The sequence below is a fragment of the Schistocerca serialis genome, unplaced genomic scaffold, assembly GCF_023864345.2.
Source record: "Schistocerca serialis cubense isolate TAMUIC-IGC-003099 unplaced genomic scaffold, iqSchSeri2.2 HiC_scaffold_1444, whole genome shotgun sequence".
NCBI classification, from domain to species: Eukaryota; Metazoa; Arthropoda; class Insecta; order Orthoptera; family Acrididae; genus Schistocerca; species Schistocerca serialis.
Genome location: NW_026047674.1, coordinates 592,837 through 664,925, shown reverse-complemented (window position 1 = coordinate 664,925; position 72,089 = coordinate 592,837). Strand labels below are relative to the sequence as shown.

General features: G+C 44.2%; 1 protein-coding gene across 1 annotated transcript; it reads right to left on the bottom strand.

Moving 5' to 3' along the window:
* Positions 1 to 49,831: 49,831 nt before the first annotated feature.
* LOC126443292 (ankyrin repeat and protein kinase domain-containing protein 1-like) lies at positions 49,832 to 71,709 on the bottom strand. The gene is made up of 3 exons (XM_050090902.1): positions 71,144 to 71,709; positions 66,436 to 66,600; positions 49,832 to 50,213 (listed from the first exon to the last, which is right to left on the bottom strand). The coding sequence occupies exons 1-3, from the start codon at positions 71,707 to 71,709 to the stop codon at positions 49,832 to 49,834; spliced, it is 1,113 nt and encodes a 370-aa protein (XP_049946859.1).
* Between the last annotated feature and the right edge of the window lie 380 nt (positions 71,710 to 72,089).

The following is a 72,089-nucleotide window of genomic DNA, read 5'->3' as shown; positions in this document are numbered from 1 at the left end:
TGGGATGCCATCGTAGTGTGTACTTTGCAGATAATCAGTGCGAGCTTTACAGTAATGTACATGAGATATTAGTAAACTTGTAAATGCAGAAAGCTTCGAGGTCCTAATCAACAGACAGATCTTGGCTGCATTGTGTCCAAGAGCCAGCGAATCCACTTCGCACGCAGCGCAGCCCACTGCGTTGTTTGGTACGACTGCGTGGCCTCTCGTCTCATCACTGTCCTCGTCATTTGTTTGGAGAAGGCTGGAAGTTTACTGGATCGGAGTAGCGTCGCAGTGGCTGAAAGACATTGCCTGACATTTTTTACAACATAATTAATCATTAATACTTGTAAGTAACTAATTCCCGACGTTGCCCAAAATGTTTAATATCTGTCAAGAAATTGATTGGCCCTGTGACTTGTTGATACCCACAGCGAAATCAACCCGCTTGGGAAACAGCAAACAACTTTTTTTCTTCCTTACTGTTGCTTCCCCCTCCTCCCCCCCCCCCCCTGCCCCCACCACCCGCCAACGTATGGGCTTTGGTTGGATCGTCAGGGGATACTATTTGCCGTGCTTCAGTCACATGAGAGGAAAAATTTTAGAAAAGTATTATAAAAGCTGGACATGTCAGTTGCCAAAAAAATTTACGTTTTGTACAATAAAAGACAGATCGACACTTATGCAAGTCAAAATACAAGAAGTTGATTTAGTAATTAATTAAATTACAGATACAGATGAATGGAAAATGAGAGTCGCATACCAATATACAGGGTGAGTCACCAACTATTGCCACCAAGAGTAACTCCGAAAGTATGATAGGAGCTTAAAAGTTTGTGGGAGAAATGTTGCATGGGACAACGGTGGTCCTAATATGACGTTGGTTGTTTGTTACTAGGTGGTGTTGTGTCAGAGATATAAAGGTCAAATTCGTTTTCTTAAGTGGCATGCTATAGTTGTTACTTATTAGCTGACAGCGGCTATCGAGACGAATCGAATGACGTGTAACAGTAAGGTCTTTGAAGATCAACGAAGGTCAAAAACGCGGAATGAACGTCCATGTACAGAAGGTGTTCGAACTGATGACCATTGGTATCAAGTCAGTGGTGCAATCTTCTTATCATGGATTGAGTGGTATTCCTTCTCACTTCGGCACTTGTCGAACCACATCCTCTGACAATTCTCTCTCGCATATCTTCAGGTGTGGTAGGAACGTCTTTATAAACAATGTCCTTTATGAATCCCCACAAGAAAAACTCCAGAGGTGTCGAGTCTGGCGAACGAGCCGCCCACGACTCGTCTCCTCCGCGTCCAATCCAACCATCTGGGAATTGTCTCTGCAACTCGTTTCTGGCCATCAGCGAAAAATGTGTCGGACAGGCAAAGTGTCGATACTACATTCTGTTCCTAAAGGTATTTCTTCCAATAACAGACCTAATGTTTCTTCCAGTAACATGGTGTACTTCCTAACATTAGGATTTCATTCGATGAAATAGGGGCCTGTAATTCTGCCCAGAATCCCACACCGTACAGTCACCGACCACGGTTTTTGGTGTGCAACTTGCCGCAGCCAACATGGATTTTCAGTTGCCCAGTAATGTATGTTATGCGAATTAATCAATTTGCGCATACAATTCTTCATTTGAGGAAGAGAACCACATTTGTAACTTTTTTATATCGTAAGATGGCATGCTGTTGTATATGCGTATAAATCAGTTCAAATGATACTTTCTTAAACTTTCCGTGTGACTTGATTATTTAATTGTTCAAATGGCTCAGAACACTATGGGACTTAACTTCTGAGGTCATCAGTCCCCTAGAACTTGCAACTGCTTAAACCTAACTAACCTAAGCACATCACACACATCCATGCCCGAGGCAGGATTCGAACCTTCGACCGTAGCGGTCGCGCGGTTCCAGATTGTAGCGCCTAGAACCGCTCGGCAACTTCGGCCGGCGATTATTTAATATTAAGCTAAAAGTAAAGGTAGCTCAAGATAGCTTTAGCGCCCCTCCTTGAGGTTTTTCTGTATCCGCCACTGCTCGTGTGTAGGTATGTATACAAGTTTCTGAAAAGAGCCACAGGTCGCAGTTAGTATTATGTATCTACAGGTTTCGCTCTCCAAATGACAATACCAGCTCTTGCTAAAAATATATGTAGCCTACGTGCTCCCAAACGTTCACTATGGGATCATGTAGAAATTTGAAGTAAATCGGCGAAGAACTTTTAGAGTTATTTCGCAAAAACCTTTCCTCTATATATACCACATACACATGTATTTAAATCCAGATTACGAAGTATTATGCAGACAGTGACCTTCCTCTTCCGTTGAAGGTAAAGTGTGCAAAATTTCATGAAGATCGGAATAATACTGTAGATTTGTATGAATTACAATGAAACGAACACTATACACCGTGTATCATAATAAATAGTGTAAACACATACAGTTGAAAGTACACGATACTAGAAGCAAAAAAGTCTCAGGAAACATGGGGTCGATAATGGATATCTTAAGAACTACGAGCAGTTTTTCATCTTCGATAGTATGAAGCAAATTTCTTCTACTGCAAGCTCTTTGCTTTCCACATTTTGGGAAGTAGTAGTAGGGACCAAAACAAGAAAAAGTGACCAGTAAACATTGGCTGTAAAATGTACACCTTAAGAGCTATGAACACGTGCTCATCTTCGCTACTTGGAAACACAACTCTTCTAATGAACAATTGCTTATAACTTTACAGGTTTGCATTTTATAGCAAATGTTACTGGACATACTTCCCAAAATGTGGAAAGCAAAGAGCCTGCAGTAGGTGAGACCTGCTTCACAGTATCGAAGATGAAGAATTGCTCGTAGCTCTTAAGGTATGCATTTACGACGCTATGTTTACTGAGACTTTTTTGCTTCTAGTATCGTGTACTTTGAACTACATGCGTTTACACTAGTAATTATGATCCACAATATATATATATATATATATATATATATATATATATATATATATATATATATATGTGTGTGTGTGTGTGTGTGTGTGTGTGTGTGTGTGTGTAGATTATTATAACTATGAAGATGTTTGGCGTCTCTTCTCTGTGTGATCCGCGATCTACATGACCGTATGCAGGCAGGAGGTCTTCTCAAGTACCGCTCCACCCCTCACAACTACGGCCTGCTGTAAGCACCACGCAGTCTGACTCGCCATGTCAGCTAAGCACGTTCACCGGCCATTGCAAAACACTGGTAGCTCTACAAACCACTGCTCGAAACAACAGAGGGCACTGGAAAACTAATACAGCTGTTGGAAACGGCTGTAGCTGTTCAATGCGCACCAGTACATACCGACAGGAATTGCAGAGAATATACACTGGAGCACCAAAGCAAGTGGTGTGGACAACACCGACATTGGGCCGCTGATGACTGGAAACACGTTTTCTGGTCGCACGACTCCCGTTTCAAATTGTATCGAGTGGATGGACGTGTACGAGTATGGAGACAACCTCACGGATCCATGGATCCTGTATGTCAGCAGTGGACTGTTCAAGCTGGTGGAGGCCCTCTAATCATGTGGACCATGTGCAGTTGGAATGATATGGGACCACCGATGCGTCTAGATACGACTGTGACAAGTGACACGCACGTAAGGATCCTGTGTGATCACCCACATCCATTCATGTCCATTGTGCATTCCGACGGACTTGACAATTCCAGCAGGGCAATGTGACACCCCTCGCGTCCAGGATTGCTACAGGGCGGCTCCAGGAACACTCTTATGAATTTAAAATCTTCCGCTGGCCACCGAACTCTTCAGACATGAACATTACTGAGCATATCTGGGATGGCGTGCAACGAGCTGTTCGGAAGAGACCTCCGTCCCGTAGTACACTTACGGATTTACGGACAGCCCTGCAGGGTTCACGGCGTCAGTCGCCTGCAGCACTGCTTGGGATACTAGTCGAGTCGACGCCACGCCGTGTTGCGGCGCTTGTGCTTGCTTGCTGGGGCCCTACACGATATTTGGCAGGCGTACCATTTCTTTGGCTTTTCAGTGTAAAAGACATCAAAAAAGCGTTTATGCTTAACAGGTGTTATGTGTGGGTTTCATGGAGAACATATTGGCGATAATCTGCATCGCGCCGACCGGTTGTTCTTTCTTTGTACGAACGTTCTGCCCTTCAGACTGCCGATGCCGCCTGAGAAGGCTCGTATTGTCGGCATTATGAGGCGCTTAACTGAGTCGCTGATGATACCTGCTCAGTACTGTTATGACAGACAGATCAATTGTAACACGCAGAATGCCGTTCGCCATTTTCACTTATGACACGGAAATTTACATTTGTCTATCACTGCGCATGCACCGAATTCCGATTCCTTGCCCCTGTAAAAAGATCGCAATCTTCAACTACCTTCTACAATTTCTTTCCTTCTGATTGATCTACACGGGTAATTTGCAGGCTTTCCCAAAAATACTTCAAGATATCGTCTCGCCTGAAAAACAGATTAGACAAAGTCCATAGATCTGTAGACTTGAAACTGAGGTGTCGGTTTCCTCTAAAAAAACTCAGTCCCAATAAACGTAGTCCTTCAAAGGAAGCTTGAGTCTCATTTCAAACAGGCACCCCATACGTTCAACGTAGCCCATCTTCTCGATTGGTGTTAGTCTGCGCGTTGTCGTTGTTCCGGAAATTATAGGTGATGGTGACTTCGGTCTACCCTCGATACGTTGGAAAAAAAATGTATGTTTACAGTCGGTGGCATGCAAGAAACTTATTTCGAAATAGCACTGAATGCTTTCTTAGAAAACTATTTCGAACTGTTAGTTCAGGAGCGCACTCGAGGTGTCAATGGTTGCGAAACTATATTTTAACTCTTAGCAACAAATAATGGTGAGCCAATAGAGAGCACAATGGCGGATACACAGATTAGTGACTACAAGGTTGTTGTAGCGAGACTGAATACCGTGGCAGCCTATTCTTCACGGAGTGCTGCATTAAGGAAAGGTATCGATGTCAGTCGGTGAGGCTGGGCACGAAGTCGGTGTTCCAAAACATCCCAAAGGTATTCTGTAGGATTCAGGTCATGACTCTGTGCAGCCCAGTCCATTACAAGGATGCTATTGTCTTGTAGCCACTCCGCCACAGGCCGTGCATTATGAACAGGTGCTCGATCGTGTTTTAAGCGTAAATCGCCATCCCCGAACTGCTCTTCAACAGTGGGAAGTACAAAGATGCTTAAAGCCGGCCGGAGGGGCCGAGCGGTTCTAGGCGCTACAGTCTGGAACCGCGCGACGGCTACGGTCGCAGGTTCGAATCCTGCCTCGGGTGTGGATGTGTGCGATATCCTTAGGTTAGTTAGGTTTAAGTAGTTCTAAGTTCTTGGGGACTGATGAACTCAGGAGTTAAGTCCAGTTGTGCTCAGAGCCATTTGAACCATTTTTGAAGATGCTTAAAACATCAGTGTTGGCCTGTGCTGTGACAGTGCCACGCAAAACAACAAGGAGTGCAAGCCCGCTTCACGAATAACACGACCACACAATAACACCACCGCCTCCGAATTTTACTGTTGGCACTACACACGCTGGCAGATGACGTTCACCGGGCGTTCGCCATACCCACACCCTGCCATAGGATCGCCACATTGTGTACCGTGATTCGTCACTCCACACAACGTTTTCCCACTGTTCAATCGTCCAATCTTTACGCTCCTTACACCAAGCGACGCGTCGTTTGGTATTTACCGGCGTGATGTGTGCCTTATGAGCTGCCGCTCGAGTACGAACTCCAAGTTTTCGCACCTCCCGCCGAACTGCCACAGTACCTGCAGTGGATCCTGATGCAGTTTGGAATTCCTGTGTGATGGTTGGATAGATGTCTGGCCATTACACGTTACGACCCTCTTCAACTGTCAGGGGTCTCTGCCAGTCAACAGACGAGATCGGGCTGTACGCTTTTGTACTGTACGTGCCCCTTCACGTTTCCACTTGACTATCGCATCGGAAACAGTGGACCTAGGGACGTTTAGGAGTGTGGAAATGTCGCGTACAGACGTATGACACAAGTGACACCCAATCACCCGACCACGTTTAAGGTCGGTGAGTTTCGCAAGGCGCCCCATTCTGCTCTCTCACGATGTCCAATGACTACTGAGGTCGCTGATGTGGAGTACCTGGCAGTAGGTGGCAGCACAATGCGTCAAATATGAAACACGTATGTTTTTAGGGATGTCCGGATACTTCTGAGCACATAGTGCACATGCAAAATACATCTACTTAAAGAAGCAGATAAAAGTCCGCTTCACGCAGTCTCCACTCTTTTCGATCTCAATATCTAAATACAGACAAGACGGGGTTTGAATGCTAGGAAATGGCATGGACCGCAGTTGAGCGATGCTTATCAAACAGTTTCCCCATGATACACAAAACATATCAGAACGGTGTAGCAGAAGCAACAGAAAAAAACCACGCAAATTTTTAAAAGAAGGAAAGAACACCTAGATCGTCAAAGTTTTACAGAAGCTCGAAATTTAGCGGGAACCTCGATGGGATATGTCTTGAATAGTTTTCTCAAAATCTGAAAGAAAACAGAGAGATTCCGGTCATATGTAAAGTACAGCAGCAGCAAGACGCAATCAATACCTTCACTGCGCGTTAACAATGGTGGTGTTACTGATGACAGTGCCAGTAAATAAGAGTTACTAAACATCGTTTTCCGACATTCGTTCACCGAAGAAGTCGAGGTAAATATACCAGAATTCGAATAAAGAACAACTGTCAACATGAGTAACTTAGAAGTAGTTGTCCTCGCTGTAGCGAAGCAGCTCAAATCTTTTAATAAAGGGAACTCTTCCAATCCCGACTGTATACCAGTCAGGTTCCTTCCAGGCTACGCTGATGCAACAGCTCTAGAAGTCGCGTAGAACCGCCCGCTTCACGGAAGATCCGTACTCGAAGACTGGAAACTTGCACGAGTCACACCAGTACTAAGAACGGAAACAGGAGTAATCCCGTGCATTACTGATCCATATCAGTAACGACGATTTGCGGAATGATTTTGAAGATGCACTGTGTTCGAACATTATGAATCACCTGGAAGAAGGCGTTTTATCGAGAGATAACTGACGCATATTCAGTAAATATCGTTCTTGTGAAGAAACAACACGCTCTTTATCCTCACGAAGTAATAACTGCTATCGAAAGGGGATGTCAAATTGATTTAATATTTTTATATTTTCAGAACGCTTTAGACACTGTTCCTCACAGGCGGAATATTATCAAATTACGTGTGTATGGATTATCGTCTCAGTTGTGCGAGTGGATTCGTGATTTCATGTCGGAAAGGTCATAGTTCGTAGTAATCGACGGAAACTCATCGAGTAATTCCCAAGGAATATTTATGGGACTTCTGCTGTTCCTGATCTACTTGAATCATTTAGGAGACAATCTGAACAGTCTACAAAGATTTTTTTCATCTGTATCTACATCTACACGGGTAAATCACATTGAAGTGCTTGGCAGAAGGTTCATCGAACCACTTTCACAATAATTGTGTATTATTCCAATCTCGTACTGCGCGGAGGAAACGAACACCTGTATCTTTCAGTGCGAATTCTAATTTCCCTTATTTTCTTATGGTTATCGTAGGTCAGCGTAAGCAAAATATTTTCACATTCGGAGGAGAAAGTTGCTGATTGAAATCTCGTGAGATGGTTCCGTAGCAACGAAAAACGCCTTTGTTTTAATGATTTCCGGCCCAAATCCTGTATCACTTCAGTGACACTCTCTCCCACATTTAGCAATTATACAAAACGTGCTGCCCTTCTCTGAACTTTTTTGATGTACTCTGTCAATCCTATCTGGTCCTTAGGATCCCACACCGTGCAGCAGTATCCTAAAAGACGACGGACAAACGTAGTGTAGGCAGTCTTTTGAGTAGACCCGTTACATGTTCTAAGTGTTTTGCCAATGAAACGCAGTCTTCGGTTAGCCTTCCTCACAACATTTTCTATGTGTTCCTTCCAATTTCAAATGTTGGTTATTCTGATTCCTAGCTATATAGTTAAACTTAACGGTGCTTATATTTGACTGATTTATCGTGTAACCGAAGTTTAACGAATTCCTTTTAGCACTCATGTGGATGACCTCACACTTTTCATTGTTTAGCTACAATTACCAATTTTCCCACTATACAGATATTTTTTCTAAATCGTTTTACAATTCGTTTGGATCTTCTGATAACCTCATTAGTCGATAAACATCATCTGCAAGGCGGCTGCTCAGACTGTGGCTCTGAGCACTATGGGACTTAACTTCTGAGGTCATCAGTCGCCTAGAACTTAGAACTAATCAAACCTAACTAACCTAAGGATATCACACACATCCATGCACGAGGCAGGATTCGAACCTGCGATCGTAGCGGTCACGTGGTTCCAGACTGAAGCGCCTAGAAACGCACGGCCACACCGGCCGGCGCTCAGACTGTCTCCCAAATAGTTTACGTATATGAGGAACAACAAAGGTCCGATAACACTACCTTGGGGAACGCTAGAAATCACTTCATTTTACTCGATGACTTTCCGTCAGTTACTACGAATTGCGATCTCTCTGACAGGAAATCACGAATCCAGTCGCATAATTGAAACGATATTCCGTCAGCACGCTATTTCACTACAAGCCACTTGCTGCTGATCCTGTAATTTACTATTGTTGTAAAGTCATCAGATGATCACAAACAATTTCAAAGTGATTTAGACAGCCGGCCGAAGTGGCCGTGCGGTTAAAGGCGCTGCAGTCTCGAACCGCAAGACCGCTACGGTCGCAGGTTCGAATCCTGCCTCGGGCATGGATGTTTGTGATGTCCTTAGGTTAGTTAGGTTTAACTAGTTCTAAGTTCTAGGGGACTAATGACCTCAGCAGTTGAGTCCCATAGTGCTCAGAGCCATTTTTTTTTATTTAGACAAGATATTTGTGTGATTTCAAAAGTGGCAACTGACTCTAAATAATGGAAAGTGTGAAGTCATTAACATGAGTAGTAAAATATATCCGCGAAATTTCAGTAACACGATAAATTAAAGAAATCTAGTTGAGTTAAACAATTAGAGGTTAGTATTACGAGTAAATTAAACTGGAAATGTCACATAGGTAATGTGTGTGGGAAGGCTAACCTAAGGCGTCGATTTAGTGGCAGAAGATTATAAAACTGGAGCAGGTCCACTAGAGAGACTGCCTACACTACACTTGTCAGCCCTGTTTCGGAATATTGCTGTATTGAGTGGGATTCTTACCAGGTAGGATTGACGGACATCGTAAATGTCCAAAGAAGGGCACTCGTTCTGTATTACCATGAAATAGGGGAGAGTGTGCCACGGACATAATAGCCGGCCGAGGTGGACGAGCGGTTCTAGGAGCTACAGTCCGGAACCGCGCGACCGCTGCGGTCGCAGGTTCGAATCCTGTCTCGGGCATGGGTGTGGGTGATGTCCTTAGGTTAGTTAGGTTTAAGTAGTTCTATGTTCTAGGGGACTGATGACCTCAGAAGTTAAGTCCCATAGTGCTCAGAGCCATTTGAACCATTTGAACTGATATAATACAGGAATTGGGGTGGCTGTCATGAAAAAAAGAAATACGTTTCACGTTAAGACGGGTTCTTCTCATGAAACTGCAATCACCAGCTTTCTCCTCAGAGTGTGTGAATATATTTTTTTGGCGCCCACCTACACAGAGAAGACGAGGAGAAATCAGGGTTCACATGGAAAGATTTAAATGTTCATTTCTCCCGGAAGCTGTTCGAGAGTGGATCACTAGCCACGCAACCTGAGGGGACAATGTAGTTCGATGAACTGCTTCAATATGAATTGTAGAGTGATCCTACAGATGTAGACGTACATGTAGTCCTTCACTGGTGGCCTGTGAACGTTTTACCTTGTTTCACAGCACTATGTGCAAGTCAAGCCGCCTGTTTGAGTTCATAACTGTGCAACTGCGTAACGTCGAGTGGGTCGACACTGTACGAAGATGTACTCACCGAGGTCTTGGCAGTACGTCTCCCACATCAGTCCATCGCCGTAACTCATTTCGTCGGTGACGCTGGCGACGTGGTTACAGACACAGTCGAGCACCGAGGAGTTATCTGCTGCCAGCAAAACCAGCAGCGACGTAGCTACGCCCGCTGCGTCCATTGTCAGCTACTCACGCTGAGGTGGGAACGAACACACGCGGTGCGTACCGCAGGGAGCACTGACTGAGTGTGCGCTACGTGCAGCGGAAGTGTTTCCGCAGGAAGATTAAACCGCAGGGAGCGTGACGTCTCCCACCCGTGACTCGCTCATTTTTCCCTTTACTTTACCAGTCATCAACTGCGGACACGCATTCGTCACAAAAGAGTATTTGTTTCACAAATACGCCTGCAACGTGGACTTAGGACGACATCGAGTTACACTAAGAGACTTGTAGCAGATGTCTAGGCGTACTGGTTTACTATTTCGACACAAAAATCTCATGACGTGCCAGTCTTTAATAATGAATTGAGAATTGATGCACATTCAAGTGCCAAAGAAACTGGTACACCTGCCTAACATCATGTAAGGCACCAGCGAACACGCAGAAGCGCCGCAACACGACGTGGCATGCACTCGACTAATGTCTGAAGCAGTGCTGGAAGGAATGAAGACCATAAATCCGCAAGAGGGAGTGGAGATATCTTCTGGATAACACGTTGCAACACATACCAGATGTGCTCAGTGATGTTCATGTCTGGGGAGTTTGGTGGCCAGCGGAGGTGTTTAAACCCATAAATGTGTTTCCGAAACCACTCTGTAGTAATTCTCGACGTTTGGGACGTCGCATTGTCCTGCTGGAATTGCCCGAGTCCGTCCGAATGCAAAGTGGGCATGAATGGATGCAGGTCATCAGGCAAGGTGCTTACCTACGTGTCACCCGTCAGAGTCGTATATAGACGTATCAGAGGTCCCATATCACTCCAAGTACACATGCACCACATCCTTACAGAGCCTCCACCAGCTTGACCACTCGCTACTGACATGCAGGGATTTATGATGTTGTCTCCATACCTGTACACATCCATCCGTCGCTAGAACTTGAAACGACACTCGTCCGACCAGGTAACATGTTTCCAGACATCAACAGTCCAACGTCGGTGTTGACGGACCCTGACGAGGCGTAAAGCTTTGTGTTGTGCCGTCATCAAGGGTAGACGAGTAGGCCTTTGGTTCCAAAAGACCATATCGATTATGTTTTGTTGAATGGTTCGCACGCCGATACTTTTTGATGGTGCAGCATTGAAATCTTCAGCAATTTGCATAAGTGCTGTACTTCTGTCACGTTAAACTATTCTCTTCAGCCGTCGTTGGTACCGTTCTTGCAGGATGTTTTTCCGGCCGCAGCAATGTCAGAGATTTGATCTTTTACCCGATTCCTGATATTCACGTCACACTCGCGATATGATCGTACGGGGAAAACTCCCCACTTCATAATCTACCTCGGAGATGCTGTGTCCCATCGCTCGTGCGCCGACTATAGCACCACGTACAAACTCACTTAAATGTTGATAACCTGCCACTGTAGCTGCAATAACCAATATAATGATTGCGCCAGACACTTGTTGTCTTACATAGGAGCTGCCGACCGCAGCGCCGCGTTCTGCTTATTTACATATCTCTGTATTTCAATATGCATGCCAATACCAGTTTCTTTCGCGCTTCATTGTAGATCGGAAAAGGGCGTTCAAAAAGTTTTGCACAGTGGTCGCTAATTTTTTTATTTTTTGCAGGAGGTGAGTTAAATTTTTTGTGAACATACTTGGAACATTCAGCTATAAGTTGGTGTATAATAGTATTTCCTTTCATTTACAGGTGAGCCTTAATGGACCGTGAAGTAGATGTCAGGTGGCGACTACGGTCGATGATGGAGTTCCCCTTTCAAAAGAGGCGATGACTCTGCCACATTCATTCACAGGAAGTTGCTCCCTGTTAATGGGGAGGACAGTGTGAATCGCAGCAGTATCCAGCGATGGTTGCAGAGGTTTAAAGAAGTTGATTTCTCTCTACTGGACAATCCACGATGCGGTAGACCATCGACGGCAGTGAGTGACGTGAATAAGGAGACCATTGACCAAATCATCCAAAATGACAGATGTGTGACGACACGACAGATTGCTGAAATGACTCGTTTGTCATTGGGTAGTGTGGTATCACTGGTACAGTCGCTAGGGTACAGAAAAGTCTCTGCACGTTGGGTGCCCAGATTACTGACAAGCGAAATGAAAACGATGAGGAAGAATGTATGCTAGGGTCTCATGAAGACCTTCACTGAAGAGTGGAAACAGTGTCTTGACGGCGTCATTACACAGGATGAAACATGGTTGTTTTCGTCCGAACCTGAGAGCAAAGTCCAATCCATGGAGCGGCACCGTCCAGGTTCCCCTCGGGAGAAGAAAAAAAAGACTTTCACGAACAGCAGGGTGAAAGGTGATGGCCTCGTTCTTCTGGGATCAGTGTGGTGTCGTTTTCATCGACTTTTTGGAACCTAGCTCCACAGTTAATCGGGACCATTACTGTTTGTCAATGGACAAGCTGCGACGTGCCATCAAGAGCCACAGACCACAGCTTCAGCGTCAGTTCTTCAGACTACACCGTGACAATGGCAAACCCCATACAGTTCTTATGCCTCAGAAAAAAATCAGGACAATGGGTTGGAAAATCGTTCCTCATCTTCCCTACAGTGTGGACTTGGCTCCGTCTGGTTTTTACCTCTTTGATCGTCAGAAGGCCCGCCTGCGCGGTAAAACATTTGATAGTGGGACTTATTTCCTGTGTCACGCGATGGTTAAAAGTCAATCCCCAGAATTTTACCAAAGTGCATTTACGTCATGGAAAGAACGTTGGGCCAGATGCGTCACAGCTGATGGAAGCTACATAGTGTAGGCTCAATGTAGAGCTAAATGTTCCAAGTATGTTCACAAAAAATTTCACTCTCCTCCTTCAAAAAATAAAAAAATTAGAGACGACTGAGCAAAACTTTTTGAACGCTCTTTGAGTATTAAATATATTCGAAATTGCGAACATGGACAACCATAAGCTGTGGAGTGGAATGACGACAGGGAAAGTTTGTGCCGGACCGGGACTCGAACCCGGACGTCCCACTCGTCGCGAGTGGCCGCCTTGCCATTAGGCTATCCGAGCGAGACCCGCGGCCAGCCGCAAACACCTGTTTGTTGTCAACCATGTCTCTGCAAGCTGTACTCTTACCTCCATTATGTGTATTCCAACACAAGGGAGACATTTCTGTATAAAGTCGCCTGCCTACAGTCGGAGGATGAATACGCCATTGCAGAGCCTGTGTTATTCCGAATTACGATGCAGGCACGTCGAAGCGAACTTCACGTTGTAATTCGGAATAACACAGGCACTGCAATATCGTATCGTTATATAAACCCGTCGATAACTGCGTTTGTAACAAAAATAAATTTGTTGATCAAAATGATTGTCGATGGATACGTTATGCAGGAAATACGCTAATGAGTGAACACATGACCACCACGGAAGTCCGGGAAGTTGATTGCCGCCAGGTACCGCTTAGTGTGTGTATATATTGTAGTAAGTGTGAGGTGTCGAGATGGCTACTATTGGCGAGAAAACTGCGCTACTAGTATATTAGTTGAAAAGACGAAGCCACCACATCAGCTGGGGGGGGGGGGGGGAGGGAGAGTAGGTGGTAGTTGTGAAGGGTGGAGAGGCGGGGTACGCCTGGGGGGGATTCCTTCGAAATGGAGAAAGCTGCACCCCTATAGTCGGATCTGAAAATCGCAACACCAAGGAGCAGTTCTGCAACTGAAACGTAAGTTGGGAGGCGTCTTTCTGCTTCAGTATGATGATGTCTGATGATGTCTATGCAGATTTAAGAGCGGTGCCAGTCGCACAAGAGTGTGGCTAGCAGCGCCACTATGGGGATGCAAATCAGGTTTCCTTTATATACTTTCTGCAACGTCCGTGAGCGTTAATTACCTTTGAAACTGTCCGCCCCCGGTAGCTGAGTGGTCAGTGCGACAGAATGTCAATCCTACGGGCCCGGGTTCGATTCCCGGCTGGGTCGGACATTTTCTCCCCTCAGGGACTGGGTGCCGTGTTGTCCTAATTATCATCATTTCATCCGCATCGACGCGCAAGTCGCGAAAGTGGCGTCAAATAGAAAAACTTGCACTTGGCGAACAGTCTACCCGACGGGAGGCCCTAGTCACACGACATTTCATTTATCTTTGAAATTGGACTTTGCCATTTGATGTTTGTCACTGGGGCTGAAAGAGGTTGTGTATTAGGGCTACAAGAAGGTCCATGTTCCTTTTGCAACATTACAGAAAAACTTGCCCCGAATGTTGCCACTGTACATCATTGTTGCCAGAAACGGTCACGACAATGTACTGCGGAGCCAATAAGATTGGACTCCAAACGGCCACGTGGAACTACAGAGAGGAAAAACAATTGTGCTTGGCGTATGGCTCTGGCGTACCGTACTGCATCTGCAGCGGCAGCTTAGGTGGTAGTTGGCACCACAATGACGCAATGAGCTGTTACAAGGCGGTTACTTCAAGAACAGGTCCGAGGTGGATGCCTTGTAGCGTGCATTCTACTACCCACAGACCAGCGACGTTTGAGAGTTGAGTGGTGTCAAGCGAGAACTCAGTGGAGCGCAGCAGGGTGGAGGTGTCGTGTGTTTCCTCGTGGAGGCTGGTTCCACCTCGGTGCCAGTGATGGCCGGAGTCGACTAGGAGGAGGCGACTTGAGTGCCTGCAGCCGACCTGCCTGCCTGCTAGGGACGCAGGGTTACGGTCTGAAGTGGGGCTTCGTGTGACTGCAGGATCACTCTCGTGGTTACTCCATGCACCCTGACTGCTAAGTTGTACGTCAGTCTGGCGATTCGACCTGTTGTGCCCAGAAACGGCCTCCGAGTTCTGCTTTGCTGCCGTGAGGCGATATGCGAATGAACTACACTCCTGGAAATGGAAAAAAGAACACATTGACACCGGTGTGTCAGACCCACCATACTTGCTCCGGACACTGCGAGAGGGCTGTACAAGCAATGATCACACGCACGGCACAGCGGACACACCAGGAACCGCGGTGTTGGCCGTCGAATGGCGCTAGCTGCGCAGCATTTGTGCACCGCCGCCATCAGTGTCGGCCAGTTTGCCGTGGCATACGGAGCTCCATCGCAGTCTTTAACACTGGTAGCATGCCGCGACAGCGTGGACGTGAACCGTATGTGTAGTTGACGGACTTTGAGCGAGGGCGTATAGTGGGCATGCGGGAGGCCGGGTGGACGTACCGCCGAATTACTCAACACGTGGGGCGTGAGGTCTCCACAGTACATCGATGTTGTCGCCAGTGGTCGGCGGAAGGTGCACGTGCCCGTCGACCTGGGACCGGACCGCAGCGACGCACGGATGCACGCCAAGACCGTAGGATCCTACGCAGTGCCGCAGGGGACCGCACCGCCACTTCCCAGCAAATTAGGGACACTGTTGCTCCTGGGGTATCGGCGAGGACCATTCGCAACCGTCTTCATGAAGCTGGGCTACGGTCCCGCACACCGTTAGGCCGTCTTCCGCTCATGCCCCAACATCGTGCAGCCCGCCTCCAGTGGTGTCGCGACAGGCGTGAATGGAGGGACGAATGGAGACGTGTCGTCTTCAGCGATGAGAGTCGCTTCTGCCTTGGTGCCAATGATGGTCGTATGCGTGTTTGGCGCCGTGCAGGTGAGCGCCTCAATCAGGACTGCATACGACCGAGGCACACAGGGCCAACACCCGGCATCATGGTGTGGGGAGCGATCTCCTACACTGGCCGTACACCACTGGTGATCGTCTAGGGGACACTGAATAGTGCACGGTACATCCAAACCGTCATCGAACCCATCGTTCTACCATTCCTAGACTGGCAAGGGAACTTGCTGTTCCAACAGGACAATGCACGTCCGCATGTATCCCGTGCCACCCAACGTGCTCTAGAAGGTGTAAGTCAACTACCCTGGCCAGCAAAATCTCCGGATCTGTCCCCCATTGAGCATGTTTGGGACTGGATGAAGCGTCGTCTCACGCGGTCTGCACGTCCAGCACGAACGCTGGTCCAACTGAGGCGCCAGGTGGAAATGACATGGCAAGCCGTTCCACAGGACTCCATCCAGCATCTCTACGATCGTCTCCATGGGAGAATAGCAGCCTGCATTGCTGCGAAAGGTGGATATACACTGTACTAGTGCCGACATTGTACATGCTCTGTTGCCTGTGTCTATGTGCCTGTGGTTCTGTCAGTGTGATCATGTGATGTATCTGACCCCAGGAATGTGTCAATAAAGTTTCCCCTTCCTGGGACAATGAATTCACGGTGTTCTTATTTCAATTTCCAGGAGTGTATTTACTGAACTGTGCATTCCGTTATAAATTCCCCAACGTGATTCTTATGCACTTAATGATACCAAGGTAATGCTCTTCCTTATCTATATAAACGATTTCGGAGACAATTGATGAATCGTCTGAGGTTGTTTGTAGATCGGCTCTGAGCACTATGGGACTTAACTTCAGACGTCATCAGTCCCCTAGAACTTAGAACTGCTTAAACCTAACTAACCTAGGGACATCACACACATCCATGCCCGAGGCAGGATTCGAACCTGCGACCGTAGCGCTCGTGCGCTTCCAGACTGAAGCGCCTAGAACCTCTCTGCCACTCTGGCTGGCTTGTTTGTAAATGATGCTGTCATTTACCATCTAGTAAAGTCATTAGAATATCAAAACCAATTTGCAAAACGATTAGAAAAGATATCTGTACGCTGCGAAAATTGGCAGTTGACCCCAAATAATGAAAAGTGTGAGGTTCTCCACATGAGTCCTAAACGGAATCGGTGAAACTTCAGTTAGACGATAAATCAGTCAAATTTAAAGGCTGTAAATTCAACTAAACACCTAAGAATCACAATTAAGAACAACATTAATTGGAAACCATACATAGGAAATGTTGTGGGTAGGTGAACCAAAGACTGCGTTTTATTGGCTAAAGATGCCACAGATCTACTAGAGAGACTGCCCACATCACACTTGTCCGTCCTCTTCTGGAGCGCTGCTGTACGGTGTGGGATCCCTACCAGACAGAATAAACGGACTACATCGAGAGTGTTCAAAGAAGAGCAGCACATTTTGCATTATCGAGAAACAGGGGAGACAGTGTCACTGACACGATACAGGATTTGGGGCTGACATAATTAAAACATAGGCGTTTTTCGTTGCGGCAGAAACTTATCACGAAATTTCGATCACTAACTTTCGCCTCAGAATGCGAAAATATTTTTTGACGCCGACCTACACGGGAAGAAACTATGATCATCATAAAATCAGGAGATCAGAGCTCGCTCAGAAGGATATAGGTGTTCGTTTTTTCCGCACGCTGTTTGAGACTGGAATAATAGAGCATTATCGTGAAACCCTTTGCCAGGCACGTAAGTGTAATTTGCAAAGTATCCCTGTAGGTGTAAATATAGATTAAGGGTTTACTACGAGTGATATTACGGACTTAAAAGGCCGTCTATAGTTCTTTCACTTGCTTGCATAAACTGTGATAATAATTAATGTAATGCATGAAACTTCCTTGCACATTAAAACTGTGTGCCGGACCGAGACTCGAACTCGGGACCTTTGCCTTTCGCAGGCAAGTGCTCCACCAACTGAGCTACCCAAGCACGACTCACGCCCCCTCCTCACAGCTGTACTTCTGGCAGTACCTCGTCTCCTACCTTCCAAACTTTACAGAACCTCTCCTGCAAACACGGGACGTTTGGAAGGTAGGAGACGAGGTACTGGCAGAAGTACAGCTGTGAGGAGGGGGCGTGAGTCGTGCTTGGGTAGCTCAGTCGGTGGAGCACTTGCCCGCGAAAGGCAAAGGTCCCGAGTTCACTCATCAAACAACAGCGGACAATTGATACACTCGTTAATATTTCTGTCAAACTGATTTCATGCCTAGTGCATGTCCCACTAAGGTCTCGTTTTCAAGACCCAACCTGAAATACCTCCCCCTTGTTTTCTAACACAAGATTTACTAAGAAGATAGTAATAACTCAACATTATCGTAAAATGAATAGAGCACATCCACAACTCAAAATATCTACAAAAATAATAACAATAATAATAATACCATAACTAGTAATGAGTAAAATTTGCACAAAATAACTTTTTTTTGCTATTTTTTCTCTGTAAATGACTAGATCGAACAATCAATGCTTATTCCCAATCCATTCTGCCACACGTACAGATGTAGTGTACAAAGACTCAGAAAAAGCTAAACTACAACAATAAACAGTGCAAGAAACAAGTAACGAAATGTGACTGACAGACTCTCGAAAAATATATATAAAAAAAGGCACCAAATGAAATAATTACCTGGTCAGTACAGTAACAGAAAAATGAAAACAAAGAATGGATTGTCTCGTCTTTACAAGTAAAACACAAACTGTAATTGTAAAACGAAAATTGTTATTTTGTAAATAAAAGTCTATATACGTTCCAAAAAAAAAAAAAAAAAAAAGTTCGAGTCTCGGTCCGGCACACAGTTTTAATCTGCCAGGAAGTTTCATATCAGCGCACACTCCGTTGCAGAGTGAAAATCTCATTCTGGAATTATTTTATGCCTGTTTGTTTTTAATGTTGTTGCCTTCTTTTTTCTTACCTCAATTTCTTTGCGATATAACTTGTGGCTATTTAATTCGCGTGAGCTGCTATGAAATTTTATTGTATGTATGTCTACTATCTTTCTTTTCTGCGATACATTCTTTGCTTTAGGAATAAACCTCATTGCCTTCAGATGTAGCGTCTGTGACTTAGATATGGCGTCGAACAAAGACATAGAGTAGAAAAATCTCTGGAGTGTGCACTGCGTGATGCTCACGTTGTCAACATTAAGCAGAAATTATCACGTGATCTCGGCATGACTCTGTTTAAGAACAGTTCATCTTGGCCATTGAGTCCTGTCAAAACGTTCCACAATGCATTTCAAATGGCGGCATTCAGTCAAGCCGTCAACAGACCGTAACGTCTCGTCACGTCACGGCAGGTCAAGGTTTCCCGGGAAGGAAATGTAGACAGTATCATCGTCTGCTAACGTCGTAAGTTAACCTATTTTGCCGCACTCACGTGTGTTATAGTAGTGGATATTGTGCTTTGTATCTTCTTAATATTTCTTTTATTATTGTGCTTTATTTTCGGGGCAAATTGTATATGTTTCATGCCGAGTAGCAGGTTTTTTGCATTGGATGTTTTTACACAAGCAGTGTGAGATATCCGAAAGCGACAAAATTATTTAGGTTTGACAGTAACAGAACAGATGCCCACTTTGCCACAGCACAGAAATGTCGACGTTTTGAAATGTTGTTTCACGTCTTAGCACAAACGAAACTGATCAAGAACATACCTTATGAGGTTTTCTTTGGCCATTAACAACCTTGTTTCCTCAGTTGCAATACTATATTCTCACACAGACTAAGCGAACTGACGTGACATGACGTGACAGGCAGTGTGAACACGCGCTGACGTGACGGTGCAGTGAGACGACGTCCGCTCATTTTACTCATCTAAGCTGAGAGAAGAATTTATTCCAGGTATCGAATGCAATTTTTTATGGCGTCTACAAAACGCCTGTCCCAAATGCGCAGCACCTACGAAGGGACTCTGTCGGTACTAAGGATATGGCGGCATTCCAACTTTACGGACAGACATACGCCGCCCCGAGGTCACGTGCCCACTGTGGCAATGTGTGTCGACAACAGAAAATTAAATCCGTGCATCCGAATGCTCACCCTGTGGTCAAAGCCGAGGGTGAAACGGGACACTAGAATTTATTCATTGCTTTTTTACCGTTTGTGTGTCATTAAATGAGGCGTCTTTATCGTCCTTGCGCCAATGAAATTCGTATCCTTAACACCTGTGCAATGCTGTCACGTTATGTTGGCTTCTCATCTCCCTGGAACTGAAATAGTAGAGACTGCACGAATTCGAGCTGCTGATACTTTGATTCATTTCGCTGTCGACTTTGGCAAAGGCAAATTCTCGTACTTTTCTGTAGTATGGTACATATGACACATGGACATGTTTCTCATTTAAACCTGTGTATGATGTGGGTATTCCTTTTGCCATGTGTCACATTTTCATGCTATGAAGTGCTGTTTACACCTTGTAGACACAGAAAACACTCATCTTCCAAAGATGTATTTGTAAGTGTATTCACAGAAAACATAGTTATTCCAAAGATGTATGATTTTATGTACCTATGATCTTCCTGTGAACATGTCATCGTACAGGGACATACAATGCATGCTATTCATCTGGGGCCATCAGTCAATCAGTATCTTCCATAGTATATTTTCAGACCAAATTCCCCAAACGTGTAACTACTGTACTAATGTTCATTCTGTGGCTCGATTATTTAATGACTGGAAAACATATTTGCTACCTGTTTGTCATATATTTAGACGATTTTGGATTTTCTGCATGCTGCACATCCATTTCAATAGATCTCAACGATGACTTCACTTAACAATGTCTAATTATACCGAATGAACGTGATAATGACTTAAGAACAAAACCATGATATTAATATAGGACAAGGAAGTCTGTACAGTCAGAAGGCGGAAGTATCATTCAAGAGCTGTGATCGTCATTGATTAAAGCTGTGTTTCATTTCGGTGATATGTAAAGTACAGCAGTGAGCATCACTTACCTGTCACCTCTTACACACTTGTGCATCCTGTTATCTGATAGGTTCGCCGACGACGAGTTCACCTAGCAGCCTACGCATGAGCAATATCTCGCTGGCAATGTCATGAGCAATTGTTGCCAGTAATTGGTCACAAAACACACCAGCGATTTATATAGCAATTTTAATCAGTAATTCGAACGCCACTAGGTCTGGAACACCTGCTACCGGAAATTACCTGGAGTGATGAGCAAAATCTCGCATGTCGGTTAATATTCGCAGAAAAACAAGATTTTAAATGTATTAACGTTGTTTTGGGATGTTACCGACTGAAAATTGTAACATGTCAACTAAAATGGTGCTCAGACTTAAACTATCTGCTCTTCTTCCTTTTCCGTTATCTTGGTATTTCTAACAAGGCGTCAGGATTAACACATCGCAGCTTATATGTATTATGGGTATTTTATGCTGTACTACATTGTTGTCAGTTAATTTTTCTCAAAATTTCCCTGGAAAGAACTACTCGTGACAATTCAAACCTATTCGTGAAAAATGCGTGTTTCTCCTAACTCGTACACATTTTTAAGGCATAATATCCAGGAACCCATAACAGAGAGAAAAAAATCGTAGATGCAAGTTTGGAGAAAAATGCTCTACAAAATCTATTGACACTGCTTCTACCGAAATTTCCACTGGAAAGTAGACATATAGGGAAAAACATTTTGTCGCGATTTCGGGTGGTTTTTCGAATGTGACCACATGCACACGTCCGCTCTAATGTCGAGACCTTAGATTTTACAGCAGGGGTAAGTTAATATAACATACTAAAAATCTGGAACTACCGGAATAAATGCGATCGCGGATTAATGGCATTGAGCTACAGGTTGTTCGGAATTTCCGGTTACAAACTTCTAATACTTGTAGAGGGGAGTGGGTACATAATATTTTGAACAAAAACCCGTGGCCGAAAACGTACGGTCTGTGTTCAGCTGTTGAATTCATCCACTTCTACTTGAGGAATTGTATTATGCGTTGTTGTTGTGGTCTTCAGTCCAGAGACTGGTTTGATGCAGCTCTCCATGCAGCTATCCTGTGCAAACTTCTTCATCTCCAAGTACGTATTGCAACCTACATCCTTCTGAATCTCCTTAGTGTATTCATCTCTTCGTCTCCCTCTGCGACTTCTACCCACAGCGCTGCCCTCCAATACTAAATTGGTGATCCCTTGATGCCTCAGAGCATGTCCTGCCAACCCATTCCTTACTCTAGTCAAGTTGTGCCACAAATTTCTCTTCTCCACAATTCTGTTCAGTACCTCCTCATTCCTTATGTGATCTACCCATCTGATCTTCAGCATTCTTCTGTAGCACCAAATTCCGAAAGCATCTATTCTCTTCTTGTCTTAACTATTTATTGTCCATGTTTCACTTCCATACATGGCTACATCCATACAAATACCTGCAGAAACGACTTCCTGACGCTTAAATCTATACTCAATGATAACAAATTTCTCTTCTTCAGGAACGCTTTCCTTGCCATTGCCAGTCTACTTTTTATACTTCGATCATCATCAGTTATTTTGCTCCCCAGATAGCAAAAGTCATTTACTACTTCAAGTGTCTCATTTCCTAATCTAATTCCCTCAGCATCACATGATTTAATTCGACTACATTCCATTATCCTCGTTTTGCTTTTGTTGATGCTCATCTTATATCCTCCTTTCAAGATACTGTCCATACCGCTCAAATGCTCTTCCGGGTCCTTTGCTGTCTCTGACAGAATTACGATGTCATCGGAAAACCTCAAAGTTTTTATTTCTTCTCCATGGATTTTAATTCCTACACCAAATTTTTGCCGGCCGAAGTGGCCGTGCGGTTAAAGGCGCTGCAGTCTGGAACCCCAAGACCGCTACGGTCGCAGGTTCGAATCCTGCCTCGGGCATGGATGTTTGTGATGTCCTTAGGTTAGTTAGGTTTAACTAGTTCTACGTTCTAGGGGACTAATAACCTCAGCAGTTGAGTCCCATAGTACTCAGAGCCATTTGAACCATTTGAACACCAAATTTTTCCTTTGTTTCCTTTACTGCTTGCTCAATATACAGATTGAATAACATCAGGGATAAGCTACAATCCTGTCTCATTCCCTTTACACCCACTGCTTCCGTTTCATGCCCCATAACTCTTATAACTGCCACCTGGTTTCTGTACAAACTGTAAATAGCATTTCACTTCCTGTATTTGACCCCTGCCACCTTCAGAATTTGAAAGAGAGTATTCCAATCAACATAGTCAAAAGCTTTCACTATGTCTACAAATGCTAGAAACGTAGGTTTGCCTTTTCTTAATCTATCTTCTCAGGTAAGTCGTAGGGTCAGAATTGCCTCACGTGTTCCAACATTTCTATGGAATCCAAACTGATCTTCCCCGAGGTCAGCTTCTACCAGTTTTTCCATTCGTCTGTAAAGAATTCGTGTTAGTATTTTGCAGCCATGACTTATTAAGCTGATCGATCGGTAATTTTCACATCTGACAACACATTCTTTCTTTGGGATTGGAATTATTATATTTTTCTTGAAGTGTGAAGTCTTGAAGGCCTGTCTCATACATCTTGATCACCAGATGGTAGAGTTTTGTCAGAGCTTGCTCTCCCAAGGCCATCAATAGTTCAAATGGAATGTTGTCTACTCCCAGGCCTTGTTTCGACTTAGGTCTTTTAGTTCTCTGTCAAACTCTTCACGCAGTATCATGTCTCCCTTTCCATCTTCAACTACGACCTTTTCCATTTCCGTAATATTGTCCTCAAGTACATCACCCTTGTATTGACCCTCTATATACTCCTTCCACCTTTCTGCATCCCCTTCTTTGCTTAGAACTTTTTTTCGATCTGAGCTCTTGATATTCATACAAGTGGTTCTCTTTTCTCCAAAGTTCTCTTTAATTTTACTGTAGGTAGTATCTATCTTCCCCTCAGTGAGATAAGCCTCTACATCCTTACATTTGTCCTCTAGCCATACCTGCTTAGCCATTTTGCACTTCCTGTCGATCTCATTTTTGAGACGTCTGTATTTCTTTTTGCCTGTTTCATTACTGTATTTTTATATTTTCTCCTTTCATCAATTAAATTCACTATTTTTTCTGTTACCCAAGGATTTCTACTAGCCCTCGTCTTTTTATCTACTTGATCCTCTGCTGCCTTTACTATTTCAACTCTCAAAGCTACCCATTCTTCTTCTACTGTATTTCTTTCTCCCGTTGTTGTCAATTGTTACCTAACGCTCTCTCTGAAACCCTCTACAACCTCTGATTCTTTCAGATTATCCAGGTCCCATCTCCTTAAATGCCCACCCTTTTGCAGTTTGTTTAGTTTTAATCTACAGTTCATAACCAATAGATTGTGGTCAGAGTTCACATCTGCCCCTGGAAATGTCTTACAATTTAAAACCTGGTTCCTAAATCTCTGTCTTGCCATCATATAATCTACCTGAAGCAGTCCAGTGTCTCCAGGCCTCTTCCATGTATACAACTTTCTTTCACGATTCTTGAACCAAGTGTTAGCTATGATTAAGTTATGATCTGTGCGAAATTCTACCAGGTGGGGTCCTCTTTCATTCCTTACCCCCATTCCATATTCACCTACTACTTACCCTTCTCTTCCTTTTCCTACTATCGAATTCCAGTAACCTATGACTATTAAATTTTCGTCTCCCTTCACTATCTGAATAATTTCTTCTATCTCATCATACATTTCATCAATCTCTTCGTCATCTTCGGAGCTAGTCGGCATATAAACTTGTACTACTGTGGTAGGCGTGGGCTTAGTGTCTATCTTTGTTACAATAATGTGCTCACTGTACTGTTTGTAGTAGCTTACCCGCGCTCCTATTTTTTTATTCATTATCAAACCTGCTCCCTATTTGATTTTGTATTTATAACCCTGTATTCACCTGACCTGAAGTCTTGTTCCTCCTGCCACCGAATTTCACTAATTCCCACTATATTTAACTTTAACTTATCCATTTACCTTTTTAAATTGTCTAACCTACCCGCTCGATTGAGACGTAACACATTACAATTATTGGGTAACAGTTCGAAAGGAAGCATAACGAAACATCCACTTATCACTATAATACATTAGTTTGTATCAACACACTACGCCCTTCCTTACACGTCGGTGATTACATACAAGCATCGGAGTCATGCTGGCTTTCATATTCTTTGCAGCAACACCCTCATACTGAAATTTTTAGATCGCTATTTACAGCTCCTCTCAAAATACGGAAAGTAAAGAGCTGGCCGTAGAAGCGATTTGCTTCACGGTATCGAAGATGAAGAAGAGGTCACAGCTCTTAAGGTAAGTGCTTTAGAGCACACGTTTGCTAAGGCTTTTTTGTTTCGAGTGATTGCCGCTGGAATATCCGCGAATATCGAACGTCCCTGCTGAGACACCTTCTGCATTTGTGTCTGTCAGGTATATTGTAGCGCTAACAGTAGCCCGGCAGAGTCATTTCAGGCTTCACAATATAGTTGGCGGCACTGCTGCACCAACTGGTTGTCACCAACCCGACACCACAGCACCACAGCTATCGATTCGTTCAGTACAGCGTTTTCGAATTCAGATCATTCGTGTGCCGCGCAAGGTATGATGAAGATAAAAATGTCGTCAGCGTCAAAGTAGGGGCCATCAAATTCGTAACACGTATTTCCTGATTCGCATATCGGAAAAACCCAAGCCACAAAAGGCATTCGATATGACCAGAAAGGCATGCTGTTATGGCATTGACGACAACACATCAAAGTTTTCTATTTGTTGTGAAAGACAATCAATAGTTACTGTATCGGTTCTGCCTATGAAGGTTGTAATGTATACTGACTATTGTGGAACAGGGAGAAACAGAGAGAGAGAGAGAGAGACAAAACGCTAAAAACTATCTGCTTTTCGAGCACATATGTGATTCATACATGTTAAATGGCGTAAGACAAATGTCACGAACTACATACGAACATTTCAGCTCATTTCCCACCTGATCTGGAGGCGAGTAACTCACACCGCAAAAATTCGCAACTGCGACTGGTTACCATCACAGCTGTCTCCGCTCTCCTGCTGACTGGTGAATTATTCTTACCTTTGCGCCGAGAAAACTTCCTTGTCCACACTGAGAACTGAAATTCAAATCTCGTGTTACCGATTTCTTTAAAAGAAAACTAGTAACTTCGAATTCTCTTTTTATGCAGGTGTCTATTACAGAACAACCATGACTAAAGCCGAAAAGGAGTAAATAAGATTTTAGAGCCGCGTTTGTCGACCTTTTCGACTCTTTGGCACACCAACTTACGTGACACCCCTGCATCTGACCATTTTTCGTAGATGCAGAAAAGCGAACACATTATGTTCATACAATACATCTTTTTATTATTATGCGTGTAATAATGATGAGTGATTTCTCTCGAATTCAGCTATTCCAAGAAATGGTTTGGCGATAAATTTTTTGTGGTCAAGATGTTTTATCTGCGGACCACGGGAACAAAAAGGACTCCGCCCGAACACGCTTTGAAGGCACAACGGTTCCGACCGGCCGCCGTGTCATCCGAGGCTCACAGGCATTACTGCATGCAGGTAGGGATGGGCATGTGGAGAGCACACCGCTCTCCAGGCTGTTGCCAGTTCTGGTGACCTATGTCGCTGCTTCTCACTCGAGTAGCTCCTCAGTTTGCCTCACGAGGGCTGAGTGCGCCCCGCCTGCCAACAGCACTCTGCAGACCCGGACAGTGACCCACCCAGGTGCCAGCCAAGCCCGACAGCGCTTAACTCAGGTGATCAGATGGGAACCGGTGTTACCACTTCGGCGAGGCCGTTTGCTGGAAGATGAGAAGGCACTGAGGATCCTACGACACACCTGACGTGTATTTGTGTATATCGCGTAGCAGCGGCTGCATGTTGTCTAACCACAGTCTGCACTAACAGGTTACTCCCACCACACTGGTGCCCGTTTTCCTTATGCACAGCGACGGCAGCGCCCCAAGCGGACAGTAACCAGCACTCCTGAAGACGATAGGGGATGAGAGCCGGCAGTAGTGTGTGTGTGATGACTTACAACACAGTTTTCACAAGAGGCAGCGCGTGTAGTGCAGTAAAAATCGGCATCAACTAAAAAACTGCGCCGTATTTGTCTCTCTTTAGTTTGCTAAAGACCTCGGGAGGTACAGAGTGGTACATTGAGCGGGGTTTACACGGGCACGTATCGGTCACGCACGTCGACTTACACATGTAAAGGTGCACGTGTGGACACCTAAAATAGCACGTCGTAGAAATGAAAATTGAAACCAGGTGTACCTAGTATCTTGGCTCGTTTTGACTTTAGCCATTTACCTACCTTCGTGCAAAATTTGAACCTATTTATACCAGTTAAAAGTACAGAAGCTGCACGTTTCAAAAAATTCCCGGATAAACGAGTTTTCTGCATGTTATTGCACACAAAATTTCTGAATGCTGTTGCACGCAAAATGCTATCGCTGCAACTACAAATGGTGCCATTAGCTGTGCACTAGTTTCATCCCAATTAAAATCTTTTGCAAAACGAATTAATCGCATTCCACAACTTGCCTGGGCGCCAGCTCGGGGTCGTCGTTCGAATCTCGCTTAATAGATTACTCTGTAACGTAGCTGCACTAAGACAGATGTCGAATGGCTACACAAATGGCCGCCGGTTCGAAGTAAACCAAAGGCAGTTAACCCTACGCAGCCAGCTCAGACAGGAACCGAGCACCAACACCTCCCTCCCTCCCTCCCCCCACCCAGACACACACTGTTACAGTGCTCCTGCGCTGTAACGATAAGTAGCCCGGGACGGGAAAAACAGTCTCGTAGCGAACGTAATTCAATGATTACTGTCAGTCATAACAAAAAAGTTAAGCGAACTGTCGATTTGAAAACAACTACGGCGATGGTACTAGTCCCACGTTACCCAGTATACGTATTGGGAAAAATGTTACTCCAGTTTTATCCAGTTAATGAATTTTTCGCCCCTGTATTTTGGACGGCGCGTCTTTTTCAGTAAGCCAAAATTAAACCTCCTGGGAGATTAAAACTGTGCGCCGAGAATCGAACTCGGTCCGCCACACAGTTTCAGTCTGCCAGGAAGTTTTGTATCAGCGGTGACTCCGCTGCAGAGTGAAAATCTCATTGTGGAAGCCAAAATTAGACGCATCTGTGCAACTTTGTTTTGTTAGTTTGCTGAGGATGACAACCAGATTCGCAGTGTGTCTCAAACTAACCGGTGCTCTTTCACCCTGCACTCAACACAGAGCATTTTCTTAGAGCAGGGTTGCCCAATCTGTGGCCTGTGGAACATTGGTGCTCCGCGAGGACAGAATATGTGCTCCACGAAAAAATGTTTATAACATGGCCAGTTTTTTCGTGAACACCTTGACGATATTAATTTTTATTTCATTTTATTATGATTACTGTGTTATTAGTCATGAGTTAAATTGAAGTAATCACTGAATAACACAAATCCTTCTCATTTTTTAAAGTTTTTTTTAACATTCAAAACAAAAAAGGCGTTCCGTAAAAGTACCAGCATTCTCGAAGAGTTCCGTCAGAGTAAACGTTTGGAAACCCCTGTGTTAGATGGGTACTTGATTTTACGTTACAGTGTTTGTGCCACGCCTTGTCCGTGTCTGCGCTATATTCGGAGTAGATAAAAGTGAGGCAAAGTACCTTAGGTTTCAGAGCAGTGTGTTCTGTACGAAGCTTAACAGAGCGGCACAACGAATGGAACCCTATACGAAATGGGCAGTGGCGAAATACTCCGTGTTGGTGAAAGAGATGTAGGAGAGACGAGCACTACCGCAAAACACAAGGACAACAGACTCTTTCTCTCTCAGGAGTTTTCCATCTTCAAGATGTCCTCTATGAAAATGGGTAGGTCGTAGATTTGTGTTTACAGACAGGGAAAGTAATATTGTTGAGTTTACTGGATTACAGCGAACGACATTCTGTGCTCCTTCTTCTACATTCGAGGCATACGAGGGTTTGTAAGGGTGAGTGACGCGTGTAGGTAGAGTGCACAACACGAGGACATTAAGACAAGAAATGGAGAACGGAGCAGCCGGCTGCGGCAGCCCTCGAACTGGAAGCTTTGGACCGAAGTTCGCCTCGTGCGCAGCTGTGCGCCGCCGGTGTACTGCGCTGCTTCGTGAGGAAAGCCTTCGTAGGGCGAGCACGGCGCGGCTGAGTCCGCGGGGGGCGCAGCCGGGGCGCTGCTCCAGCGGAGGGGGGGGGGGGCCTTACGTTCGGACCAAGGTGCGGAAACTTAGGAACGGTACGTTTTTGTAGTACACTCCGCAAACGAAAGTAAAGTAGAATAATACACATTACTTTGTTGTACCAACCAACTAGGAAAGTGTTTTCAAGGCCGTTCCGCTCCCCAGACAGGGTGGAATGGACCTCGACCTTTTCTTTCTTTTTTTTTTTTTTTTAAGTTTCTTCGATGACACGTCTTAGAGGTGAGCTGGGATCCACCGTCCTCGCTGCCTGTGCCAGCACACGAGTCACCAGCCCACTGTTTGCTCTTCTGTCGGGCAATCCGTCCCTCAGTTGGAGTCCAGTACAATTCCTTGCGATATGTTCGTGCCGCATCTTCGTCGTCTTCGGATGTTTCATTTTCTGTAGAGTCAATTTGTTTTTCTTTTGTGTTCCTCTTCTGTAAGGGAAGACATGTTTCTTTTCCTTTCTTCTTCTCTTCTCCAGCCAGCAGCCTGATCTCTGCTCTATTCTGTTCAGATTCTTTAGTTTAAGTGGTTTCTTGGTCGCTTGTTGTACCTCATTCACGTAGGCAGATGATGTGAGAATAGCGGTTCGACCTGTCTTTCTCGTCACTCTCAGCTGCTCTGAATACTGGCGTGACATTTTCCGGGGTAAAACCAGGGACGGTTGACCCAGTGGAGTTACTTATGGACAAATTTGGAGCGTCAGGCGTCAAAGAACACTGACGTCTTTGCTCCAGCTCAGTAGTTTGTAATCTGGCGCTGCAGGCAGATTGCGCGAGTCCACGAGCTGCGTCTGGGGAGTCAGCGGGAGCGTCAGTGTGTGGGTTTTGCTGAACGGTCGGCTGAAGGCTTCTGGGTGGCGGCGGAATACCAGTCGTAGCGGCTGGTGGCAAGTCACCGCCTGAAAAGGCGTCAAGGTTCGTTGGCCAAACACCAGTCTTATGAAATAATTTCATTGCAGTTCTCATGTTGGCAGCAAACACGTAGGATGAGATTTGCCGCAACATAACGTATTTCCCCGGGTTCTATCTTAACCACCACCTCAGTTCGTCATCATAATATGGGCATTTGGAGCCGAAGGCCCACAAACCTTTACGCCTGGCCTGGGCCCGTCAACACCGACACTGGACTGTTGATGACTCGAAACATGTTGCCTGGTTGGATGAGTCTCTCTTAAACTGATCGAGCGGATTGACGTGTACAGCTATGGACGCTGCGTGTCAGCAGTGGACTCTTCAAGCTGGTGGAGGCTCTGCATTGGTGTGCGCCGTGTGCAGCTGGAGTAACACGGAAACCCCTGATACCTGTACATACGACTCTGACGGGTGACAGATACATAAGCATCCTGCTTTATCGCCTGCATCCATTCATATCCATTGTGCATTTCGACGGACTTGGGCAATTCCAGCAGGACAGTGCGGCACCCCTCACGTCCAATATCGCTACAGAGCGGTTGCAGGAACACTTTTCTGAGTCCAAGCACTTCCGCTGAGCGCCAAACGCCCCTTAGTGAGCATATCTGGGGTGCCTTGCAACGTGCTGTTCAGAAGAGATCTCCACCCCCTCGTACTCTAACGGGTTTATGGGCAGCAGTGCAGGATCCATGGTGTCAGGTCCCTCCAGTACTACTCCAGACATTACTGGAGCCCATGCCACGTCATGTTGCGGCACTTCTGCGTGCTCGCAGGGGCCCTACACGCCATTGGGCAGGCGTACCAGTTTCTTTGGCTGTTGGGTGTATTATATTCTGCTACCTCAAATGCTCTCTACTGATTCATATATGAGATGTAGTAACAGAGTTGTCCTCCAGTGATTTACCACAGCAGGTTACCAAGCGTCTTCTGGCTGCCGCCATTTACTCTCCCATCGCTTGCTTTTTGTCTGCAAACAGAACATGCGATACTCGAAAACTGGCTTCGAGGGGTAGAGAAATGAGTACTTCTTTCTTTCATTTGATAAAAATGATATCTACAGATTCCTATAAGAAATGTAGTACATCTGCATAGGTACCCCTGAAGCCACCGTATGGTGCGTGGCAGAGGGTACCCTGTACCACTACTTGTCAGTTACTCTCCTCTTCCACTCGCAGACAGAGCGAGGCAAAAACGACTCTCCATATACCTATTTATAAGCCCTAATTTCTCGTATCTTCTCTTCGTGGACCTCACGCACAATGCTTGTTGGTGGCACTAGAATCGTTCGGCTGTCACCGTCAAATGCCTGTTTTCTAAATTTTCTCAGTAGTGTTTCTCCAAAAGAACTATTATATCGAGTACATTTTATTTGGAAAGTGAACATGCCCTACTCAAAAGATAGCTTTGGGAGGTAGGGAAATGAGTACTTCCTTGATTCGTGTGGTAAGTAATAACGTCTGGTTAGCATTTATAAAATTGCGTTAATGCAATCTACAGATTCCTGTACGAAACGTTGCAATAGGGTTGTTCTCCTCTTCTTTATCAGCAGGTTAACGACCTCCTTTTGACTGCCAATATTTACTCAGCAATCGACAGCCTTTTTCTTGCGAAGATGAAATGCGTTACACGAAATCTGGCTTTCAAATGTAGAAAAATGAGTACTTCCTTCTATCGGATGTTAAGTAATTAGATCTGGTTAAAATTTTTAATATTACATTCTGCTACGTCAAATAATATCTACAGATTCCTATGTGAAATGTGATATTGAAAGTTTCCTTTAAAATAATTGCTTTCATTTTATTTGAGATTTCGTACTAGTTTCCTGTTTAGCCTTCGCTGCATTTCCAACAGCGACAGAAACGTAATATAATTGTCTGCCAGAATGCGACATGTTGCATAATCGTTCTGAACATCTCTTTAATTAAATAAAGTTGTCCCTACGCGTTAATGATCTGCCAAATAATACTGTTCATGAAATGGTCTCGGTGCTCTGATAATTTTCGTAGCAAACAAACAGATCGTGAAATGAAAATATCTCACCTGGTAATTTAACTGCTTGGAAATGCAGTGCTTGGTGCTCTCTCTGCAAGCCAGTTGCGAATTTCTGACTACAGTTGCTGAGAGCCCAGTGCAATACTCCAGACAGCAAGTAAACTATTTCACACACATCACTGAGTGAGGCAGTCAAACGAAAACGACTTGGATAGAGGTTGTGGACAATGCTTGTAGATGAAATGTCTCTTTAACCACCTTTTTTAAAAATTATCTGATATATTATTACTCATATGCAGTTCATATTACAACATTTATTAACGTTGACAAAGGACGACACCGATACGAAACTCCAACTCTCACAAACGTTAGACAGATAATCAATAAACATGAAAAATACCTCACAGTGAAAATTACACAATCTGTAATGAAGAATTTAAAGTTGCCTCATATGGATGTCTCATTCAACAGTGAATCTAACTACGTGCGACTGCAGCGTCACTAAATAAGGAATGTTGGCTTCGTTCCCCCTCATACTCTTTTTCTGCTCTAATTTCACTCCAAATCCCTAGTCAAATCATCCCCCCCTGTCTCACAATATCCAGACACAGTTCACTTTAACTCAGACGCACCCACGGCCACCTCCACGGCTGCTCTGCCACGAGTCCCCTGCTCGGCGCCTGCCTCGCTACCCCTCTGACGTCACAACTCCCGCGCTCCTCGCTGCCAGGCAGACTGTGGCCAAAGACTGCCCGTGGAGAATGAGAGACTCAAGACTGTCGTTTATCGTCTCAGGCACACATAGTACGTATAAAGTACTCGGGGCTAAAAGAAACGATAATGCTGAGTACAGGTTAAGACCAGAGTGCTGTACTTGATAACTGAAAAACTAACTGTTGTAATGTGGAAGAGAAGACTACATTTTTTTGGAGGTATATTCGGAATGGGCAACAACAGACTAAGCAAACGTATATTCACATTACTCTGTAGCTACCAATCCAAGCCCGCATGGTTCATAGAGAGTGGAAAGGACATGGAAAACGCTGGAATTACTATACATACAACAGAAAACAGAATACATTTGAGAAAGTCAGTACAAAAGGCAGAATTTCAGGAGGGAAAGAAAACAATTAGACGAGAGTAGGCTCAACAAAAAGGGAACAGCACTCTAAAAGGAGGAAGCAAATTTGGAAACTAAGGAAATCTAATAAATGTAGAATAGCCAAAGTTGATTCATCGTACCCTCCAAATAGGTTAAGAAATGTATAGAGATAACAGAATAAGCAATATATACATGTTAAGTGCATATATGCACTATAAAGAAGTTTTGTAAGTAGCAGTGCTCTGTCGCTCATAAATTAATTTGCAAAAATCATCGTACATTTCGCGCTCAGCTGCACTCCAAATATAAAGCTGATTACATTGGTACTCAGGTGTATTTAAAATGCGCTACATTTCGTTTGAAGGCAGTGTGCACAAGTTAAAGAAAATTATCCACTAGATTTGTGTGCACTAGATATAAAGTCATTAATTGTGGGAAAAAATGACACTGACGGCATTTTTCTTTGCCGTTATTCTGCAGAAAATGTCGTGAGACTGGCTGTGATTACGTCGTCTTTTTGTCGTGGCAAATGTGTATCGAAGCAATGCCTTTTCGTGGTTTTCGTACACGAAGCTGCTGGCACGAGTGTACACAGTACGCTGTGCAGATCACGCTGGAGTGTCTTCCAGCACTCACTCACAACGCTGTGATATCTGACCAGGTGAGAGCGTCGTACCGTGACTGCGTGGGAGGCGGCTGGGAGCGGACTTGGTGGATGCTGTGCCTGTCCACAATGAACCCAGAGACAACTCAGAGCCAGACCGCTCACAAAAGGTACCTCCACGTCACTTTAACACAATGTCTGTGAAGCCATCTAAAATCACGATAATCGATTTGGCACGCCGTCGTAAAGAAAACGTCCATAATACGTCCAACTGTCTCACTGTGCAGAGAATAACTACACCCGAGTTCATCAATGTGCTGTTTTCGCAAGGTACATGTATCCAGCTACAACGCAGTGAAAGAAAATGAATCTTTTACATTTATCTAAAACTACATATGGTGAATTCTCAGATTAAAAAACAAAGAATAACAAGCATTTCTTACGAATATTCAAATCACAATTTACACTGCTGTGTCGGCAGTGACATGTCAGACAGAATAATCATAATCAAAATCGGTTTCACGCTGTGAGAGAAAAGAAACATTAAAATATAGTAACCACTACATGTACAATGCGTTGTGAGAATATCAGTAGGCAAACATTGCCGTCTGTCTTCTAACTTTTCACACGAGCGTGCGTCTGCCACTCGTGTTGTTATGCAAGCGTACAATACTGATTTCTGCAGCGTGTATGTTTTTATGTACTCGAGTAGATGCCCATAAGGATACAGGCTAAAGGGAGGGAAAGGAATGAAGTGTGAACAATATTTTACTTCTGCAGAGAAAAGAAAAAGAAATTATTTCATATGTCTTTTGCCTGTGACACAAAACATAAAGCAAATACAAATGTGTTCACGAAACCTTAAGCTATCCACGTGCCAATTATTTAAAACTGCCCCAAATGCAAAATTTAAGTGGTATCAGGAAGAGTACGTAATATCTATGAACAAGTAAAGTCAAGGTGCAGAACGAAAACAATTAAGAATTTATCTCTTTCCGATTAAGTCTATTATCTAGAGGCGAAAAAGAATGGGAAATGGTATTATCCTGTAAATGAGAAAAAAATACACTAGCGCAAGCAAAGTCAGAAATTCATCGAAGCAAGTACATCGTAATAAGCGTCTTCAAACCTTCTCATTGCTGTTCACAAAAAAATGCGTATTTTTGAAACAATGTGTTCATCTTCCTGTAAATTCATACCCTTGTATTATCGTTTTGCAACACCTTTTCTCAAACCATTAGAAGTACTACTCGTCAGAGATACACACCAAAACATAATCAACAAGGAATGCAACAAGGGCAAAATCATCACGTAGTCCGTGACAATCCCTAACATCGATATGCCACTTCATATCATAAATAATAAACGTCTGCATAATAATCATAAAAAGTTCGCTATTCTCACTTCCTATTATCTGATCGTATTGTCATTATAAAAATCTATAAATCATTGCTACACATACTTCATCTATAATGAAGCCTTAAGTCTTCACTTCCCATACGACACCTACAATAAAATTCTGACAGTGAATAAAGAAATCCTGGTTATATCTCAGGGTTTGAGTATCTCAGTGCAAGACGCTTAAATTCAATATCTCCTCCGATTACTGACAGTACGTGTTATTCCTGTGAAAAAATATATACTCTACCTGTTTTATCAGTACTGTCTGGAATCCGTTGTTGCATACTTCTGTACGTTAGGCTGTAAGAGAAAATGCTTTACGACGCGCAAAATTCGAGTTATTGTTTCTCGTGTTGCTTTTATCTTCTGTGATGCCTTTGTCATTGAGGAAAAAAATTATTGCTCTCTTCTTTTACGTAATCTCTGCTTGTAAAATGATGTACTGTGAAGATCGGGGTGAGTTATGTTAGAGCATGACGTGATATGTGCTCTGTTGTATCTATTACATAAAAATCATGACAGTGAAAATTAACATACAAAGTGGCTTGTACTTATAGTACTGGATGAGAAAAAATTGTAATTTTCATGTACACATACATGTCAATGAAAGAAAACCTATAGAAAAAGCTTAACTACTACTCGCAAACGCTTGACGTCATAAGAAAATGAAATACGTGTTGTCAGAACATAAGTGTTGTATATTGGTATGGTGTAGTCATCTCAAGGAAGAGTAGAAAGTCAAATAATTATACAATGAAAGGTTTTATATTGGTGAGGTGATGGAAACCTCTGGAAACTTTCGTTCTGAGTGTTTCAAGATGTACTACGTTCGGAAGTCCATTATACAGGAATACAAATATTTGACACCTGTTCTTTGCTTTAGAAGACAATGGGTGCGCTCGAACTAAAACTTTTTGTCCAAGTTTGAATTTTCTATTGTGACTTACCTTCTTTATTAGCATTTTCCTTTTCTCAGCTGCCTTCTTTGTATTAGTAATTGCAATGTCAATCAATTCACGATGACGTAAACATTGTGACTTGCGGAGAGAAACAAGTTCTTTTATTTTGTCTGGCGGATTTTTATTCTTCAAAACTAAATGTGGCGAGAGCAAAGTTGAATCATTAGGAATTCTATGAACGGTGTGCTGAAATATCTGTCCCATTCAGTGTGTTGTTTGGTTCGTCTGTTGCTGCTTCACAAGTGTCTACCTTGGCTTTGATTCTTCACCTGTATTGGCGAGAGCAAAAGACGTGTCAGTGAAAAATTGTGTATATCATTGTGTATTGTTTGTGCGTGGAAAAAGCTCCAATCTGTTAATTTCCTGTTGCTCGATAGAAATGCTCTGCTGAAACTGTACTGTTAATCTCTTGAATTAAACCAAGTTGTCCCTGTGCTTTAATGATCTGGCAAATAATGTTGTACATGAAATGGTCCCTGTGCGCTGATCATTTTCGTAGCAAACAGATCGTGAAATCAAAATGTCTCACTTCGTAATGTAACTGCTTGGAGACGCAGTGCTTGCTTCTCTGCGCACGCCAGTTGCAAATTTCTGACTGCAGTTGCTGAGAGCTTACTGCCGATGCTCCAGCCAGGAAGTAAACTGTGTTGTACACACCACTGAGTGAGAGACTCTTTTAAATAAAAATTACTTGGACCGAGGATGTGGACAATGCTCTTAGGTGAAATATTCGTTTAACAAACTGTTTTTACATTATCTGATGTATTATTAACTGTATGAAATTTGTGTTACAACATGCACTAACATTGAAAAAGGACAACATTGATGTCAAATGCTTACTCTCACAATTGTTAGAAAAATAATTGACAGACATGAAAAAAACCCTTACAGTGAAAATTAAACAATCTTCAATGAAAAATCTCAATTCCCTTCACATGGCTGTCAGATTCAACAATGAATCTAACTACGCGCGACTGCGGTGCCACAAAATAAAAAAATGTTTCCTTCATCCCAGCAGCGATGACAAAAACGAGCACACCTTCCAGCGACACAGTTGCTCTGAGCGAAGCCTGCGAGCGAATAATAAGCGATTCAGAAGTGTCTCTTAGCGTCTGAGACACACGTAGTATGTACAAAATCCAGAAGTGCAAATAACAGACTCCCAGTAGACCTGTCCAGTGACAGGTTTGTTCTCCTGCTCTTTCTCAGCAGGTTAAGCTGTGTGTTCTGGCTGCCTCCATTTACTCTGCCACCTGCTGGGCTTTAACTCCAAATAAAGATGAGCTACTGGAAAACTGGTGTTGACATATGGCCAAATAAGTACTTCCGTCTTTCATCTGGTAAGCGATTACATCTTATTAACGATTTTGATATTACATCCTGGAACCTCGATTTCCTATATGAAATGTAGCAATGGGTTTGTTCGCCTTCTTTTTATCAGCAGGTTAATGAGCATCTTATGGGTGCCGCCACTTATTCTGCCATCGACTGCGTTTTATTTGCAAAGCTGGCTTTCAAATGTAGAGAAATGATTACGTCCTTCTTTACTCTGGTAAGTAATTACATCTGGCTACATTTTTAACATTACATTCTGCTATCTCCAATTCTGTCTACAGATTCCCTTATGAACTGCGCTAATAGCATTGTTCTCCTGTTGTTTTTCAGCACATTTATGAATTTATTCTGGCTGCCACTATTTTTTCTGTCAACAACTGTGTTTTATTTGCAAAATGAAGATGCTCTGCCCGAAAGAACGCTTTTAAACACACAGGAATCAGTACCTCCTTCTTCCATTCGGTAAGTAATTGCATCTGGTTAACATTTTTACTATTACGTTCTATATATTAAAAGCACCACCTCGGTTCCGAGAGTGCCGGAAACTGTACATTTCCGCCCTTTTTATTGCTCACGAAAACCACATATATGCATGTTGTGCCACCATACAGAGAGACCTTCAGAGGTGGTGGTCCAGATTGTTGCACTGCTAAACGGAGATTCGTCGTAGACCCTCAGAGTGGTTGGTGGGTCACGTCGTCCATAAGCAGCCCTTTTCAACCTATGCCAGGTATGTCCGATAGGGTTCATGTCTGGAGAACACGCTGGCCACTCTAGTCGAGTGATGTCGTTGTGCTGAAGGAAGGCATTCACAAGATGTGCACGACGGGGGCGCGAATTGTCGTCCATGAAGACGAATGCCTCGCCAATACGCCGCCAATATTGTTGCACTATCGGTCGGAGGACGGCATTCACGTTTCGTACCTCCGTTACGGCGTCTTCCGTGACAACCAGTGGCGTACGTCGGCCCCACATAATGCCGCCCCAAAACAGCAGGGAACCTCCACCTTGCTGCACTCGCTGGACAGCGTGTCTAAGGCGTTCAGCCTGACCAGGTTGCCTCCAAACACCTCTCAGACGATTGTCCAGTTGAAGGCATATCCGACACTCATCGGTGAAGAGAAGTGATGCCAATACTGAGCGGTCCCTTCGGCATGTTGTTGGGCCCATCTGTACCGCGCTGCATGGTGTCGTGGTTGCAAAGATGGACATCGCCACGGATGTCGGGAGTGATGTTGCGCATCATGCAGCCTATTGCGCACAGTTTGAGTCGCAACACGACGTCCTGTGGCTGTACGAAAAGCACTATTCAACATGGTGGCGTTGCTGCCAGGTTTCCTCCGAGCCAAAATTCATAGACAGCGGTCATCCACTGCAGTAGTAGCCCTTGCGCGCCTGAGCGAGGCATGTCATCGACAGTTCCTGTCTCTCTCTGTATCTCCTCCGTGTCCGAACAACATCGCTTTGGTTCGCTCCGAGACGCCTGGACACTTCCCTTGCTGAGAGCCCTTCCGTGGCACAAAGTAACAATACGGACGCGATCGAACCGCGGTACTGGCCGTCTAGGCGTGGTTGGACTACAGACAACACGAGCCGTATACCTCCTTCCTGGTGGAATGACTGGAACTTTTAACATTTTTTGTGGGATCTGAAATTTAAAAACCTCTCTCACACCGGCCTGATTTAGCGTCACTGATCAGGATAGCAAAAAACATTCGTATATTAAGGAAATTTTCATTCACAAAGCAGGCTTATCACATTCACACAGTTCAATACTGTTCTATCCTGATTAAATTGAGCTTAACTTAAATTGCATAAGGCAGTGAAGCAATTTCGAAGTCTCGATGCGATGAAAATTGTCAGTCCATCTCCTGAAAACATTTGTAATAATTATTAACTTTCGGTGACCACATGGGGAAGACCGGAGATCTGCTGGTAAGAGCGTGTTAGCCCATTTATTGAATGTAATAAACTGGATATCTTGAGCGTACAAAACGGCAGGTTCGTCCAGTGTAAATCAGACGTTCCCCACTGATCCCGTGCAACACAGCGTAGTAAGCAGACACTGCCAGTAATAATCAGCTAAATAACACGCGAACACACTTACTTTAGTTTAGTTCATGTATTAAATTCCTTCTCATACAGAATCTCATCAAGATGGCGACTAGCTCAACAATACACACATATACATCTTCGTTCTTTCACGGCTGATGGGCAAGATCTGAATCCTTCTTTTCATAAGAGAAAACGTAGACAGCAGAGGAGCTATTCCATGGAGTAAATGCACGGTCCAACGAATAATAGGAATTGAAACTACTTTGCTTTGATAATCATAGTATATTAAAGTTTATGAATCGGTAAGATAAGAAGAGATATTTCGAGATGTGTACAGAGTTATATTATTTATAAAATTTCTGAAAATATCGCGGAGAGACCGCTGCAAGAGACATTTCAAACTGATCAGCTGTCGGACCCGCTCCATCTACTTGGCGCTGCTCATGCATCGTTGTTTAGATCTTTTGGTCGGTTTAGTGACATCTCTGAACAGTCAAAGCGACCGTGTCTCTGATACAATATCCACAGTCGACGTCTGTCTTCAGGAGTTCTGGGAACCGGGGTGACGCAAAACTTTTTTTGATGTGTGTATTTGAAACAAAACATTTAGTTCAAAACTATTGAGCAAATTTGCGTGCTTAGTCAGCTTCATACCTGTTGTCGCCAATAGTGCGGAACGAAACACTTCGTTTCAAATAAACTGCCTCAACCGAAAAAAAATTAATAGAAGCAAAGTTCTCCACAGATGTGACAGAAATAGCTTCATTAAGACATTAATGGTTGATTGTTAATAACGTGGAAATAGTAGAAAATCAGAAAATTGAAACTACTATCTTATTTTGCCCTTTCATGATTATGAGAATGCATATTAATTCACTTTATGGCTCCCAGCCACAGAAATGTGTTTTGTTTTCATTTGACGTGGAAGCTGTAAAGGAAGAGAGACCGGCAATATCACGAAACATACACACGGGTCACGTGGAGAATGAGCCCCCACTGTAACTCAGCTTGCTCTGCGCATGCGCGAATCTGGCATTATTAAAAACAAAATTCGATGTAGCATCTGGCTGCTACTCATACGGGAAACAGCCGCGTTTCAAGTAGCCAGGAGCGGGAGAAGGCACTGCTCATACGCGAATTCAGCTCTGCGCATGCGCACGAACGCGCTGGCAACTGCTCACAGGAACCTCGGGTTTCCTACGCAGTCGCCGCCGCGCGTGCGCAGTGACGCCTGTTTCCTGGCGCTCCCTGGCAGCTGCTCAGACGTACGTAAGCAGCCGTAGCGAGACGAAAGGCCCCACAAAATTGTCGCCAGAAATAGAAAATACTTTTTTCCGTTACAGATGTGACACAGGCTGAACTTAATTTAATTTTTATCAGCGTATGACGCGGAATGTACAAAGTAGCTGTTTAGCGGAAGAGTGGAACTGTTTTCTGGCAACACTGCGATAGTTAGTTCCGGTTGTGAATGGCGGTAGCTTTTTAGTTTCATTTTGTTAAGCTAAACACAAATCTACAAAGAAGATGGATATGCTTCCTGAAAGCGGAAGAAAAGCGTGACGCATTAAAACTGTAACAACACTCATGTTGCCATTTTTCCAGATGTCGATGAGTCTATCACTACTTTGTGTGTGGGTGACGTTGACCTTTGCACAAGTCCTGCACTTTCCAGCCGATTGACACAGGTAACAATGAACACCTGACCCACCCACAGTGATTATGTGTATTACCCTGTATCCGCCTCTTAACGCCTCTCAATGAAAGCGTCCTTTTATCGCAAATTCAGAGACTGGTTTCATTGTTCACGGTAGACTCACTGTGAGCAGCGGTCCTATTCCTTACATATCAGACAAAATGTACCAACACCTAAATATGAATTATATACTTTTAAGACCTTCTTCTCGGTACCTTCTTTATTATCTTTCTAGACGTGATTTTCTGCGATGTTTTGGAAGCGGGTAGTCCAACTTCGTCAAGCACAAATTCTTTCGCTCCTTATATCGTTAGCAATATCAGAAACCATGACATGCAAGATGGTGTTTCTGTCACTGATTGACTTTTCTATTGCTTCATAGGAATAGGTCCAAAGTGTGTACATTAAACGTCGCGACTATTGACGACCGGATTTCACGTTATTCTGCATCTCCCTATTCATCGGATTGCTTTCCATCATGGCTACCAACATGTAAGCACGTCACTATGGTTGGCCGTTTCTTTACGAGAGTAACTGCCTGCGATTTCTTCACTTCGGAGAACCAGCAGTCGGTTTTATCGAGCATTTCAGTCCCAACGAACCACATGCTGCACCACTTAAACGCTCATCTGGGAGGTTAACAACAATTTTGTTCTTCACACAGTCCTTACAGGCGTTTGCCTTTGATGCGTGTTTCATTTCGATGCATTCAGTTGGCGCCAATCCTAAATCTCCGTAGCAAGCTGCGAAACATTTACGGCACTCCCTATGACCTGTGTGTCGAGACTGAGCGCGAAGAATTTTTTGAACACGAATTACGCTCATGAGGCGATGGTACAGATTTATTCTCTGCTGGGCGTTGTGTAGCTGTGGCTGTGGATAAATGACGAAACGTGTAAGCAGTGGGCGTGGTGGGAATTGTGTACGACGTGAGATCGACTTAACGGCACTACTTTGAGTTCTGGAGGACGCGGTCTGTGTTTTGCCGTAACCTCTCACACCTCGCTACAGCCGGCAGCTGGGTACAGGAGTGCGCTGTGTCGCCTCTACACATGCTGTTCAGCACCACGGCAACGGTGTGGAACATTGCGTGCGACGTGGTACGAAATGTGTAATGCAGTTCCTATCGCAATATTGGGTATAAATATGAGAGGACGCGAAAGAACAAAACTTGGGTCGGCGGACGAGAATCGGTGTATTCAAAGAGGTACGGCCGTGTGGGCGTCTCTCCAGACATACAGAATTCACAACTGTCTGCCGAAACCGGGCGATATTTTATGCAAGGATGGCCGCCCTGCACTGTGCAGCATGCGGCAATGAAATTACGTGTGTAAGTGGTGGTGAAGTGTTGGTCTGTCTCTACTGTACTCCACTCCGTTCCACCCCCGATTGGATTCAGGAGTTGATACTGCCACTAAACTGGAGGCTCACGCTTTTTGGAAAATTCCCATAATGCAGAAATATCTCGTGTTGGCAATTAAATGAGAAATGGAAACGGGGTGTCCTATTTGCTGTGTCAATTTTCAAGTACTTTGGGCCATAAATCTGAATGAACCTGTGAATTTGATAAATGCACTCAACTTCTGTAGTATCGTTGTAATCATATTCGTTGTAGGTCTGTTGCCGACAGCACGGGTGTTTCTTCCTTTCACGGCAGTAGCAGGCAGTGTGTGTGTCGGGCGGTCTGGCTGTGTACTCGGCCTGCCGTGTGCTGGAGACAGCGTTAGCTCAGGGGGACTTTGTACCGACATACTTCGAATAATGAAAACATGTCCGTATTTCACATACTTTCAACTGTGTAGTTTGTTATTTTTATGACACTGCGTATGGCTGAAGTTTGCACAAGAAATTTCATATTGCAACATAACGTTTTGTCTCGTAAGTGAAACAACTGTTGTCGAAATAGCGTTTAGTGTTAGTGCACCGTATACGGCCATTAGGTAGATGTAACCTGCTGAGATACAACGGCGAAATTATTGGTAGAGCAGAAGAAAATACCTTTGTAATATCGTGACATTAGCTACTAGCCGGACGCTGGTGTCTGCGATCACGGCTGAATTTTGAATTGTTGAGTAGAACTGGAGCTCGAATCGCCAAACAGTGTTGCAGATTTTATATGCTAAGTGATAATCCCGATTTAGTTTCGGCGTCCCCGTCGCGTGGCCGGTCTTCTCTCTGTCTCTCTGCTCGCAGCGCCCCTACCGCCTGTTCCCGCCCCGCCCGCCGCTTCTGCGCATGCGCGACCCTCGGCCGGATTCGCTTCCCACATTCCGCGTCGCGCCCCCACCTGCGACTTTCCCCGCGGCGTAAATGTCGCCCCCTGAAGCTACTTGTACGTGGATAAAAGTGCCGTAAGCATTTTTCCCTAAACCACCAGACCGAATGTTTACGCAGGTTTTCGTCACGTAGAGAGTAACGCAGCTAGTTACAGGTGTGGATAGCTTCCCACAAAGAACTCTTTCTTTGGCTCGAGTTCCATTGATGACATTCGGATCTCTGTCATTTCTGTGCTGTTCTCTCGTGTTCTGGCGTGCGCCGACGCGCACTTGTATGCAGATCGGTGCCTTAAACTCATCGCTGTGATCCTAAAGCGTACTGTACGATACTCTTCAACTTCTCCCACTGACACCCGCGCTGTTTGTGCTGCAGAGGGAATTTTAGTGCTGACTGCTCAGGTAGTCTGAAGCCTGTTTCTCGTCGCTCTTGCTAGGCAGAACGACCTTCCCACCTTTCTTTGTATTCCTGTTTACAGTCATCCTCAGTGATGCTGTAACGGCCTTGTGATCCACGATTCCCTGTTCTACCCTAACAGATACGAAAAGTTCGGGTCTCTTTGTTCCCGGCAGGTGTAAGATGTTATCTTCACCAGTCGCTTCTCAGACTAATGGCTCGGGGTAGTTTTTGGGTAAAGTACTTGGATCAATTTATTATGATTTTCTGGCCCTACCACCAGATTTAGCCACCTGTCTCCCTGTATAGATGGCAGGATAAAGTTTCCACCTAAAATGGCCAGCAAATTCACGCGAAACATTCTCCAGGTTCCCCTCAAACTGTTGCGCCGCTGTTGCCGCTGAGTCTATGGAAGCATCTCATTACCACATTTGAGCCAACCTTAACACTTCTGTCGATACAAATTATTTTACATTCGGGATCTCCACTGATCTCTCTAATGTAATCCTACTTCTCACTGCTTTAAACACCAGCGATCGACCTCTCTTTACGACCTACGTTTCGACCGGAATTTAGAATCTCGTTGCTACTGACTTCGCGTTTCACCCAGCTTTCTGTCCCTACTGCTGTGTGGACGTTGTTACTGCTTATAAGCGAGATTACTTCTGAGAACTTTCCGTAGACGCTACTGCAGTTAACTAATACCATGTCGAGACAGTGAGAACAATTCAAGGCCAAGTTCTCCAGATTATAGCGTGCTGCATGCGTGACGGCGCTGGATCGGTTGTAGTAAACACGTCACGAGTTGAGTGGATTCTGGGAGCAATGGCCGCCCAACGTCGGTCTGTCGCCAAAGGACGAAAAACCAGACAGAGCTCTTAATAGACGAGTAGTCCAAAGATGTCTCTCGCACCGTCCCTGAGGACTAACCTGCCACAGCATTTCACTTACCAAATATTCTACAGTCCTCCGTTCCGAATCATTGATACATGGGAAGCACGTCAACAGAAACGGCAGAATCTCAGCTCCGTTCTCGATTGCTTCCTGAGTTACAGTAAGCCTAGCTTGAGAATGAACCTTGTCCACTACAGTTGTGAAGCAGCTTTTAGGAAAAGGAGGACAATGCAATTTCATAATCTCAATACAGTTCAACAGAGCTGTACAAAAATTAAATTTTGAACGGAAGTACGTGGAGGATGCGCTCGGCACTTCTGCTAATCGTAATTGGAACTGATACTTTGAGCTGAAACTTATGAAAGCTGTTTACTCTTTTGGACGTGAAGTTTTTCACTCGATTTCAAACTTTTTTATGAGAGTACAACACATTGGCGACTGGAACAGGAAAAGGCTGAAACACCTGTGGTACTCAGAGTATCCTCCGTCACACACCTGAATGCATCTGTGAAGGTATCACACCATTTGAGACGTTTCAGATCGGTAAATTGTTTCAGAAAGGTGTTATTTGTCAATTTTTTAAGCCGTTTGACACAAACTCAGATCTGTTAAATTTTATGTTCATTTGCATTATAAATACAAAAGCAGTTCTGGTACAGTCATTGTTTCCATGTCTAAAGATAAGGATTAACAGTATCCAGGGCCAACATTTTAATCTGAGTCATTTGTTTTGTAGACAAGTAGCGTATATAAATTACACTGAAAACCGCCTGCGCTCTCGCAGGCGAATTGTTTCATGTACTGGCTAGCCTGGGTTTCGCATCGTGTAGCGTGTTCTTCACATACTTCTGTTCAAAATTTTATTTTTACACATTTCTGATGCTCTGCACTGAGATTTACATATTTCGGTATCAAAATAAATTTCAATAATTTCTCAGGCACCAGACAGACACTTTAACCGACGAGTTTAAATAAATACGAACACGTTTCAAAAGATATCACTTTAGTTTCATCGCCAGATATATACGGTGAATGCCGTTGTGTTTGGTGATGGGAAGAACGCAGACGGAGTTCTGGGCTGTTTCCCCTCTGCTGAAGCGTGCCGTACCGTTGCAGTGCGCCGTAATACCAGAGAACAACAGACGAAGGCCGTTAAAGGAGCGTTCCGAATTTTCGGCAGTCGCCGTTCTTCAGCGCGCTCTAGCGCCGTCACCGCTTGTCGTCACAAAATCAGACCTGATTGGTGCGTTTTGTAGAAGAGTTTGGCTACTGTAATTTTGTTCAGGGTTTTCAACTCCGAGAAACGCATAGTCTTCGTGAAACGAACGAAAATCTGAGAAGAGTGAAAATTTTGACGCTTTCTGGATCTCTCGTTGTGAAGCCAGTCTGCTACAAGGCAGCAACCACGAAATTATTATTTAGTAGGCCAAAACACGTCATTAAAAGATCTTCCGCAGTTTCGTTATGGGACAACAACCAGTTGACTGGGCTACATTCAGTTGCAGAGATGAAAACAGACATACATACCACGTTTTATTTTAAGAATCTGCCAAAGGAAAGAGGTCGAAAACTAAACCTTGGAATATTTGTAGTTATTTAGCTCCATTACTTTGTAGATTTTTCCATTTTCTTCGAAGGCGGTGCGCTCAACACCGATTATGTTAATTATTTTTCCACTTCAGCTCTAAGACATTTTTTGCACAATTGGATATCCGTTGCGTCATTTGAAATACATTACATTTTCGAAATTACGGTTGAACCTTTCTTCACCTGATTGTTCTCTAGTCTCCTACAGATTGTCGCTACCTGTAAGAACTGTTCTATAACTGGAGATGCGAGAAAAACAAAGTATTTTTCCTAATATCAGCCTTTACTGTGCAGCTGTAAGTAAACATATACAGGGCTGATAATATTTCGTAATGATTTTCTCATGTACGGTCTGGGCCGTGCAGCACTGCATTCAGACTCAGTTCTGGAGACATTGTGCTGGAACAGCTGGAGGCTGTCAACTACAGACGTATCAGCAAAAACACAAAAGGTAGAAATTACCCCGAAACTAATAACATACCACAAAATATTCGAAATATGAAATGATGTAACAATCATGGTGGCAAGGTGGGCAATGTGTTTTGCATTATAGCACAGCACTGTAGCTATCAACGCAGCGCGCGAAATCACAATAGATTCTCCAGTTCCTGCGTGGTGAGTCGTTTTAAGTATTTTACTCGTAGTATGTAAGCGCGTCGCACCAGGGAGTGTGCTGGCATGTGTGGTTGTGAGTAATTCACGGAAGGGTGTGTTGCTGTTGTGGCTTAGTGAGGCATAGTTATACTTGGAACCTTCCTCTCATTTCTCAGTCGTTAACTTCAGTTCCTCTTTTTTGGTTTTTGACAGTTCTGTCATTATACTAATACTAAATAGGTTGCAGAAGAAACGAACCTTCCGTTCTCAGAGGTAGGCCAACATATTTAATTACCATTGCCCACTGTCAGATAGTGCAATTGTCGGGATATATCTGTTAAAGTACATCACTTCAGAGGTTTCAAATCGGTAGATGATCTGAGACAGGTGTTACCTCGCGAGTTTTGAAACAGTTTTAACACAAAGTTGGATGCGTAAAATTTTGTGTTCATTTGCTCTGTAATTACCGTAAAACTGCTGGTACAGTGATTCTTTGCGAGGCTGAAGATAAACATTAACAACATTCAGGACCAACGTTTTAACCTGAGTCATTTGTTTGCAATGAAATAGCACTTGTAAGTTTCATTGAAAACACCATGCTCTCTCGCAGGCGAATTGTTTGACGTGGTGGCTCGACTGGATTTCGCATCGTGTAGCGTGTGCTTCACATACTTCCGATCAAAATTTAATTTTAAAACAGTTTTGCTGCCCTGCTCTGAGATTAACCTATTTACATATCAACATAAATTTTACCAGTTGCTCAGATACCAAGCAGACGTTTACATACACGAGTTTAAACAGGAACACGTTTCAGACTATTTAGCGTCCGGTTATTGAGCGATATGAGCAGTGAATTCCGGCGTGTTTGACGATACGAGGAAACGGGATGGAGTTCTGGGCTGTTTCCCCTCTGCTGTAGCGTGCTGTGCCGTTCCAGTGAGCCGCAGTAGCAGGCAGCACCAGCTGGAGGGCGTCAGGCGCGTCCCGAACTTTCGGCGAGATGCATAACATGGCTCTCTGTTACCTCCATAAAGAGCGTTTAATATCACGGCGGAGGCGTGTAAGATTGTGTCTGATATGGAAGTGATAGTTGCACACACAGCAACGAAACGTCAGCTTACATGTGCCACATGTGGGGAAGACGCGGCAAAAAGAATCACTCGAGTTAACTGCCATACTTCCCCATGACGTTTCTCCTCTGTCTCCAGTACAACTGCTGTTTCTAAGAAACTCATTTAAAATGAAAGTGGCAGCTATGGAAAGTTTTAAAAGAAAATATCGGCAACGAGAGGGTCTGTGTGGGTAGGTGCCATGCGTCCATTTGCCGAGAATTGGCCTGGATTACAATGGGCGGTTGAACTTGCTAATAACCTGGACTGCGGGAGCAACACATTGAACTAAGGAGCATTCAGAAGTATTTGAAATTATTACTAGCAATAAACATACGTAAAGTTGTACTTCAAACCGGAGAAACATATGTTTGAAGTAGTATTAATAAGAGTCTCGCGGAAGAATTAAATCAGCTGAGAAATGTTGGGATACTATTTACGCAGGAAGTTGCAAAGTAGCAGAAAATATTGGAATATGACCTGAAGTGAATGTAATGATTGATGCCGGAGAGAAACGGCAAGGCAGAAGAAAACGCTTTGTTGATGAAGCATCAGGGGACGATTTAAACCAAAGCTCGAAGAACAGTTTTCAGCTAAATGTTTGCCACGTTATTACACAGCTGTAGGGAACTTGACTGTACCGTGTGCAGCCACACGCAACACGGAGACATTCCGTTTCCCGTGGAACTACGTAAGCGAACACGATTCTCCGGTCCAAGAGCTTGTGGGAAACGACGAATCTTGCTACAGTGTAGACGTTAATAACGACGGTCTCGGAGAAGAAATTTTACTGTTGAAAAGATTCGTGAAGGCAATGTTGTGTCTGAGCATTTCTTCTGCGCCTTGTCAGTACCCTTTGTGAGTGAAGTGTGAGTGACGGCCTCACGGACCGTTCTGCCGTTTGCCTGCTGGCGCCTCACAAGCAGAGAGGCCGCTGACAGCTGTGGCAGGAGTCACGGAGTGGCGGGGAGCGGCGAGCTGCGTCAGCTGCGGCCGCAGGGAGTGAAGTGAGGTGACAGCAACTGAGTTGACAGGCGTACACTCTCCACTACACTTATTTACTCGATGTACGAGTCAAGGTAAGTGTAATTTTATTACCTGTAGCTCCACGACTTGCGTCACCGTCTCAGCTGTCCCGTTGTGGCCGATGAGTGTGGAGACTCGTGTGCGTCGTTGCGAAATTGCTTTCGTGTGCTGAAACTCGGGCCCCGGTGTTCTGTCTCCAATACAACTAGGATTGCTTTGCTCGTTGCAATCTTTTACGTCAAGTAGAGACAACAGTACCAGATAGAGAGGATTTCCTTCACATTTTGTATGCGTGTCATGTTGTGGTCTGATTGTGTTTAGTTCAATGTAGACTGACTGTATGGTTCCAGATGATGGTCGCATTATGTGGTGTGAATACCGCTACTACTATGTCATTGTTATTAAACACAACAGGTACGGTAGAGTAGAATGTTTGCTGAATGTGGAGAAGTAAATTGAGTCTGATATCAGGAGCGAAAGTTCTGGTGATAGATCTGATATAGCGTTACTCTCGGTATGTTGCAAATTAGAATAGTCTGATGTAGCACCTTGCTGACTGGTGTGAAATACTTTTCAACGATCAGATATTATAGAGCAGTTGTGTTTGTTCACAGTGAACTGTTGACTTTTCCCTAGTTTAGTCTGGAAGTGTACTTGAGAGATTTTTCTTGAAACAAGGATTGTCCGTTGTTACCTGAATTATTTTGCTGTTATCTGGCGTTGTCTGGGTTTTGCTACAACGTTCCTTAGAGTATGTGTGTGCTGTATGTTACTTGAAGAGGTCTGAAATTAGTGAGTCACAACACGATTCAGTTTTTTGCATCTTTATTTACAAAATTATGAATATTGCTCTCCTACAGATTCTTTCAGTTCCTGTTTTTTTGCACAGAGTTCGCTGGACTGCCTGCCTCATGACAGCATCTCCACCAGCCGCCTGTGGTTGAACACCCTGGCGAGGTCCAGCGCTGTCAGCCCACCACCAGCTGTGGCCCCCCTGTCGGCCCCCGCGACGAGCAGCGCAGCCGCCACTTCTGCGCGGCCATTGAGTGCCGCGTAATGCAGCGGCGTCCACCCAATCACATCCCTGGCGTCCACCGCCGCCCCCGCCCCCACCAGCAGCCTCGCCGCCTCGACGTCTCCCCTGTCTGCTGCCGAGTGCAGGGCGGTCCACCCACCCCCGCCCCTCGCCTCCACGTCAGCCCCTGCGGCGATCAGCGCCCTCAGCTCCCCCACTGCCCCCTCCTCAGCCGCCTGGAGCAGCCTCCTGCCCCTCTCCTCTGCAGAGAGGCTCCTGCACAAAACACACAAACTGCCACTCTCTGCTGCAAACACACAACACACAGAACGAGGAAAACAGTCACACGAGGAAACAACTGCTGCGAATACAAATCTGTCCTCAAACAAACCTACCGTATTCCCCCTCCCACAGTACAAAACAGTGCGCAATTGTGTGTATGTATTAAATTACAGCAAATCTGTTCTACCCCCCTCATAAGAAAATCTTCATTCATCGTCCATTACAAATAGCATTATACAACCTCTGAAAGAATTTCATTACCACATTTTGTCACACTCATTGCTGCAAGTCAGTTCCTTCGCTCTCGGGACGCTACACCTAACCACTCCCTCACCTCCACTACAGGACAGCCATCTTGCAGCTAATACTGGTCTCTGTCTGCAGCTTCACTGCCACACGTCACACACAAGAAGAATCCCATCTCCTGGTTTTCAAACAGACACTTTCTTGCTATGCAGGCAAAAAAATTTCACTGCAGTTACCGGCAGTTTTCTTCATTCAGCCTCACCAAACACTGAAACTTTCTGACACACAGACAACAATTTATTCAAAACATGTGAGAGATAAACACCAACTCGGCAACACCACCCCCATAAAAAAACCGAGTGTGTGTGTGTGTGTGTGTCAGACTTTATGGCCTCATAGCTTACGCACATGTATTTAACATGTGCTTTCATGCTCAAAATCATCTGAACGACCTCAGTTGTCGTCCATCTGAATGTTTTTGCGGCGTAAGGACTGTTCCATAAAGTTTCTGGCGTGCAGCCGCATAAATTCAGTGGTTCGGTCCTCGGGTTTAAAAGGACGGACCAGGTGCGGCAGCGTCACTCACCACAGCTCACTCTGGAGATGGCTGGACGGTGTTCGGCCGAAATATTAGGAGAAGAGGCTGAATTTATGCGGCTGCACGCCAGAAACTTTACGGAACGGTCTGAATTGTGTTTCGCCTGATTTGTAATCAGTCCTCATAAGATTGTTCCTCTGCTCTGTTTTCGGTACAGTCTTTGGCTGTACAAAATGTTCACTGCATGAGGCCACAAGAGACAACTGCCTTGTGCGACCATCAGTTTACACGCAAATTAATAATTCCATAATGCAAATACGAGAAAACGTGTTATTCGAGATTACACAACCATTACGCTTGCATATTCAAATTTATTGTAGTAAATGAAACCTCAGAAAGCAGCATCCTCCTTTAAATGACACGACGAAAGTTTTCTTACTTCGCTACAATCCGGGAATGCAATCTAACAAGTAAAGAAGAAATATCTCAAGTATGGTTTCAGTCACAAGTAACAAAGAGTGTGCAAGTTGAAACTTGAAATGATCTGCCATAAAGTTTTGTGTTTCTCGGAGATTCGAACGCAGCACTTAATAGGATGGTTAACTAAGCACAATGAAACGCCAGAAGTCGTCATTTTTAACCAGCAATGAGATGACAAACTGAAACCAGGAGACGAAAGTGTTTTGCGTTATGCGCACTCAAACCCAGTACCTATCGACACTGACTTCTAGTCATGCGTAGACCTTCTACACTGATTTACTTCATTAGCAGCGAAATGTGCGCATTTCTGTATTGTAAATAAAATTATGAAAATTTTCTGCTGACTAGCAATCGAACCCTGGACACACAGTTGTTGACTACATACAAAGATACCTCGACTGTACTATTCTCTTTCACCAGTAGCTAGGAGTGGCATATTTGAAACTGACACGACAGGACGAAAAGCTGCCCGTCTGACTTGGGACTCGAAACCAGTACCACCATTATTGTCAACAAAGCCCAGAGAATCGGTAAAATCATAATAATATCTCACATGTATTTTGCTGTGCTCATGTTGCAACTTAAAGTGACATGCCAGGATTCGAACCCAGGGATGTCTCTTGTGAATGTCTTTATGACTTTGCAGACAAGTGGAGACAATGAAGCAGTGGAAATGCATCATCTGAAAGTGATCAAACGTGACGAAAAGGGAGATCTGAGTTCGAATTCCAGTCCATCGTCAATATTTTCCACGTCTCAGGCTCGAATACAGTAAGAGTCAAGTGCGCTGCGGACTTGTACGGCGATTGGCTCATTGATTTAAAAATATATCGCTTAAGAAAGGTGACTGGTGACAGAGTTTCGACCTGGCGTGACTTCCGCCTCTGTCAGGGCCCAACCTGTAGCGACTCTCCTCCAGGCTACCAGAGGTGGGAGAGATGCTGCTTATGCTTGGTAAAAATGATTGCCGGATGTGAGAAACGAACCTTCAGCATATGTAGCAAGAATCATTTCAACTTTTTCGTAACTAATTAAAATTCATGCGATTTGCGGTATTCGAATCCAGTGCACGCAGACTAGAAACTCGCGCCCTTAACCCCTTTTCTTTCATTTAATTTTTTAGCCATTCCGAGGTCTGGCCACGACGCCTTCCCCATACCTGTCAGCGAGTCGCTGCGCTATTTTCGCGCATTATTTTTTATTTCTAATTTTTTTTATTTTTAGCACTTCATCTGAAAGACCATGTTTGCACACAAACTAACTCAGCTGAGAGCGACGCCTTCCAAGTTCCGTGTTCACGATGGTCTGCTTTCCGATTTATTTCTCAACATCTTGTAACTCGCCCAATGCCTCGGTTGCCGAGGCTCGTTTGAAAAGCTGGTCTTCTGCCATCGCTGAGTACTGCACGCGCTGGAAGCTCCGTGCTGAGATTCCTGATACAGCGGGTGACGATGAATGTAACGCAGAACAGCAGAAATCAGTGCAGTCGCTTCTGGCTAAAAGGAGTTTCGACATACGGAACGAAGTGAAATAAAGTGTCCTAAAAAGTACCACGTGTTCTGTCGTGAGGACCAGATTTTCCTCCGAGATTCCTTCAACACAAAATAGAGTGCTTCTGAGCTATGTATTTCAAATTAGATTTCTGTTTCCTTAAAAATAAATAAGGCAGTAAGAAACACCGTTTAACACAAAAGAGCTTAAGGATGATACATTATGTTGTTCTTGCGTTACGCCTTTTTCTATTCAGTTTGCACACTGTACCACGTAACTGTATGTACTGAAACATGTTGCGAAGTTCCTCTCGCAGTTTCCCGCCTCAGCGACGCACGCGCCGCCCCGTGGCCCGCTTGTGGCCGGCGTGCGTGCGGCGACCCACCCAGCGCCCGCCCGTCTCGTTTCCCTCTGCTGGCAGGTGGTACGTTGTCTGTCCTCTTAGCCACTTTACAGCATTCCTTTATTCACGCGGCACGTCGCTACGATTCAAAAAAAATTGTAAGGCAAGGTATTGGGAGTAGAGTTCGCGTTATTGTGGCTAAGAATTCTCTGATAACTCACCAGATGTCGTTCACTTGAGCGCGTACGAACCTCGCCTGCTGTCAGGTAGTAATTCTCTCACGTGCTGCCGACCACCCAGGTGGACTGCCTCAAGTTTCGCTTTGGTTGCTACTTTCCTGTTTACTGCCCTCTAAGCGAGTAGTTTTCACACTTGTTGGTAGGTGAGGGGTGCCGATGTTTGTACAGAAGGCCCTCCAGCTGTAGTGCGGCTACTTTTGTACAGTCACGTTTCCGCTTTTGCTTCTCATTAATTCCACGTACATGTTCCTGACTTTTACCATATTCGACGGCCAACTCTGGTTTGAGTATAACTGAGTTGGAATCAAAATTGTTCAAAATGATAAAAGCCATTGGCGACGTGCCGTACATCTGTGGGTGGATTCGAGACAGTGGGAGTAATTTCGTGTGGTAAGTGCGGCGTGAGGACCGTCTGTGTGTCTTCTTCCGCATGTCGTGTGTGGAACACACGAATATAGTTTGTGACTTTCTCCCAAAGTCGGTGAGGTTTCATCCCCCCCGTTTCCGCCTGAGATGGTAAACGTGTCAAACTTTATCTTAAAAATATTACCACGAGTTAGAAAATGACTCGTAGCTGACAGAAATATTGCTACTGTTTCACGTGGTATGGGTAAAATTGTGCTGTAGAGATGCAGCTCATTCACCAGGAGTGATTCGCTTTTTTAGCACAACGAATTGACGCATGGTGCAGGGAATGGCAATTTAACCTCAATGTAGACAAGTGTAATGTGCTGCGAATACATAGAAAGAAAGATCCTTTATCATTTAGCTACAATACAGCAGGTCAGCAACTGGAAGCAGTTAATTCCATAAATTATCTGGGAGTAGGCATTAGGAGTGATTTAAAATGGAATGACCATATGAAATTAATCGCCGGTAAAGCAGATGCCAGACTGAGATTCACTGGACGAATCCTAAGGAAATGCAGTCCGAAAACAGAGGAAGTAGGTTACAGTACGCTTGTTCGCTCACTGCTCGAATACTGCTCACCAGTTTGGGATCCGTACCAGATAGGGTCGTTGGAAGAGATAGAGAAGATCCAACGGACAGCAGCGCGCTTCGTTACAGGATCATTTAGTAATCGCGAAAGCGTTACGGAGATGACAGATAAACTGCAGTGGAAGACTGCAGGAGAGACGCTCAGTAGCTCAGTACGGGCTTTTGTTGGAGTTTCGAGAACATAACCTTCACCGAAGAGTCAAGCAGTATATTGCTCCCTCCTACATATATTTCGCGAAGAGACCATGAGGATAAAATCAGAGAGATTAGAGCCCACACAGAGGCATAGTGAAAATCTTTCTTTCCACGAACAATACGAGACTGGAATAGAAGGGAGAACCGGTAGAGGTACTCGAGGTTCCCTCCGTCACACACCGTCAGGTGGCTTGCGGAGTATGGATGTAGATGTAGATGTAGACACTATTTACATTATAACTTAATAACTTTATTTTTAATACTATTCACTTAAAGCGCTCTCCGTTACAGATACGTTGCTTGGCATCACCAAAGACAGTGTAACACCGATTACAAAAGATTTTTCGTAAGGCGCGAATAACAGAATGCTTCCAATCAGAAAAACACACAGTACAAGGAAATCTCATCAATGACCAAAGAAAAAGCATTGAAAATGTGTTAAGCAAACGAAACAGTCTAATGAATACTATGCAAGTTCGATAACGTTAGATAATTTGGGAGACTACATTCCTAATGCTATTTCTTACGTTTAGCTGTAGAGTTCAGTAAACCTAGAAAAGAAAACAATGAGGTGTACGCTGTAGTAACGCGAACGTATTGCTACTTACCATGTTAACCTTACAAGAAAAATATTCTAGAGTAAAACAATGTTCCCATAGCACAAACGCCCATAAATAGTCGTGAGTAGGCGAGATATTGTGCCCTTCCTGCACAAAAGGAGGCTTTGACAATGCGCAGCGCACAGTCAGAATGAAGTTGTGTCACAGGACTACCACGAAAGTATGTGTGGAAAAGTAGCAGTGGGTGCACACATATAACGAACTCAAGTTAACAAGTTATTCAGTGCCCCAATTGAGTGACTACACTTGTTTCTGCATTAAAAAAAAAAAAAAAACTAGAAATTATCTCTGGAGAAGACGAAACAACAGCAACTACGTTTTCAAATCCATAAGTTTTTTCACTTTTAGACCTACAGCGCACTGAATCAATTTAGGAAAAAAACTTATGTGGAGACGTTTTCTAAGAACTTCTTAACTGGTTGTGGGTCTGCCTGAGGATAACTTTGCTACAGAAGAAATAAAAAATTCTTTCCAGCGAGATTTCAGCCTACATCTAACACAGTCAGCCCTTTGAAGGGTTTATGCTACACCCCCGAGCTATCGGAGTACCATCACATGTAGCTCGCTCCTTGACCCCGTGGGGGTCAAGTTGGATAATTTTCGGTGTAAAAGGTTAAAGTGGCTGTAGTTTCAGCTTGGAACGAGCTTTCTGCACTCGGAAACATAAATCTTCTAATCTATACCGTCCCTTATTTAACGACCATTCAGAATGTTCAATGGTAACGACAGGAAAATATCAAGTAAATGCGTCAGGACGATACTCTGCCACTCCAGGAACTAAGTCTGAGGTCACATTGTTGAAATGAGATCAGTCGGAAATTTAAGGGAAGTAAAAGTAGGATGACTGCAGGAAGAATTAGAAGAAATCGAAAAGGAAAGGAACATAGGGAGGACGCATTCAGCACATGCAAAAGTTGGAACAACCTTCTGTGAAATTAAATGGAAGGATGACTACACAAAGAGTGTTTTAAACGCGCAAGAGAGAGCAGATGGAAGAACATAGTACGTTAAAGACCTCTTTGAGTGGGAGGAACTAACAGATAATGTGACAGAAGAAGAGATGGAAGCCGAATTGGAAAACGTGCGGTACTGGCCATTACACTCATAATTTCACAAAGCTCTGGAAAACTTGCACACAAACAAGGTGGAACGGTTAGTTAACGTTCCCTTGGAACTTACATGATCATTTGGGAAGGTGAAAATCAAACGACAATTCAGTTTTGTCTGTAGGATCCATGAGACAGGAGTCGTAACAACAGACTGCCAGAAACACACCATCCAAACACTACAGAGGCGAGCAAGGGTCGATATTGCGACAGCTTTCGCCCAGTGAGCTAAACAGCTCATTTATCCAAATTACTAACAAGAATAATTATAATACGCAGAAGAATCAAAGGTAAAACTGAGGATCTGTTCGAGCACACTAAATTTGGAGTAAAGGATCGAGAGAGGCCTATCAGACCTTTGACCTGATAGTGGAAGGAATGTGTAAGAAAAATGGAGCTCTTTATTGGATTTGTAGATCTTTAAATGACGTTTGACAATGTGAAATAGTGAAAGTGTACGAAACTTTTAAAAAAAAATAGGTATAAGACATAGGGAACAGCAGATAACACAGAATATGTACAGTAATCAGGAAGGGCTGGTGCTTTGATTAAAGATGGTGGAAGACAGCGATGCTGGTAGTCTCCACAAATATTCAGTCTGAACGCTAAAGAATCGTTGGTGGAACTGAAGAAACTTCCAGGAATTTAATTAAAACTGAGGGTAAAAAGCATTTCATTGGTAAAATTTCCTGGCGATATTTCTTTCACTGAAAGTGAGAAAGAATCACTGGAGTTGGTGAATGTAATAAATAGTCGAATGATCTCTGAATTAGGATTAATGAACAGAAGAAAGAGGAAGATATTGGGGAGTGGCGGAAATAACATCAGAATTAAGGACCACGAAGCTGACAAATTGCAGGGATTCTGCTAAATGCGAAGCGTATTTACACTTAGGGACAAGGCGAGGTTGTTATAAAAAGTTATCTAGCACACGAAAACAGGACATTCCTCGCAAAACAAGGCTACTGGTACAAAAGGTAGTCCTTAACTGGGGAAGAAACCTCTGAATGTATGTTTGTAACAAAGTACTGTATGAAAATGAATCGTGGATTACGGGAAAAAACGAGAAGGAAATCGAAGCATCCTAAATCGGTGCTATTGGAGGATGTTGAAATTAGGTGAACTCATACCAGAGGAACACTGAAACGTCCCTCCAGAATAGGTGAGGATAACAATATGTGGAAAACCGTGACATGTACAAGGGTCAGCGTAATAGGTTACATGTGAAGCCATCAGAGGTCAACTGCCATGGTGCTAGAGGTAGCTGTAGAGGGTAAAACCTGTAGGGCAGGACAGAGATAGGAGCGCACAGCACAAGTAAGTGTGGACTCTGGGTGCTCACAGCACTCTAAACTCGTTGGTCACACAGACAGAAACATGGTCAACAGCAGGCAGAGTTTCTGCTTCGCATGTGTGTTGTTACTGGGACTGGCTGTTACTCCAGAGTGCGGCGGGTCGACCAAAGTCGTCCACACCCTGACGAGCTGACGCTCTGCCGACATTCGCTTCTCTTTGCTGCTTGACGAGCATACTTGTTGTTACTAGCGGAAATTTTATGGCAAATAATTGTTTTTCTTTTTGTCCTGTCTCAGTGCTGCCAACCACCCCAAATGGTCTCACAAACATGTGTTTATCTGACCCCTGCTAGACCATTCCAATATGCCAAGAGTGCTGGACGTTTACCTCTTTTGACATAGAGAGTCACACATTCAGTGCAATCACAATGGCTCCCCGCCACCAGATCTTCTGTGTACGACGTCGGAGTATGTGCGTGAATTATCGCTGACATTCGCTGCGTGAGAATAAATCACTGAACTGTTGACAATAACTCACTATTTTCCCTACCAACCTATTCTTAATGACTCTCTCTCTCACGATACAACCTCCTATCATGTCGATACAGCCCCATTATTCATCTGACTGTATTGTTCTGATTTTAGTGCCAGTTCGCTTTGATGACCGTCATTAACTCTAGACTCTGCATTTACGCTTTGCTTTTCGGTATTTAAATCTTATCTACCACAGAATGGTCGTGTGTGTGTGTGTGTGTGTGTGTGTGTGTGTGTGTGTGTGTGTGTGGTGAGAACTTACCGCAAGTGAGAGACAGTGGCGTCATCAGGTGCAGGAGTCGTGGGCGGTGCAGCAGCAGCAGCAGCAGCAGTCTGGCGGGTTGTGCCGGCAGTGGTGGTGGTGGCGGCGGCGGCGGCGGTGGTGGTGGTGGTGGTGGAGGTGGTGGCGGGCCTCAGCTGTGCAGCGGCTGGTGGGCTGCACACACAGAGAGAGAGAGGCACAGTGTGAGCACGCGTGTCCTCGTGGGGTCCTGGGGCTGGCTCATTGCAGCGCACACACACACTCATACACGCCGACAACAGGAGTAGCGGTCCAGCAAATACACTCCTGGAAATGGAAATAAGAACACATTGACACCGGTGTGTCAGACCCACCATACTTGCTCCGGACACTATGAGAGGGCTCTACAAGCAATGATCACACGCACGGCACAGCGGACACACCAGGAACCGCGGTGTTGGCCGTCGAATGGCGCTAGCTGCGCAGCATTTGTGCACCGCCGCCGTCAGTGTCAGCCAGTTTGCCGTGGCATACGGAGCTCCATCGCAGTCTTTAACACTGGTAGCATGCCGCGACAGCGTGGACGTGAACCGTATGTGCAGTTGACGGACTTTGAGCGAGGGTGTATAGTGGGCATGCGGGAGGCCGGGTGGACGTACCGCCGAATTGCTCAACACGTGGGGCGTGAGGTCTCCACAGTACATCGATGTTGTCGCCAGTGGTCGGCGGAAGGTGCACGTGCCCGTCGACCTGGGACCGGACCGCAGCGACGCACGGATGCACGCCAAGACCGTAGGATCCTACGCAGTGCCGTAGGGGACCGCACCGCCACTTCCCAGCAAATTAGGGACACTGTTGCTCCTGGGGTATCGGCGAGGACCATTCGCAACCGTCTCCATGAAGCTGGGCTACGGTCCCGCACACCGTTAGGCCGTCTTCCGCTCACGCCCCAACATCGTGCAGCCCGCCTCCAGTGGTGTCGCGACAGGCGTGAATGGAGGGACGAATGGAGACGTGTCGTCTTCAGCGATGAGAGTCGCTTCTGCCTTGGTGCCAATGATGGTCGTATGCGTGTTTGGCGCCGTGCAGGTGAGCGCCACAATCAGGACTGCATACGACCGAGGCACACAGGGCCAACACCCGGCATCATGGTGTGGGGAGCGATCTCCTACACTGGCCGTACACCACTGGTGATCGTCGAGGGGACACTGAATAGTGCACGGTACATCCAAACCGTCATCGAACCCATCGTTCTACCATTCCTAGACCGGCAAGGGAACTTGCTGTTCCAACAGGACAATGCACGTCCGCATGTATCCCGTGCCACTCAACCTGCTCTAGAAGGTGTAAGTCAACTACCCTGGCCAGCAAGACCTCCGGATCTGTCCCCCATTGAGCATGTTTGGGACTGGATGAAGCGTCGTCTCACGCGGTCTGCACGTCCAGCACGAACGCTGGTCCAACTGAGGCGCCAGGTGGAAATGGCATGGCAAGCCGTTCCACAGGACTACATCCAGCATCTCTACGATCGTCTCCATGGGAGAATAGCAGCCTGCATTGCTGCGAAAGGTGGATATACACTGTACTAGTGCCGACATTGTGCATGCTCTGTTGCCTGTGTCTATGTGCCTGTGGTTCTGTCAGTGTGATCATGTGATGTATCTGACCCCAGGAATGTGTCAATAAAGTTTCCCCTTCCTGGGACAATGAATTCACGGTGTTCTTATTTCAATTTCCAGGAGTGTACAAATGAATTACCAGTGCGGTAATCACATTCATTTGCACCACCTGAGTTCCCCACAGCAGTTGCTCACCGTACCACACAACAGGAAGTTCAAAATCAAGCATGAAGAAAATGTACATACAGCGCCTGACACTTACACGAAACTTAATTACAGACCCACTGTACAGGCCAGCTCTGGTACTATCGTTCTCAAAGATCCGAATGATCTGAACTGGACTGTGCCTCCTTGTACGTGACCCACATAACTTGACTACCTCGCAATTCATGTGCACCCTTTTAGATATTGTCGTTTTACTATACATAATAAACGTCCTAGGACTGGTTGGGTACCAATCCCCGAAGTGTGGCATCTGAGACCAGTACAGACCAAAGTATGTGCTTCAGGTAGAGGCATTTGTACGCCTGTCTGTCTTTATAGCTGTTATAATGGTAACAGACAGTCAAATGTTAAGGACAAGTGGCTCTTCCAAACTTTGAAAAATATCGTGATTAACACTTTGAGCTATTTCTAAATTTCCTTATTTAACAACCACTTTTGAAATATGTATGACCTGTAGGACAGCAGCTCCAGAAAAAATTTCAAGACATTTGGCTTACCATGTGCAGTCATTACTGAACAGTCCTCTGTGGGACTTGCTCATCAGTTCGAAGCTGGTTCTGTCCACACCGCTCCCTGTGTGAGAGACCCCCTGCTCCGTGTGGCGGGATTACTGCAAGTCTACACTCTCTGTTCTGTGATATTTGTATGACTGCTTCAGCGCCTCAGCGTCTCTGGCTATCAAGAAGGTTAAGGAGGAAGGTGGTGGTGTATATTTGGTGTATAAGACAGACCTGGAAGAATTGGAAGGTTCCAGCCGTATTATATCATTCCCAGATAGAGAATCCGATGAATTGCAAGAGGTACGCACGAGCAGACCTAGGGTCAGTTAGTTATGGTGGTGAACAAACTGAAAAGAACTGTTAGGAGCAATCAGTGTGTAGATAAATGGGATACTGAAGAGCTGACGAAAGGAATGGGTTCTTCAACTTCTGTGAGACTGCAGATGACGCGATAATGAATGTCTCAGCTGGAATTTCAGGTGAACAGCAGCTGATGTCTCTGACAACGCGAAACACGAAAATTGAACAGAGAAATGTTGGAGCAAGGAAGGCAACTCTGAAGAAATCTGAGCAAACGAAAAAATACATAAAATGATTGATGAAAGACAGAAGTACTAAAATAGCCAGGGAAAGCCAGGAATAAAGTATTACAGGTCGCTAAAGAATGTAATTCTAAGTTCGAGGGACGATGAAGTAGAATGACTGCAATAAGTTTCAGGTAATTAAACAAAAAGTGATCGTAGGATGCACGCAATCAGCACATAGAAAAGCCTAAAGATACCTCAGTGAAATTAAATGCAGGGATGACAACACCAACACCCACCCTTCCAGATATCAGACTCTCAGATCGGTGCCAAAAGCCGTTATGTCGATGGAGTATGAACCGAAACAGGGCACGTGTAAACGGCAGTTAAAAGTATCACGCGAGCTGCCGAGCACGGGAAGAGCGTATCGGTGAGTAACTGCATCCTGGATCTCGCGTGGATGAGAAGGTATAACGTTCAAATACCACTAGTGACAACCGTGTTGGCGCGAAGCTGTTACATGGGACAACATTTTCCTGACGTGTACAAAGACTTTCCGGAGTTTGTAGCAATGTTCTTTTGAGTCTGCTTCTTTTGCTCCGTTAGTTGAACACCATGTACTTATCATTCATATTATTATGTTGTCTATTATTAATTATTGTTATTGCTGTTATTTCCACATGTGCGATGCAACTGTTTCTTTATTTTTCTGTTCTGGTTGTATATCCTGTGAAACTACTAAAGCACTCTACAGCTTTACTGCTTTCAGTGAAATGAACCGAAAGCGGACTACCAAGAGAACATTGCTGTGAACTCCAAACAGCCATTTTACATGTCATGAGCACGTCCAGTATTAGAATCAGAATATAAGAGAGCTTTGGAAGGCTTAAGATCCAATAACGCAGAACATATCATAATTTCTAAAATCATTGGGAGAAATGGCAACAAAACGACTATTCACGTTGGTGCGTAGAATGTATGTGTCTTAGGACTTCGGAAAAATACCATCAACCCAATACAAAGACTGTTAGAGCTGACAAGTGCGAGAATTACCGCACAATCAGCTCAGCAGCTCATGCATCCAAGTTCCTGACAAGAATAGTGTACAGAAGAATGGAAAAGAAAATTGAGGATGTGCTAGATGACAATTAGTTTGGCTTTAGAAAAGGTAGAGGCACTAGAGAGGCAATTTTGACATTGTGGTTGATAATGGAAGCAAGACTAAAGAAAAATCAAGACACGTTCATAGGATTTGATGACCTGGACAAAGTGTTCGACAATGTAAAGTGGTGCAAGGTGTTCGAAATTCTGAGAAAAATAGGGCTAAGCTATAGCTAGAGATGTGTGGTATACAATATGTACAAGAGCCAAGAAGGAATAATAAGAGTGAACGACCAAGAACAAACTAACCCAAGGACATCACAAGCAGGATTCAAGCCTGCGACCGCAGCGGTCGCGCGGAGTGCTTGGATTAAAAAGAGTGTAAGGTGCGGATGTAGTCTTCCACCCTACTGTTCAATCTGTACAAAGAAGAAGGAATGAAATAAAGGAAAGGATCAGGAGTGGAATTAAAATTCAAGATGAAAGGATATCAAGGATATGATATGCTGCTGACATTCCTATCCTGACTGAAACTGAATTAGCATCAGGATTGATGGTCATGAAGCAGATGAAGTTAAAGAATTCTGCTACCTGGGCAGCAAAGTAACCAAAGACGGATGGACGAAGGAGGACATCAAAAGCAGACTAGCCCTGACCAAGAGAATTCTACTGATATAAAACATAGGCCTTAATTTGCAGAAGAAATTTCTAAGAATGTACATATGGAGTACAGGATTGTATGGTAGTGAAACATGGACTGTGGGAAAACTGGAATAGAGAATCTAAGCATTTGAGCTGTGGTGCTACTGGCGAATGTTGAAAATCATGTGGATTAACGAGGTAAGGAATGAAGTCATTCTGTGTAGAATCGGAGAGGAAAGGAATATATGGAAAACACTGACAACGTGAAGGGGCAGAATGATAGCACATCTGCTAAGGAATCGACGAATGACTTCCATGGTAGCAGAGGGAGTTACAGAGGCCAAGGACTCCAGAGAAAGACAGAGATTGGGATACATACAGCGAATAATTGAGGACATAGATTGCAAGTGCTACTCTGTCCTGAAGAGGTTGCTGGCACAAGAGAGGAATTAGTGATGGACCGCATCAAACCAGTTAGAAGACTGATGACCCCAAAAAAAAGCACGTCGTCCCATATAGCACTTTCACACATAATACGGTAAAAATTTAGGGTCGTTGGGTTGTGAACCCATGATCTTTGATACAGGAATCTTAGACTCTATCAACTTCCACATGAAAGCAACATACGTTACATACTCACAGTTAGGCTTGTGAAGTGCTCTGTAGTCCTGGTGTTACTTTTAATTAACGTTTATGTACTCTCTGCTGGACAACAGCAGACAGCATGAACTAAACCGCAGTTTTTGTTGATAAGCTATCGACCTGCAACTTTTGGTACTGATCTGAATGTCTGACATCTGCAGGGTTGGGCGTAAGAGTTAGAAAAGAATTCCGCTGCTAAGTGCAGGGGGGCGGGGGGGAGGAAAGAAAGAGAGAGAGAGGGAGGGGGAGGGGGGAGAGAAAGGGATGGCTGACAAAAGTACAATGAGCACCTCCATGAGGGAGGGACTATTGAATGATATGATGGAAGGGAAACTGAAAGTCGAGCTGGAAAACATAGCAGACTGGTCATTAGACACAGAGTTTAACAAAGCTCTGGACGATTTGTGCAAAGAGAAAGCGAATGGTTAAATAACATTCCCTTGCAGTTTATATGATGCTTGCAGGAGGCTGCAATGAAACGACTATTCAAATTCCAGAATGGCAGAAGTGAAGCTGTGAGCACCGGGCGTGAGTCGTGCTTCGGAAGCTCAGATGGTAGAGCACTTGCACGCGAAAGGCAAAGGTGCCGAGTTCGAGTCTCGGTCGGGCACGCAGTTTTAATCTGCCAGGAAGTTTCAACTATTCAAATTCATCTGTAGAATCTATGGGACTATAGACATAGCAACAAATTTACAGAAAAATATCATCTACACACTCCACATGCGTGTAAGGACCACTAAATGCGAACGATTTCGCACAATCAGCTAAATAGCTTATGAATCCTAATTGCTGACACGATTAATATGTACAAGAAAGTAAGTTTGGATGTAACAAAGGTAAAAGCACCAGAGAGATAGATCTAATCTTACACTTCAAAAGGGAAGCAAAGTTTAAAGAAAGTCATGCAGCCTTCATTGCATTAGGCCACCTTTAAAAAGATTGACAAAGTAAAGTAATGCGACATGTGTGAAATCTCAAAAAATACGAGTGAGATATAGAATACAAGCAGATTATATAAATTACTATATGTACAATAATCAACATGGAACAGCAAAAGCTGAAGCAAGGAATACTGTCATTAAAAAGGTGCAAAACAGGGACCCAATTAGTATCGCCAAGGGTTCAGTTTGAACTTCAAGGAATCGTTCGCGTAATTTAATAAACTTCCAGAAATTTAATTAAAATTGAGGGTGAAGGCATTTCATTGATAACATTCACTGGTGTTATTACCATGTTCACTGAAAGTGAGAAAGAAGTACCCAAGTGGTTAACGCAATAAACAGTTCGATGAGGACAGAATTATGATTTAAACTAAAGAAAGACTGAAATATTGGGGAGTAACAGAAATAACATCAGTGTCAAACTTAACGTCAAAATTAGGGACCACAAAGTAAATTAATTTGAGTTATTCTGCTACCTGGGAAGCCAATTTACAATGAGGGACACAGCGAGATTGTTATATGAAGTAATGTAACAGAGGAAAACAGATCATTCCAGGCAAAACAACGCTACTGCTGCCGAAGATAGGCCTCAATTTTGTGATGGAATATCTGAAAATGTACATTTGGAGCACAGTATTGTATGAAAATGAATAATGGATTATGGGAGATACAGGAAGAGAAGTGCCTTGGAGCATTCAAATTGGGATACAATAAAAGGATGTTGAGAATTAGGTGAATTGATAAGAAAGGAACTGTGGAAAGTGGGATATATCTGAAGACATCAGGGAATAATTGCCATGGTAGTGGTGGAAGCAGCAGAGAGTAAAAACTGTAGACAAAGACAAAGACTACATCCAACAAATAACTGGAGACTTTGGATGCAAATGCTGCTCTGTGGTGAAGAGTCTGACCCGGCACCCCCTCTTCCCAGAAATAAATGATGGGATCTCAGCACTCTAAGTGTGTTGACAGACAGAAATGTGATCTACAGTTGGCAGAGTTTCTGCTTTGCATGTCTGTTGTTACTTTGACTACCTGCTATAGCAAAATAAAGTGGTACAATCATGTTGGTCTAAACCCTGAGGAGCTTAGGCTTAAGAGACCACCTCTGCCAACTACTGCTTTTGTTTTGACTCTTGAACAGAGTAATTCTTGTTACTTGCACAAGTTTAATCCAGGGGTCTAGGATCCTTTCTTCTCTTTTGTTTCTACCAACGACCCTAAATTGTCTCATAAATAAATCTGTCTTTACTCATCCCCTGCTACTGCATTCCAATACACCATGATTTTTAGAAGTTTATGTCTCTTTAAATATAGTGTTACGCATCATGTGCTCTCATAATCCCTATCTGTGACTGGATTTTCGGTGTGTGAAGTCGCCTTACATGCCAGAGTTGTTGTTGGATTGGTTTACTGGTTCTGATGGGAATATATCACTGAAATGTTCACAATAGATCACTGCTTTCCCTACCAAACCATTTTTAATTGACCTTTCTCTCATAATACAACTTACTCATTCTGTGGATACTGCCCCATTATTCATCTGACCATATGTTATGATTTTCTTTCCATTTCATTTTGCTGACCCTCACTGAATGTAGACTGATCCTTTACATTTCCTTTCTCTGTTTTTCTACCTTCTGTACAATGTAGCGCTAATGTGTGCGTGCATGTGTGTGTAGTGAGGGAACTCACCGCATGCGAGAGACAGTGGCTTCTCCAGGTGGAGGAGATGTGGGAAGTGCAGCTGCAGCAGGTGTCTGGCGGGGTGCGTTGGCAGTGGTGGTGGTGGCGGTGGTGGTGGTGGTGGCGTCAGTGGTGGTGGTGGCAGTGGCGGTAGTGGCGGTGACGGCTGGTGTGCTGCACATACAGAGAGAGCAGAGTGTGAGCTGGCTGGCGTATCCATGTGAGGATGTGGGGGTGGCTCACTACAGCCAGCCCTGCTGAGGGGCCATGCACACACTGGCAACTGGCAGACGACAGGTGTCGAATGCTGCAATAGCGGTCCAGTTAATACAAATGAATTGCTGTTGAGTTAATGACATTCAGATGCACGCCTGAGCTCCCTACAGCAGTTGATCACAACACCAGACAACAGGTAGAAATCTTGAAATGACATTCCATAAAGTTTTGCATTGGATGCCAATTTGAACCCAGAACTTAATAGAATTGTTAACGATTTACTGGGATTTGCTTCCAGCACCTATCATTGTTTTATAGCTACAAATACTCGTTAAACACCGTTTTAGAATGCTTAAATAATAATCCTTATAACCTTCAAATGTATAACATTGAATACATCACTGCATAAACAGTTTATACATTCAAATAAAAATGACAATAGATAAACGAACTTATAGTAACCTGTGTAACAACACATCGAACAATATCTCTACCATCTTATGCATGAATCTACTTGTTTCAGTTAATTATGCCCTTTAAGGCTATATGCATCAATGTTGAATGTTATGTGAGAAAGAGTATGCACTTTACTATGCAGTTGCATGATACTTTTCTTTAGGCCTGCGCTACATAGGCTACATTTACTGAAGACATGCATCGTCTTTGCCAAGATCAATGGTGTGAATAATAACAGAATAATAATGAATGACCTCCTCCAAAAACTGTTATATTGGATAAACAAAGTTGCTTTGTAGCTTAATACCACCTCATGGTGAAAAAGAAATTCCTTTTGAAATTGTAATAAAAGCACAACACTTTCAGAATAACAATGGACTCAGTGTCTGAACAGAATAATGACTGTCTACGAATGACGTCCTTATAAACCAAATACATCTCTTCTTTTAGTAAAATTATAAACCTCTAGCACAAAAATAAAGCACTACAAAATAATAAACTGCTTTGACACAATGACACATATGGCAGCTATAAATGCGACAACACTATCTGGAGAACTTTCTGGAAATTCGATTGATACTTGTCGCCGAGTTAATTTTGTATGATCGAGTGTTAGTGTAACCATAGATTCGTACGAAGTCACAGCTGCTCAGTTAGGGGCCAACACTTCCTACAGAAATTTCTGCATCATTCCATAATGCCAATAGTGTAGCTGACCGTTATTTATTTCAGCGATTACAAAATCAAGTCGAAATTATATATTTCACAGCGCAGGTATTTGAGGTTAAGATGTTCAAAATGTTACTGCTGAGCTGGGGAGCTGGGAGTTTAACACAGATATCCCTTTCCGCAGTTTTTGACCCTTTTTGGACTATACAGTTCCATCGTTTTGTTGCTTCCCCAACATTACCAACTCTTCAGGTTTTCCAAGAAAAGTGCAAGTCTGGTTTTAAATAGTGGGCAGGTGTAAAAATTTTCATCGGGTCACTTCAAGTCGTAGCATTTGCATTGCAAATCATAGGTGAAAGGCAATAATAATTTTTTTACATCTCTACATGCATTGTCAACAATAACGATTGGTGCCGGTTTCGACTCTCAGTCGGGCACAGAACTTTTTATCACATCATTTCAGGTTTATAAATTCCACTTCTAATTACTGGTGAGAAACTATTTGACAGTCAACATGTCTTCATGTGTAGTCATCAGCGGTGATAGTATGTACGGGGTTAGAATCCCAGTCAACACAGAACTTTTCCTCGTGTAATTTCTAGTTCAGGCACGAGCATATCTCGCTAGTGGTGAAACAATCCAACTGGACAGCCACGGCGCTCTTCTGGTTGTGAAGGATATCTTAATTTAATTAACAGGATACTCTGATCATCAGTCTTCAAAGCATGTGTTAAAGACTGGGTTTTGGGAGGTACATATAATGAAAAGGTCGACAGCGCGTTTCGACCTGAGCCAGAGAAGAAATTCAGTACAGTGGGAAGTGTGGGAAGGTGTGAGGATGTAGCAACGCGAAATTTACTTGGCCTAACAGAGTTACCATATAAATCTAAATTTCATCCAAGAAACACAATTAACAGAAACTGAAGTATTTTTCAAATGAGCCACCTCACTTTATAAGCACACACAAAATGATGAGTCGCTCAAAGTAGGCTGTGTCATTTCCCCATTATGGAAAACAAAATGTGTGTGTGTGTGTGTGTGTGTGTGTGTGTGTGTGTGTGGGTAGGTGGGTGGGGTGGGGGCTGGGGCGGTGCTCAATGTTTGTGACTGATGATATTGTGGTCTGTAAGCTGTGCTGTGAACTCACTACTGAAACAAAGTGAAGTTTGTCCTCCACATACAGGAGACATGAATGGTAAATTCTATGAGAAACTTATGTCTACAAGGTCCTGGCACGGATACAAGGAGAGAAGGATAAACATGAGGTAATGAGACATCTTCCCCAAAAAATTCAAAAGCACTGTATTATTGAAGTAAAAAATTATTCTGCTTATATGCAACACTTTTATACATCTTATTTTAATTATTATTAAAATCCTAGGCGTCTATGATGTATAAAATTTGAGTGTGAGGGGCAATGGGGGGAGAAGAGGGGAATCATACAGTAAAAGACGGTGGTAGACCCAGAAAGGAACAGGATATCTCTGTATGCAACTGACGCCCATAGTGTGTGCAGTATGCGGCAGTGAACTAGGTGAAGATCAGGAATTACAAGGATCTAATATACATCAAGAGAATTTGTAAAATGTACACAAGGATTACTGTCAGTAAAAAGGTTACTGTTAACAAAAACTTTCTCAAACTTAAGACCTTGTGTCATTCCCATAGTGTGAAAAAGGAGTTTGGAGTAATGTAGGAAAATATATTTAGGTGCGATGTATTAATTTTTTTTTCAAGAACATAACTAAAGATTGTAATATGATCGATGTTTCAAACATGAATTTTCATGTTGATGTCTATTGAACGAAAGAGAAACACATTGAATGATTTACAGTATAGGCTATAAGTTCATTGCAGTTGTTTGAGGGAATGCATTTAGCGTCACCTCAAACACAAGCTTACCAGTATGTCAAATACCACACAAAATATTATCTAAGTATTAGAATACAGCTGCAAAATAAATGACGGTTTATCAGTGTAAATGGCTACTAGACTTGTATGGACATATGTAACTGTAAGATGGTGCAGAAAAAAGGGAATGTTGGTCTCAGAAACTGTTTCATGTTCAGACTATGAGAGGTGGAATAGCAACAGTAATAGATGGGGTAGATAATATCATAGGTAGTGCCACAGTGGAATGAAAGTCTGTGGTGTTCACTGGGTGGCTATAGAAATCCATAGAGCAACTGAAACAGGCAGAGAGGTGTGGGGTACCGGTTCATCAAAGACTCAGTAAAGCATGGCACAGAAGGGAATGTATCCAAGTATTGTATGAGGTTCATATAGCGGCTGAATAGAGAGAATAAGGAAATGAGGTGGAAAGTCTCAATTTTATGGAACGAACTGGAACCACCATGAGGACTGGTTTTGTGTTCCTGTGAGGTGGTCCAAGGCTGCGAGAGGTGTGACCAGCCACACACTGGAGCACCAATGCTTACTTCAACAGGTTTTCTGATCATCTTCCATACAAGACCTGACAGTGAACCATTATTCTGTCATATAATGTTCCTTTAGAGAAATTCAAAATCTTCCATGTACTGCATGGATTTGGAGAGAACAAAGAATTATGTTGGGGAGGTTACTGGCATATGGCTTGCATGAAGAAAGAAAGTGACAGAGAAGGAAGCTGTAGTACTGAGGTGTGAACAGCGATTACTCTGATATTCTCCTTTACTACATGAAGAAAATTCCGCAGATCAACATCAGCTGTCGTAAACTGTAAACATGTTGCCGCCCTCCTCGAACCGTTGTGCAGTACGCTTCCTTGCTCGAGGTGTCGGCCAGAAGTGACGCACTCGGTCGTCGTCTTCATGCAGTGTGACTCTGTTCAGAGGTGTCTCATTGTCATCAGCCACAGAGGCACTGAACAACTTTAAACGCTGCTCTATACGAACGGGCTTACAGCAACCCGTAAGGGCTGCCGGCTGCAAGCTACACACATCACTGTGTTTTAGGCTGGGTTGGGCAATACAGCTTTGTGTGCACAGCAGACTGCGTGATGCTGCATTCACACAGTGAATGTATCCTATTCTCCTCACACTTGATGCCAAAACCTAAAGAACAACTTTTCATACACGTGTAGTTCGACAGATAAATGTCTACAAATTGGTTGTTTGATGCTTTTTGCTAGAAAACATACCTGTTAATGAAGTGGACTCAGCTTAGGGATTCAGCTAACCTGATAGAAGAGGACAATGATAGCATCGTGAGCTAGCAGCAAATGACGGTCTATGATGGTGTATCTTACAGCAGTGACACATCTAAGGAAATTCAGCAGCAAAAATTATAGTCATGCAAATGCACACACACACACACACACACACACACACACATCCAGAACTGAGAGACACGAATGAGTGGGTTGTCTCGCCCTTACCTGCTTTGTGGTGGTGGATCGTACAGCAACCGGCTCACTTTGACCAAGTCTTTTGGTTGATGAAGCATCGCATCTGTCCACCCCTGAGTGGCCATCACCTCGTGGGTACGTGCCTTAATAAATTCGATGGCGGTTCGCCTGAGGTCACTGCAGGAGTGGCGGACTGCGAGTACGGCCGCGGCCGCCGCGGTCTCGACGGTCAGCTGAGCGGCCACCTGCCGCTCGCACTCCGCCTTCAGCCGCGACACCCCGTACTTATCCGCTGCTGCCAGCAGCTGGGGGGCCGCGCCGGGCAGCTGGGGGGCCCGCTGGGTGTACAGGTAGGAGACCAGCTGCCTCAGCACCGGGCCCCCCACGTCCGGGATGCTCACCGCGCCGCTGCTGGCCTCGAGGGTGTCGTGGCCGAACATGGCGGCGAACACAGGGCTCCTGTCCGCCAGGACGGCCCTGTGCGCCAACAGCCGCGTGTCGCCTGCCTCGAGTATCACCACGGCGTCGTCCCCGGCGTCCAGGAGGTCCCCCAGGTCCACGGCTGCCGTCTCCGTGATGTCCTTAACCACTTCCATTGCGGACGATTCTGAAACACTGCATCACCAGGCAGCCCTTTCAGCTTACAGGTGACTACTGATACTTCTCGAGTGACGGTTCATAAAAAGTGGTCCATCACCAGCCAGTGGCAGTATCGTCACATCTTTGCTGTGTTAGACTGATGCCATTGGTGAATACCTGCATATCTTTAATAATACCTTTTTAAATAGTTACGGTTTTCTTTCAGCACATTTTATTTGCGCGACAAGCTCCAGAAGGGGGGAGGCTTCATTTCCATAATTTTTTCTACAGCGACATTTTATTTGAACTGGCAATTGTTCGAAGTGGACATCTACCAAAATACTAAGAAGGTTGTACAGAACTATAGCAGTACTTTATTCAACGAGATATTCTGTTC

Bases quoted from the DNA above. Each gene is read 5' to 3' on its own strand.
- LOC126443292 (XM_050090902.1), bottom strand. From the start codon at position 71,709: ATGGAAGTGGTTAAGGACATCACGGAGACGGCAGCCGTGGACCTGGGG. The intron at 66,601-71,143 runs GTAAGGGCGAGA...CTGTATGTGCAG, and splicing joins GATCCACCACCACAAAGCAG to CACACCAGCCGTCACCGCCA. The intron at 50,214-66,435 runs GTGAGTTCCCTC...TGTTTTGTGCAG, and splicing joins GCCACTGTCTCTCGCATGCG to GAGCCTCTCTGCAGAGGAGA.